This window comes from Salmo trutta, unplaced genomic scaffold (genome assembly GCF_901001165.1).
Source record: "Salmo trutta unplaced genomic scaffold, fSalTru1.1, whole genome shotgun sequence".
NCBI lineage: Eukaryota > Metazoa > Chordata > Actinopteri > Salmoniformes > Salmonidae > Salmo > Salmo trutta.
The window spans coordinates 259,757-323,805 of NW_021822673.1; the positions used below are offsets into that span (position 1 = coordinate 259,757).

Genomic DNA, 64,049 nt, shown 5'->3' on the forward strand with positions numbered 1-64,049 from the left:
CTCCATTATGGCTCTAATCTGATAGTGGTAGATGTCTAGTCTCCCTTATGGCTCTAATCTGATAGTGGTAGTGGGGTGGTAGATATCCAGTCTCTCTTATGGCTCTAATCTGATAGTGGTAGTGGGGTGGTAGATGTCTCCATTATGGCTCTAATCTGATAGTGGTAGTGGGGTGGTAGATATTCAGTCTCTCTTATGGCTCTAATCTGATAGTGGTAGTGGGGTGGTAGATGTCTCCCTTATGGCTCTAATCTGATAGTGGTAGTGGGGTGGTAGATATCCAGTCTCTCTTATGGCTCTAATCTGATAGTGGTAGTGGGGTGGTAGATGTCTAGTCTCCCTTATGGCTCTAATCTGATAGTGGTAGTGGGGTGGTAGATGTCTCCATTATGGCTCTAATCTGATAGTGGTAGTGGGGTGGTAGATGTCTCCATTATGGCTCTAATCTGATAGTGGTAGTGGGGTGGTAGATGTCTAGTCTCCATTATGGCTCTAATCTGATAGTGGTAGTGGGGTGGTAGATGTCTAGTCTCCATTATGGCTCTAATCTGATAGTGGTAGATGTCTAGTCTCCATTATGGCTCTAATCTGATAGTGGTAGTGGGGTGGTAGATGTCTAGTCTCCATTATGGCTCTAATCTGATAGTGGTAGTGGGGTGGTAGATGTCTAGTCTCCATTATGGCTCTAATCTGATAGTGGTAGATGTCTAGTCTCCATTATGGCTCTAATCTGATAGTGGTAGTGGGGTGGTAGATGTCTAGTCTCCATTATGGCTCTAATCTGATAGTGGTAGTGGGGTGGTAGATGTCTAGTCTCCATTATGGCTCTAATCTGATAGTGGTAGTGGGGTGGTAGATGTCTAGTCTCCATTATGGCTCTAATCTGATAGTGGTAGATGTCTAGTCTCCATTATGGCTCTAATCTGATAGTGGTAGTGGGGTGGTAGATGTCTCCATTATGGCTCTAATCTGATAGTGGTAGTGGGGTGGTAGATGTCTCCATTATGGCTCTAATCTGATAGTGGTAGTGGGGTGGTAGATGTCTAGTCTCCATTATGGCTCTAATCTGATAGTGGTAGATGTCTAGTCTCCATTATGGCTCTAATCTGATAGTGGTAGTGGGGTGGTAGATGTCTAGTCTCCATTATGGCTCTAATCTGATAGTGGTAGTGGGGGTGGTAGATGTCTAGTCTCCATTATGGCTCTAATCTGATAGTGGTAGTGGGGTGGTAGATGTCTAGTCTCCATTATGGCTCTAATCTGATAGTGGTAGATGTCTAGTCTCCATTATGGCTCTAATCTGATAGTGGTAGTGGGGTGGTAGATGTCTCCATTATGGCTCTAATCTGATAGTGGTAGTGGGGTGGTAGATGTCTCCATTATGGCTCTAATCTGATAGTGGTAGTGGGGTGGTAGATGTCTAGTCTCCATTATGGCTCTAATCTGATAGTGGTAGATGTCTAGTCTCCATTATGGCTCTAATCTGATAGTGGTAGTGGGGTGGTAGATGTCTCCATTATGGCTCTAATCTGATAGTGGTAGTGGGGTGGTAGATGTCTCCATTATGGCTCTAATCTGATAGTGGTAGTGGGGTGGTAGATGTCTAGTCTCCATTATGGCTCTAATCTGATAGTGGTAGATGTCTAGTCTCCATTATGGCTCTAATCTGATAGTGGTAGTGGGGTGGTAGATGTCTAGTCTCCATTATGGCTCTAATCTGATAGTGGTAGATGTCTAGTCTCCATTATGGCAACTAAACTCAGTAAAAAAATAAACGTCCTTTCACTGTCAACTGCGTTTATTTTCAGCAAACTTAACATGTGTAAATATTTGTATGAACATAAAAAGATTCAACAACTGAGACATAAACTGAACAAGTTCCAATCAAAAGTAACATTCAGTATCTGGTGTGACCACCAGCTGCATTAAGTACTGCAGTACATCTCCTCCTCATGGACTGCACTAGATTTGCCAGTTTTTGCTGTGAGAGGTTACCCCACTCTTCCACCAAGGCACCTGCAAGTTCCCGGACATTTCTGGAGGGAATGGCCTTTGCCCTCACCCTCCGATCCAACAGGTCCCAGACGTCCTCAATGGGATTGAGATCCGGGCTTTTCGCTGGCCATGGCAGAGCACTGACATTCCTGTCCTGCAGGAAATCACGTACAGAACGAGCAGTATTGCTGGTGGCATTGTCATGCTGGAGGGTCATGTCAGGATGAGCCTGCAGGAAGGGTACCACATGAGGGAGGAGGATGTCTTCCCTGTAACACACAGCGTTGAGATTGCCTGCAATGACAACAAGCTCAGTCTGATGATGCTGTGACACACCGCCCCAGACCATGACGGACCCTCCATCTCCAAATCGCTCCCGCTCCAGAGTACAGGTCTCGGTGTAACGCTCATTCCTTCGACGATAAACGCGAATCCGACCATCACCCCTGGTGAGACAAAACCGCGACTCGTCAGTGAAGAGCACTTTTTGCCAGTCCTGTCTGGTCCAGCGATGGTGGGTTTGTGCCCATAGGCGACATTGTTGCCGGTGATGTCAGGTGAGGACCTGCCTTACAACAGGCCTACAAGCCCTCAGTCCAGCCTCTCTCAGCCTATTGCGGACAGTCTGAGCACTGATGGAGGGATTGTGTGTTCCTGGTGTAACTCGGGTAGTTGTTGTTGCCATCCTGTACCTGTCCCGCAGGTGTGATGTTTGGATGTACCGATCCTGTTACACGTGGTCTGCCACTGTGAGGACGATCAGCCGTCTGTCCTGTCTCCCTGTAGCGCTGTTTTAGGCGTCTCACAGTACGGACATTGCAATTTATTGCCCTGGCCACATCTGCAGTCCTCATGCCTCCTTGCAGCATGCCTAAGGCACGTTCACACAGATCTTTCTTTTGGTGTTTTCAGAGTCAGTAGAAAGGCCTCTTTAGTATCCTAAGTTTTCATAACTGTGACCTTAATTGCCTACCGTCTGTAAGCTGTTAGTGTCTTAACGACCGTTCCACAGGTGCATGTTCATTAATTGTTTATGGTTCATTGAACAAGTATTGGAAACAGTGTTTAAACCCTTTAAAATGAAGATCTGTGAAGTAATTTGTATTTTTACGAATTATCTTTGAAAGACAGGATCCTGAAAAAGAGACGTTTCTTTTTTTGCTGAGTTTATAACCTAGCAAATGACACAGGTTGTCACTCAACTAGTAACGCCTCATTTCGTTCAAGTAATTTTAGCATTTTAACACTGAAGGTGCCGCTCAGATATGCAAGATCAGGAACAAGGCCGCCTACCTCTGTCACGGCTGTCGAAAGGAGTAACGGACCAAAGTGCAGCGTGGGAATAGTTCCACGTTTTATTTACTCTGTGAAACTCATGCAATACATCAAAATAAACTGAATAAACAAAAACAACAAACCGTGACGCAGAGGAGAACAAACACTACTCAAAACTAATCACCCACAAAACCCATGAAGAAAAAACCCCTACTTAAATATGATCTCCAATTAGAGACAACGAGGACCAGCTGCCTCCAATTGGAGATCATCCCAAACAAGCCAACATAGAAATACAAAAACTAGAACCTAAGAACATAGAAATAGAAAACATAGAAAAAACACAAAACACCCCCTGTCACGCCCTGACCTACTCTACTATAGAAAATAACATCTTACTATGGTCAGGACGTGACAACCTCTCATTGGTCAGCAAGCGAAGCTGTTGTTACGGATCCCTCCGGAACTTTCATCACGCACACCTGTTTCCAATTCCCACTGATTAGTATTTGTATTTATGTGCCCTTTGGTTTCCATGGTCTTGTCGATTATTGTTCCAATGTCCGTTGGTGTGTGTGAGTACCTGTGCTGTGTGTTTTGGGCTTTCGTGCCATTGTGGCGTGCTCAGATGATTGCGGGTCTCATCCTGTGTGTTTATCATCGTGTGCGTGTGTTATTTATTCGAGGTACTCCTCCCTCTTTTTTTGGGGTTTCTACCCTGTGTTTTTGTATAGTGTTTGTTTGGTCTTCGTCCCCGTGCCTTTACACAGCACACCGTAATCTGGGCTTAATAAAAAAAGAACTATTACGCATTCCTGCGCCTGTCTCCGGACTCCATTCATACCAACGTGCCAAGCTGGGCACAGTGCTCAGTTTGACTAGGCTACTGATATTCCCTACAGTTGTCTGGCATGCTAAATGACTTGTAGATCGATGACTGTCAACACAGTTACATGCTTAGTTTGTCACTGAAGGAGAGGACGAATCAGTTGTCACAGTAGATTAGGTATTTTCAGAAGGTAGAAAAAAAGTTATTTGAGCAACAACAACAAAAAAGTGAATTAGCGAATCGTAGCGTTATAATTGATTTTCTGGAGGGTGCATGCTACATTTGGCTCGGTTTGGGGTCCACAGACCAATGCAGTCTAATCTTAAACATTTGAATCGTTACATCCTTTCCCAAGACCAAAGCACAAAAAAACAACTGGACCAGACCCTTCGGACTAGTTAAAATTTCAGACCCAAACCTCTCTGTGGTCTCTCTGTGCTCTCTATGTGGTCTCCCTGTGCTCTCTCTATGGTCTCCCTGTGCTCTCTCTGTGGTCTCTCTGTGGTCTCCCTGTGGTCTCCCTGTGCTCTCCCTGTGGTCTCCCTGTGCTCTCTCTGTGCTCTCTCTGTGGTCTCCCTGTGGTCTCTCTGTGGTCTCCCTGTGGTCTCTCTGTGGTCTCTCTGTGGTCTCCCTGTGGTCTCCCTGTGCTCTCTCTGTGTTCTCTCTGTGGTCTCCCTGTGCTCTCTCTGTGTTCTCCCTGTGCTCTCCCTGTGTTCTCCCTGTGCTCTCTCTGTGGTCTCCCTGTGCTCTCTCTGTGGTCTCCCTGTGGTCTCCCTGTGGTCTCCCTGTGCTCTCTCTGTGGTCTCCCTGTGGTCTCCCTGTGCTCTCTCTGTGGTCTCCCTGTGGTCTCCCTGTGGTCTCCCTGTGGTCTCCCTGTGGTCTCTCTGTGCTCTCCCTGTGCTCTCTCTGTGGTCTCTCTGTGGTCTCTCTGTGGTCTCCCTGTGGTCTCCCTGTGCTCTCTCTGTGGTCTCTCTGTGGTCTCCCTGTGGTCTCTCTGTGGTCTCTCTGTGCTCTCCCTGTAGTCTCCCTGTGCTCTCTCTGTGGTCTCTCTGTGCTCTCTCTGTGGTCTCTCTGTGGTCTCCCTGTGGTCTCCCTGTGGTCTCTCTGTGGTCTCCCTGTGGTCTCCCTGTGCTCTCCCTGTGCTCTCTCTGTGGTCTCTCTGTGGTCTCCCTGTGGTCTCTCTGTGGTCTCTCTGTGCTCTCCCTGTGGTCTCCCTGTGCTCTCTCTGTGGTCTCTCTGTGCTCTCTCTGTGGTCTCCCTGTGCTCTCCCTGTGGTCTCTCTGTGGTCTCTCTGTGCTCTCCCTGTGGTCTCCCTGTGCTCTCTCTGTGGTCTCTCTGTGCTTTCCCTGTGGTCTCCCTGTGCTCTCTCTGTGGTCTCTCTCTGTGGTCTCTCTGTGGTCTCCCTGTGCTCTCTCTGTGGTCTCCCTGTGCTCTCTCTGTGGTCTCTCTGTGGTCTCTCTGTGTTCTCTCTGTGGTCTCCCTGTGCTCTCTCTGTGGTCTCTCTGTGGTCTCTCTGTGGTCTCTCTGTGGTCTCTCTGTGTTCTCTCTGTGGTCTCCCTGTGCTCTCTCTGTGGTCTCTCTGTGGTCTCTCTGTGTTCTCCCTGTGGTCTCCCTGTGCTCTCTCTGTGGTCTCCCTGTGCTCTCCCTGTGCTCTCTCTGTGGTCTCCCTGTGCTCTCTCTGTGGTCTCCCTGTGGTCTCCCTGTGGTCTCTCTGTGCTCTCTCTGTGGTCTCTCTGTGCTCTCTCTGTGGTCTCTCTGTGGTCTCTCTGTGCTCTCTCTGTGGTCTCTCTGTGCTCTCTCTGTGCTCTCTCTGTGGTCTCTCTGTGCTCTCTCTGTGGTCTCTCTGTGCTCTCTCTGTGGTCTCTCTGTGCTCTCTCTGTGGTCTCTCTGTGCTCTCTCTGTGGTCTCTGTGCTCTCTGTGCTCTCTGTGCTCTCTCTGTGGTCTCTCTGTGGTCTCTCTGTGCTCTCTATGTGGTCTCCCTGTGCTCTCTCTATGGTCTCCCTGTGCTCTCTCTGTGGTCTCTCTGTGGTCTCTCTGTGGTCTCTCTGTGCTCTCTCTGTGCTCTCTCTGTGCTCTCTCTGTGGTCTCTCTGTGGTCTCTCTGTGGTCTCTCTGTGCTCTCCCAGTGCTCTCTCTGTGCTCTCTCTGTGGTCTCTCTGTGGTCTCTCTGTGGTCTCTCTGTGGTCTCTGTGCGCTCTCTGTGCTCTCTCTGTGCTCTCTGTGCTCTCTCTGTGGTCTCCCTGTGGTCTCCCTGTGGTCTCCCTGTGGTCTCTCTGTGGTCTCTCTGTGGTCTCTCTGTGGTCTCTCTGTGCTCTCTCTGTGGTCTCTCTGTGCTCTCTCTGTGGTCTCTCTGTGCTCTCTCTGTGCTCTCTCTGTGCTCTCTCTGTGGTCTCTCTGTGTTCTCTCTGTGCTCTCTCTGTGGTCTCTCTGTGTTCTCTCTGTGCTCTCTCTGTGGTCTATCTGTGTTCTCTCTGTAGTCTCTGTGCTCTCTCTGTGGTCTCTCTCTGTGGTCTCCCTGTGCTCTCTCTGTGGTCTCTCTGTAGTCTCTGTGCTCTCTCTGTGGTCTCTCTGTGGTCTCTCTATGGTCTCTCTGTGGTCTCTCTGTGTTCTCTCTTTGGTCTCTCTGTGTTCTCTCTGTGCTCTCTCTGTAGTCTCTCTGTAGTCTCTGTGCTCTCACTGTGCTCTCTCTGTGTTCTCTCTGTGATCTCTCTGTGGTCTCTCTGTGTTCTCTCTGTGCTCTCTCTGTGGTCTCTCTGTGGTCTCTCTGTGATCTCTCTGTGGTCTCTGTGCGCTCTCTGTGCTCTCTGTGTTCTCTCTATGGTCTCTGTGATCTCTCTGTGTTCTCCCTGTGGTCTCTCTGTGCTCTCTCTGTGGTCTCTCTGTGTTCTCTCTGTGATCTCCCTGTGATCTCTCTGTGTTCTCTCTGTGCTCTCTCTGTGCTGTCTCTCTGTTGTCTTTCTGTGCTCTCTCTGTAGTCTCTCCTTGGGATCTCTCTATGGTCTCTCTGTGCTCGCTCTCTGTGGTCTCTCTCTGCTGTCTCTCTGTGGTCTCCGTGCTCTCTCTGTGGTCTCTCTGTGGTCTCTCCTTGTGGTCTCTCTGTGGTCTCTCTGTGGTCTCTCTCTGCTGTCTCTGTGGTATCTCCTTGTGGTCTCTCTGTGCTCTCTCTGTGGTCTCTCTGTGGTCTCTCTGTGGTCTCTCCTTGTGGTCTCTCTGTGGTCTCTCTGTGGTCTCTCCTTGTGGTCTCTCTGTGGTCTCTCTGTGGTCTCTCCTTGTGGTCTCTCTGTGGTCTCTCTCTGCTGTCTCTGTGGTCTCTCTGTGGACCCTCTGAGTGTGCATGTTCTACCTTCGTGCACTGCCCCATGTCTATGTGAGAACAAGAGAAAGTCTATCTGTGTGAGATGAGAGAGGGAGAGGGAGAGAGAGATAGTGAGAGGGAGAGAGAGATAGTGAGAGAGAGGGAGAGAAATAGTGAGAGAGAGGGAGAGAGAGATAGAGATAGTGAGAGGGAGATAGAGATAGTGAGAGGGTGAGAGAGATAGTGAGAGAGAGGGAGAGAGAGATAGAGATAGTGAGAGGGAGATAGAGATAGTGAGAGGGAGAGAGAGAGGGAGAGAGATAGTGAGAGGGAGAGAGAGATAGAGATAGTGAGAGAGGGAGAGAGAGATATAGATAGTGAGAGGGAGAGAGAGATAGTGAGAGGGAGAGAGAGATAGTGAGAGGGAGAGAGAGATAGTGAGAGAGAGGGAGAGAAATAGTGAGAGAGAGACAGTGAGAGAGAGTGAGAGAAAGCAGCATCTGTGTGACTATGACAGGAGAACGTCAGCAGCATGGAAATATTCCTGCTCTTGGAAAAACATTCAGACTTCGAGGAAAAACTCACAAACGTGCGGTTTATTGCACACAGACACTGTGGGCTCAGCCAAAACAGGGGCGCCCATTTTGTCCTACCTATAACTCAGTCTATTTATTCACTGTAGTTTATGTTTTGAGTGTTATAGGAAATATGTGGAATTTCTGCCTGCCATATGGCTGGGAAAATGGGATACGTCCCAAATGGCACCCTATTCCCTATATTGTGCACCACTTTTGACCAGGGCCCTAGCCTTTACAGGGAATAGGGTGCCATTTGGGACTCAGACATGGAGTTCCCCCTCACACACAACAACCTGGAAGGAAACCAACTGTTTTTTTACTCAACCTACCTAGCTACTGACTGACTGACTGTTTCTCTTCAACCTACCTAGCTACTGACTGTTTCCCTTCAACCTAGCTAGCGACTAACTGACTGTTTCCCTTCAACCTACCTAGCTACTGACTGACTGACTGTTTCTCTTCAACCTACCTAGCTACTGACTGACTGACTGTTTCTCTTCAACCTACCTAGCTACTGACTGTTTCCCTTCAACCTAGCTAGCAACTAACTGACTGTTTCCCTTCAACCTAGCTAGCGACTAACTGACTGACTGTTTCTCTTCAACCTACCTAGCTACTGACTGTTTTCCTTCAACCTAGCTAGCGACTAACTGACTGTTTCCCTTCAACCTAGCTAGCTACTGACTGACTGACTTTTTCTCTTCAACCTACCTAGCTACTGACTGACTGACTGTTTCTCTTCAACCTACCTAGCTACTGACTGTTTTCCTTCAACCTACCTAGCTACTGACTGTTTCCATTCAACCTAGCTAGCGACTAACTGACTGTTTCCCTTCAACCTACCTAGCTACTGACTGACTGACTGTTTCTCTTCAACCTACCTAGCTACTGACTGACTGACTGTTTCTCTTCAACCTACCTAGCTATTGACTGTTTTCCTTCAACCTACCTAGCTACTGACTGTTTTCCTTCAACCTACCTAGCTACTGACTGTTTCTCTTCAACCTACCTAGCTACTGACTGACTGACTGTTTTCCTTCAACCTACCTAGCTACTGACTGTTTTCCTTCAACCTACCTAGCTACTGACTGTTTTCCTTCAACCTACCTAGCTACTGACTGTTTTCCTTCAACCTACCTAGCTACTGACTTTTTTCCTTCAACCTAGCTAGCTAGCTACTGACTGACTGACTGTTTTCCTTCAACCTACCTAGCTACTGACTGACTGACTGTTTTCCTTCAACCTACCTAGCTACTGAATGACTGACTGTTTTCCTTCAACCTACCTAGCTACTGACTGTTTTCCTTCAACCTACCTAGCCACTGACTGTTTTCCTTCAAACTAGCTTCTGACTGACTGACTGATTGATTGACTGTTTTCTTTCAACCTAGCTAGCTAGCTACTGACTGATTGACTGACTGACTGTTTTCCTTCAACCTTGCAGCTGACTGACTGACTGTTTTCCTTCAACCTTGCTGCTGACTGACTGACTGTTTTCCTTCAACCTTGCTGCTGACTGACTGACTGTTTTCCTTCAACCTTGCTGCTGACTGACTGACTGTTTTCCTTCAACCTTGCAGCTGACTGACTGACTGTTTTCCTTCAACCTTGCCGCTGACTGACTGACTGTTTTCCTTCAACCTTGCTGCTGACTGACTGACTGTTTTCCTTCAACCTTGCCGCTGACTGACTGACTGACTGAGGAGTTTATTGACTGGTATGAACAGAAGATGGAAACGTTGTCCAGATTTCCAGAACGCCCAATGCCTGTGCTATGTCTGGGCAGGGTGTTACATTGAAAGTGACTGATTACCTTTTTACCCTCCCAAAATGGACGCTTTTTCTCTCCATGTGATCAGACGTTTTACATTTTAAGGCTAAAATTACATTTTTACATCCATTTAATATGATTATTTTGAAAAGTAAACATAACAATTTCTAAAACTTTATTAAAATGTATATTTTCTTTAGTTTATCATACAACTGTCATCTACATTCGAATGAATTTTAACCACTTTATAATGGACATATATTAATGATTACACACAATTTAAAAACCCATTTCATAGACTGTGTTACAAACTGGACTATATTTACTAACTTACTTGGAAGAGATTGTGACATGAGTTAAAATAGGCGGTTTGGCATTTGGTAGTCTAAATTCAGTGTACTTGACTTTTACTGCCATTTCCTGAAAGTCTTACACTTCCCACATTCTTCTGGTTTTCAGAAGCATCTGCATTCACCATGCTGTGTGGGACTCCTTGCAACCAACTCATTGGCCTTGTGGTCAGAGTGATCCTAACCAGCTCACACAAACCAAGGCCCCTTCCTTCTCCGTAGATATATTCCGCAGAGTTGCCCAGAGGGAATTGTTGATGCAGTATTTTGTGCGTTTCTTATTCCAGATAACATTTTCTTTGGATAAATGCATCAAAAAATGCATTTTACGTACATGTCATTAGTATGTTACAGATATGTGACTTTAGTATGTTACAGATACAGGTCTTTAGTATGTTACAGATACATGTATTTAGTATGTTACAGATACAGGTCTTTAGTATGTTACAGATACAGGCCTTTCGTATGTTACAGATACATGTATTTAGTATGTTACAGACACAGGTCTTTAGTATGTTACAGATACATGTATTTAGTATGTTACAGACACAGGTCTTTAGTATGTTACAGATACAGGTCTTTAGTATGTTACAGATACATGTATTTAGTATGTTACAGAAACAGGTCTTTAGTATGTTACTGATAGAAAGATGAAAGAAGTAGTCCAGTCATGGAGTGTCTTAACAAAATTCAACCAAAATATTTAGTCTGACTTCTATTTTCATTCTTTGTTGTATTTTTAAAAATTCTCCCCAATTTCGATCTTGTCTTATCGCTGCAACTCCCCAACCGGCTCGGGAGGCGAAGGTCGAGTCATAGATCCTCCGAAACATGACCCGCCAAACCGCACTTCTTAACACCCGCCCGCTTAACCCAAAAGCCAGCTGCACCAACGTGTAGGAGGAAACATGTTCAACTGACGACCGAGGTCAGCCTGCAAGGCGCCCGGCCCGCCACAAGGAGTCGCTAGAGCAAGATGAGCCAAGTAAAGCCCCCCCAGCCAAACCCTCCCCTAACCCGGACGACGCTGGGCCAAACCCTCCCCTAACCCGGACGACACTGGGCCAAACCCTCCCCTAACCCGGACGACAATGGGCCAAACCCTCCCCTAACCAGGACGACACTGGACCAAACCCTCCCCTAACCCGGACGACAATGGGCCAAACCCTCCCCTAACCCGGACGACACTGCGCCAATTGTGCGCCGCCCTGTGGGACTCCTGATCAACAACCAGTTGATCATTTTCACCAGTCCTAACACACAGCCCGGGAACGAACCCGGGTCTGTAGTGACGCCTCTAGCACTGCGATGCAGTGCCTTAGACTGCTATGCTACTCGGGAGGCCCTAGGCTGACTTCATCCAGTGTCCAGAAAAAATTTATTTGCCCGATATGCAAATATGTGCATATTTATTGAGATATCGCGATCATTTGCATATGTTATTACAATATTTCCGATTTTTTTTAAATAAAAATAGTGTCTATAATGAACTGGTAAAAAGTTCATGCATTGATAATGATATTTACATTTACATACCTTTTAGTCATTTAGCAGACGCTCTTATCCAGAGCGACTTACAGTAGTGAATGCATACATTTCATTTCATAATTTTTTTTTTCTGTGCTGGCCCCCCGTGGGAATCGAACCCACAACCCTGGCGTTGCACACACCATGCTCTACCAACTGAGCTACAGGGAAGGCCGATTAAAGGGGGGAAATGACACTATGAGGGAGTGGTGCCTGGCCTTAAGAAGGAACAACAAATTCACTGATTACGACAATAAATGCTGTTAGTGATTTCTCTGTAGGAGCATGGAACCACCCAGAGAACAGCTTACTATCACAGTGGCCAACATGGAAGCTTCCGGGTGAAGTATGCAGAAACCCTCTCCCACACACACACACACACACACACACACACACACACACTATCAGAGTGATACCAGTGACCCTGGCGTTTTTAATGCGGATTAGCTTTAAACATCCGCTGTAGAAAGGTCTCTGTGCCGAGAGAGAGAGAGAGAGAGAGAGAGAGAGAGAGAGAGAGAGAGAGAGAGAGAGAGAGAGAGAGAGAGAGAGAGAGAGAGAGAGAGAGAGAGAGAGAGAGAGAGAGAGAGAGAGAGAGAGAGAGAGAGAGAGAGAGAGAGAGAGAGACAGAGAGAGAGAGAGAGACAGAGAGAGAAGTGCATTCAACGAAAGCAGAGAGAAAACATTTTAATTAGCAGCTGTCCCTGATTTGCATGGTAGTAAATGTATGTTCCTGGAAAAGAAAAAAGGAGGGAGAGGGGAGGAGAAGTGGCTTCAACGAAAGCACCATGGCCGTATCACAGAACCAGAGAAGGAGACAATGCTTCCTCTAAACCGTACATTGTTGACTATTCCATTTCTACCCAATCACAGTGCAGACTTCCAACAACATTTTTTTTCTTCAGGGGAGCCCTCCTAACCTAGAGGCAACTTTTAGTTTTTAGTTTTTTTTGGGGGGGGGGCCTCCTAACCTAGATGCAGCTTTTAGTTTTTTTTGGGGGGGCCTCCTAACCTAGAGGCAGTTTTTAGTTTTTTGGGGGGGGTGGCAGCCACCATTGTTAACAGGGCCTTTTATTCAAAGTGTCTCAGAGTAGGAGTGCTGATCTTGGATGAGTTTAGACTTTTAGATCAGAATGCATACGAATACGAGGACAGGGGGGGGACCTGATCCTAGATCAGAATGAATCAGATAACATAGACGGGGGGGGACCTGATCCTAGATTATAATGAATCAGATTACATAGACGGGGGGTGGACCTGATCCTAGATTATAATGAATCAGATTACATAGACGGGGGGGGACCTGATCCTAGATCATAATGAATCAGATAACATAGATGGGGGGGACCTGATCCTTGATCAAAATGAATCAGATTACATAGATGGGGGGGGACCTGATCCTAGATTAGAATGAATCAGATAACATAGACGGGGGGGACCTGATCCTAGATTATAATGAATCAGATAACATAGACGGGGGGGGGGGGGGACCTGATCCTAGATTATAATGAATCAGATTACATAGACGGGGGGGACCTGATCCTAGATTATAATGAATCAGATAACATAGACGGGGGGGACCTGATCCTAGATCATAATAAATCAGATTACATAGACGGGTGGGGGGGCTGATCCTAGATTATAATGAATCAGATTACATAGACGGGAGGGGGACCTGATCCTAGATTAGAATGAATCAGATAACATAGACGGGGGGGGACCTGATCCTAGATTATAATGAAGCAGATTACATAGATGGGGGGGGGGGGGGCCTGATCCTAGATTATAATGAATCAGATTACATAGATGGGGGGACCTGATCCTAGATCAGAATGAATCAGATTACATAGACGGGGGGGACCTAATCCTAGATCATAATGAATCAGATTACATAGATGGGGGGACCTGATCCTAGATTATAATGAATCAGATAACATAGACGGGTGGGGGGGCTGATCCTAGATTATAATGAATCAGATTACATAGACGGGTGGGGGGGCTGATCCTAGATTATAATGAATCAGATAACATAGACGGGGGGGACCTGATCCTAGATCATAATAAATCAGATTACATAGACGGGGGGGGGCGACGGGGGACCTGATCCTAGATTATAATGAATCATATTACATAGATGAGTGGGGACCTGATCCTAGATTATAATGAATCAGATTACATAGACGGGGGGGGACCTGATCCTAGATCTGCACTCCTATCCTGAGATGCTTTATGATTCCAGGCCCAGAAGCTGGTGGTGTGACTGTACAGCTTTAGGCTTTTTTTGTGGGGGGGGGGGGGGGGTCCAGTCCAGTCTAGCCACCCCTCTATACCAGCGGATGGAGCAGTCTCCCTGCCTGCCCAACAGCAAGGCTGGATCAAACCAAATGGAGACTTTGCTTTAGACAGGGTGAGTGCTTCTACACCTGCATTGCTTGCTGTTTGGGGTTTTAGGCTGGGGGTTTCTGTACAGCACTTTGAGATATCGGCTGATGTGAGAAGGGCTATATAAATACATTTGATTTGATTTGATTTGAGTAGACAATGAACTACATTGTGAGTGTAAACTGAGCTGTTATAAGGCAACCTTATTTGGATATTATGGTAAAGCCATCTGAAATAAAAGTGTGGATGTTTTTCAAAAGCAGAGGGAGAGACCTCTGGGTAACAACGAAGTGAAATGTTTTGAGCGGAACCCAGTACAGAAATAAATAAATAAATCATTTAGTATAATTGCTATTCTAAATAGCAGCAGCACATCACAATGAAACAAGCTGAAATAATGTAAAAGTTGTTGGTAGACCTTGGCTCTGAAGGACAGTGTCAGGGTTACGGTGAGGAGAACGAGGACAGAGGGCCCCTTGTGGTGAGACTTCCTTGTTGTTATTTGACCCCTGCCGTCTCTCGCCGCACGGCCCCATTGGAACAGAGGTCATAGGTCAGGGTTTGTTCTGCCCGGGTGGTTTCCTAAATACCTCCGTCTGTAGGAAGTCTGTAGGAACATATCTGCTGAGCCAAATCAGCGTCCTCCCAAAGAGGATAGAGACCATGTTCCCTCTAAGTTACACATGACTCCAGCTCCTGGAGCACTTTGACACAGGAGGAGGGTCTAGGTATAGTGTAGCCAACAGGAGGAGGGTCTAGGTATAGTGTAGCCAATAGGAGGAGGGTCTAGGTATAGTGTAGCCAATAGGAGGAGGGTCTAGGTATAGTGTAGCCAATAGGAGGAGGGTCTAGGTATAGTGTAGCCAATAGGAGGAGGGTCTAGGTATAGTGTAGCCAACAGGAGGAGGGTCTAGGTATAGTGTAGCCAATAGGAGGAGGGTCTAGGTATAGTGTAGCCAACAGGAGGAGGGTCTAGGTATAGTGTAGCCAATAGGAGGAGGGTCTAGGTATAGTGTAGCCAATAGGAGGAGGGAACAATTGCCAGCCTGCGGGCAGGGAAGCATGAGATTCAACTTCACTTAAAATGTACACTATCTTTCCTGGTTTTAAAACAGATAAACATTTTCCCCTCTGTAATGTGGACAATTGGGGATTGAATCAACATAATAACAGGTGTCTTTCAAGACTGAAACAGCGGTGTGATTTGATGTGGAGGATTTGAAGTGATTAGGTCAGGAATGCCTGACCTGTAAAGCTCTGTTAAACAGCAAGGGTAGTCTTTAGAAACAGGCTGCTGTGTGGCTGCTCCCTGACCCCTCTGTGCACACACACACACACACACTAACTAACTAACTACACCCACCACAACTCTGTTAAGACAACACAGGCAAACGACACGGTGGGAGATTGATGGGTCTGTTGGTAGTGATAACGGTCCACCTTTACCTTACCTGACTGGTATGATCCTCTACCTGTTTATCTGACCAACATCCTGATACCAGGCCTCTTATCCCGTCTGGACCCCCCCCCCCCCCACACACACTGCATGTCTGTCTGCCCGGCAACCAGGTGCTTTGTGTCTCTGTGTTTGTGGACAAACAGACTAACAGAGACCCAGTGTAGCGGTAGGAGGGGTGGAGGAGTCAGACGGGCTCAGACCAGGTCACCAGGGTCCTGGGAATGGGAGGGAGGGAGAGACCATCACCTGGTCCCCTCCTGCATGGTCCTCTGACTGGGGGGCTGGGAGACTCACCCACAGACTTATAGCATGGAGACTGGTGTATTATCAGATAAAAAGAGGAGAGGCGAGGAGGGAGGGAGGGAAGGAGGAGGGGGGAGGGGGAGGAAGGGGGGGTGATTGAGTTATTCTGTGGCTTATCTTGTTCCGATGCTAACAGCTTTATAGCTATCAGATGCTGCTGGGTGGTGAATGTTGAAGGGTTTCAGATATCACAGCTCTCCCTCTCTCTCTCCCTCTCTCTCTCTCTCTCTCTCTGTCTCTCTCTCTCTCTCTCTCTCTCTCTCTCTCTCCTCTCTCCCTCTCTCTCTCCCTCTCTCCCTCTCTCCCTCTCTCAGAACTCTCCACTCAGCACCAGCCAGCTACCTCTTAAAGCTTTTTTGGACGAATTCACATAGAAATGTGAGTTATAGAGCTGTCATTCTCATTGAAAGCAAGTCTAAGAAGAGGTAGATCTGTTCTACGTGCACTATTTCTATGCTTTCCATTCTTAAGTTTAATTTTTTTGTGTCTTTTACTTTCGGTTTTCTATACCAGGTCCTAAAAGGCTGAAAATACAATATTTATATTTTTGGTTTTTGAAAATATATTTCAGATGGTACAATGATTCCCTACACTATAGATTGCTTGTTCAAATCAACATTTAAAAAAAAAAACTTTTTTCTTTAATCCTTATTTTACCAGGTAAATTGACTGAGAACACATTGTCATTTACAGCAACAACCTGGGGAATAGTTACAGGGGGAGAGGGGGGAGGGGGATGAAAGAGCCAATTGGAAGCTGGGGATGATTAGGTGGCCATGATGGTACAGTATGAAGGTCAGATTGGGAATTTAGCCAAGACACCAGGGTTAACACCCCTACTCTACAATAAGTACCATGGGATCTATAGTGACCACAGAGAGTCAGGACACCAGGGTTAACACCCCTACTCTTATGATAAGTACCATGGGATCTATAGAGACCACAGAGAGTCAGGACACCAGGGTTAACACCCCTACTCTACAATAAGTACCATGGGATCTATAGAGACCACAGAGAGTCAGGACACCAGGGTTAACACCCCTACTCTACAATAAGTACCATGGGATCTATAGAGACCACAGAGAGTCAGGACACCAGGGTTAACACCCCTACTCTTATGATAAGTACCATGGGATCTATAGAGACCACAGAGAGTCAGGACATTAGGGTTAACACCCCTACTCTTATGATAAGTACCATGGGATCTATAGAGACCACAGAGAGTCAGGACACCAGGGTTAACACCCCTACTCTACAATAAGTACCATGGGATCTATAGTGACCACAGAGAGTCAGGACACCAGGGTTAACACCCCTACTCTACAATAAGTACCATGGGATCTATAGTGACCACAGAGAGTCAGGACACCAGGGTTAACACCCCTACTCTACAATAAGTACCATGGGATCTATAGTGACCACAGAGAGTCAGGACACCAGGGTTAACACCCCTACTCTACAATAAGTACCATGGGATCTATAGAGACCACAGAGAGTCAGGACACCAGGGTTAACACCCCTACTCTACAATAAGTACCATGGGATCTATAGAGACCACAGAGAGTCAGGACACCAGGGTTAACACCCCTACTCTACAATAAGTACCATGGGATCTATAGAGACCACAGAGAGTCAGGACACCAGGGTTAACACCCCTACTCTACAATAAGTACCATGGGATCTATAGTGACCACAGAGAGTCAGGATCTATAGTGACCACAGAGAGTCAGGACACCAGGGTTAACACCCCTACTCTACAATAAGTACCATGGGATCTATAGAGACCACAGAGAGTCAGGACACCAGGGTTAACACCCCTACTCTTATGATAAGTACCATGGGATCTATAGTGACCACAGAGAGTCAGGACACCAGGGTTAACACCCCTACTCTACAATAAGTACCATGGGATCTATAGTGACCACAGAGAGTCAGGACACCAGGGTTAACACCCCTACTCTACAATAAGTACCATGGGATCTATAGTGACCACAGAGAGTCAGGACACCAGGGTTAACACCCCTACTCTTATGATAAGTACCATGGGATCTATAGAGACCACAGAGAGTCAGGACACCAGGGTTAATACCCCTACTCTACAATAAGTACCATGGGATCTATAGTGACCACAGAGAGTCAGGACACCCGTTTAACATCCCATCTGAAAGACAGCACCCTACACAGGGCAATGTCCCCAATCACTGCCCTGGGGCATTGGGATATTGTGTGTGTGTGTGTGTGTGTGTGTGTGTGTGTGTGTGTGTGTGTGAGACAGAGATGTTTTTTTTTTTTATACCTTTATAGGCACAATAGTTACATAATTAAAAGAACAAACTGTACTTCATTTTAAAGAACAAACTGTACCTCATTTTAAAGAACAAACTGTACTTCATTTTAAAGGACAAACTGTACTTCATTTTAAAGAACAAACTGTACTTAATTTTAAAAGACCTAGAAAGTTAGAACCAAGCCCCACTCCTCGTCTACTGTACATAGAAACCCGCCCTGACGACCCACACCCCTACAAAGTCCCATAGACGGTTCACCAGCCCCCATAGACATGTTCCAGACGGTTCACCAGCCCCCATAGACATGTTCCAGACGGTTCACCAGCCCCCATAGACATGTTCCAGACGGTTCACCAGCCCCCATAGACATGTTCCAGACGGTTCACCAGCCCCCATAGACATGTTCCAGACGGTTCACCAGCCCACATAGACATGTTCCAGATGGTTCACCAGCCCCCATAGACATGTTCCAGATGGTTCACCAGCCCCCATAGACATGTTCCAGACGGTTCACCAGCCCCCATAGACATGTTCCAGATGGTTCACCAGCCCCCATAGACATGTTCCAGACGGTTCACCAGCCCCCATAGACATGTTCCAGATGGTTCACCAGCCCCCATAGACATGTTCCAGATGGTTCACCAGCCCCCATAGACATGTTCCAGATGGTTCACCAGCCCCCATAGACATGTTCCAGATGGTTCACCAGCCCCCATAGACATGTTCCAGACGGTTCACCAGCCCCCATAGACATGTTCCAGATGGTTCACCAGCCCCCATAGACATGTTCCAGATGGTTCACCAGCCCCCATAGACATGTTCCAGATGGTTCACCAGCCCCCATAGACATGTTCCAGATGGTTCACCAGCCCCCATAGACATGTTCCAGATGGTTCACCAGCCCCCATAGACATGTTCCAGATGGTCCTCCAGATGGTTCACCAGCCCCCATAGACATGTTCCAGATGGTTCACCAGCCCCCATAGACATGTTCCAGTGTGAGCTGAGCCCACACCAGCAGCACAGCTCTGGGGTCAGTACACCCAGTACACAGCTCTGGGGTCAGTACACCCAGTACACAGCTCTGGGGTCAGTACACCCAGTACACAGCTCTGGGGTCAGTACACCCAGTACACAGCTCTGGGGTCAGTACACCCAGTACACAGCTCTGGGGTCAGTACACCCAGTACACAGCTCTGGGGTCAGTACACCCAGTACACAGCTCTGGGGTCAGTACACCCAGTACACAGCTCTGGGGTCAGTACACCCAGTACACAGCTCTGGGGTCAGTACACCCAGTACACAGCTCTGGGGTCAGTACACCCCGCCCCTTTCATCTCATGTTTCCTGGTCTTCCACATTGCCATTTCTGCCTGCCCCAAAAGGTATTATATAGGTAGTCCCTCCTCCTATTGGCTACACTATACCTAGACCCTCCTCCTATTGGCTACACTATACCTAGACCCTCCTCCTATTGGCTACACTATACCTAGACCCTCCTCCTATTGGCTACACTATACCTAGACCCTCCTCCTATTGGCTACACTATACCTAGACCCTCCTCCTATTGGCTACACTATACCTAGACCCTCCTCCTGTTGGCTACACTATACCTAGTCCCTCCTCCTATTGGCTACACTATACCTAGACCCTCCTCCTATTGGCTAGTCTATACCTAGACCCTCCTCCTATTGGCTACACTATACCTAGACCCCCCTCCTATTGGCTACACTATACCTAGACCCTCCTCCTATTGGCTACACTATACCTAGACCCTCCCCCTGGATACACTATACCTAGACCCCCCTCCTATTGGCTACACTATACCTAGACCCTCCTCCTATTGGCAACACTATACCTAGACCCTCCTCCTATTGGCTACACTATACCTAGACCCTCCTCCTATTGGCAACACTATCCTACCTCATCCTATTGGCTACACTATACCTAGACCCTCCTCCTATTGGCTACACTATACCTAGACCCTCCTCCTATTGGCTACACTATACCTAGACCCTCCTCCTATTGGCTACACTATACCTAGACCCTCCTCCTATTGGCTACACTATACCTAGACCCTCCTCCTATTGGCTACACTATACCTAGACCCTCCTCCTATTGGCTACACTATACCTAGACCCTCCTCCTATTGGCTACACTATACCTAGACCCTCCTCCTATTGGCTACACTATACCTAGACCCTCCTCCTATTGGCTACACTATACCTAGACCCTCCTCCTATTGGCTACACTATACCTAGACCCTCCTCCTATTGGCTACACTATACCTAGACCCTCCTCCTATGGATACACTATACCTAGACCCCCCTCCTATTGGCTACACTATACCTAGACCCTCCTCCTATTGGCAACACTATACCTAGACCCTCCTCCTATTGGCTACACTATACCTAGACCCTCCTCCTATTGGCTACACTATACCTAGACCCTCCTCCTATTGGCTACACTATACCTAGACCCTCCTCCTATTGGCTACACTATACCTAGACCCTCCTCCTATTGGCTACACTATACCTAGACCCTCCTCCTATTGGCTACACTATACCTAGACCCTCCTCCTATTGGCTACACTATACCTAGACCCTCCTCCTATTGGCTACACTATACCTAGACCCTCCTCCTATTGGCTACACTATACCTAGACCCTCCTCCTATTGGCTACACTATACCTAGACCCTCCTCCTATTGGCTACACTATACCTAGACCCTCCTCCTGGCTACACTATACCTAAACCCTCCTCCTATTGGCTACACTATACCTAGACCCTCCTCCTATTGGCTACACTATACCTAGACCCTCCTCCTGTTGGCTACACTATACCTAGACCCTCCTCCTATTGGCTACACTATACCTAGACCCTCCTCCTGTTGGCTACACTATACCTAGACCCTCCTCCTATTGGCTACACTATACCTAGACCCTCCTCCTATTGGCTACACTATACCTAGACCCTCTTCCTGTTGGCTACACTATACCTAGACCCTCCTCCTATTGGCTACACTATACCTAGACCCTCCTCCTATTGGCTACACTATACCTAGACCCTCCTCCTATTGGCTACACTATACCTAGACCCTCCTCCTATTGGCTACACTATACCTAGACCCTCCTCCTATTGGCTACACTATACCTAGACCCTCCTCCTGTTGGCTACACTATACCTAGACCCTCCTCCTATTGGCTACACTATACCTAGACCCTCCTCCTGTTGGCTACACTATACCTAGACCCTCCTCCTATTGGCTACACTATACCTAGACCCTCCTCCTATTGGCTACACTATACCTAGACCCTCCTCCTATTGGCTACACTATACCTAGACCCTCCTCCTATTGGCTACACTATAGCTAGACCCTCCTCCTATTGGCTAGTCTATACCTAGACCCTCCTCCTGTTGGCTACACTATACCTAGACCCTCCTCCTGTTGGCTACACTATACCTAGACCCTCCTCCTATTGGCTACACTATACCTAGACCATCCTCCTATTGGCTAGTCTATACCTAGACCCTGCTCCTATTGGCTACACTATACCTAGACCCTCCTCCTATTGGCTAGTCTATACCTAGACCCTCCTCCTGTTGGCTACACTATACCTAGACCCTCCTCCTATTGGCTACACTATACCTAGACCCTCCTCCTATTGGCTACACTATAGCTAGACCCTCCTCCTATTGGCTAGTCTATACCTAGACCCTCTTCCTGTTGGCTACACTATACCTAGACCCTCCTCCTATTGGCTACACTATACCTAGACCCTCCTCCTATTGGCTACACTATACCTAGACCCTCCTCCTATTGGCTACACTATACCTAGACCCTCCTCCTATTGGCTAGTCTATACTTTGGATCAAGGTGAGACTGTCTCCTCCTCCCGTTCTCCCTCAGACTACAGTCGTGGCCAAAAGTTTTGAGAATGACACAAATATTAATTTCCACAAAGTCTGCTGCTTCAGTGTCTTTAGATATTTTTGTCAGATGTTACTATGGAATACTGAAGTATAATTACAAGCATTTCATAAGTGTCAAAGGCTTTTATTGACAATTACATAAAGTTGATGCAAAGAGTCAATATTTGCAGTGTTGACCCTTCTTTTTCAAGACCTCTGCAATCCGCCCTGGCATGCTGTCAATTAACTTCTGGGCCACATCCTGACTGATGGCTGCCCATTCTTGCATAATCAATGCTTGGAGTTTGTCAGAATTTGTGGGGTTTTGTTTGTCCACCCGCACCTTGAGGATTGACCACAAATTCTCAATGTGATTATGGTCTGGGGAGTTTCCGGGCCATGGACCCAAAATATCAATGTTTTGTTCCCCGAGCCACTTAGTTATCACTTTTGCCTTATGGCAAGGTGCTCCATCATGCAGGAAAAGGCATTGTTCATCACCAAACTGTTCCTGGATGGTTGGGAGAAGTTGCTCTCGGAGGATATGTTGGTACCATTCTTTATTCATGGCTGTGTTCTTAGGCAAATTGTGAGTGAGCCCACTCCCTTGGCTGAGAAGCAACCACACACATGAATGGTCTCAGGATGCTTTACTGTTGGCATGACACAGGACTGATGGTAGTGCTCACCTTGTCTTCTCCGGACAATCTTTTTTCCGAATGCCCCAAACAATCAGAAAGGGGATTCATTAGATGAAATGACTTTACCCCAGTCCTCAGCAGTCCAATCCCTGTACCTTTTGCAGAATATCAGTCTGTCCCTGATGTTTTTCCTGGAGAGAAGTGGCTTCTTTGCTGCCCTTCTTGACACCAGGCCATCCTCCAAAAGTCTTCACCTCACTGTGCGTGCAGATGCACTCACACCTGCCAGCTGCCATTCCTGAGCAAGCTCTGTACTGGTGGTGCCCCAATCCCGCAACTGAATCAACTTTAGGAGACGGTCCTGACGCTTGCTGGACTTTCTTGGGCGCCCTGAAGCCTTCTTCACAACAATTGTACCGCTCTCCTTGAAGTTCTTGATGATCCGATAAATGGTTGATTTAGGTGCACACTTACTGGCAGCAATATCCTTGCCTGTGAAGCCCTTTTTGTGCAAAGCAATGATGACGTCACGTGTTTCCTTGCAAGTAACCATGGTTGACAGAGGAAGAACAATGATTCCAAGCACCACCCTACTTTTGAAGCTTCCAGTCTGTTATTCGAACTCAATCGGCATGACAGAGTGATCTCCAGCCTTGTCCTCGTCAACCCTCACACCTGTGTTAACGAGAGAATCACTGAAATGATGTCAGCTGGTCCTTTTGTGGCAGGGCTGAAATGCAGTGGAAATGTTTTTTGGGGATTCAGTTCATTTGCATGGCAAAGAGGGACTTTGCAATTAATTGCAATTCATCTGATCACTCTTCATAACATTCTGGAGTATATGCAAATTGCCATCATACAAACTGAGGCAGCAGACTTTGTGTTAATATTTGTGTCATTCTCAAAACTTTTGGTCACGACTGTACACAGCAGTGGTTCTATTGTTATCGCTCTCCTTCTCAAAACATACATTTCAAAAGACATTACTGAGTTAAAAGCAGATTTATTTTTCTGTATTGGGAGAAAGAGAGAGAATGAGAGGGAGAGAGAGAGAGAGAGAGCGAGAGAGAGAGAGAGAGAGAGAGAGAGAGAGAGAGAGAGAGAAAAAGGGAAAGAGAGAGAGAGAGAGACAGAGAGAGAGAGAGAGAGAGAGAGAGAGAGAGAGAGAGAGAGAGAGAGACAGAGAGAGACAGAGAGAGAGAGAGAGAGAGAGAGAGAGAGAGAGAGAGAGAGAGAGAGACAGAGAGAGACAGAGAGAGAGATAGAGAGAGAGGACCTTAGAAAATAATGTGCTGTTTAATAACCAGTCAGAGGGAAGTGTGGCAGTAGAGTTACGGTACTGGTCAAAAGTAAAGTAGTGCACTATTTATGGAATATGTTTCCATTTGGGACGCCTCCTCGTAGTAAGACCCCTCACGGCAGATAGCTCACAGCTCTACTCCATAAATGTAGTAAGACCCCTTAACGGCAGCTAGCTCACAGCTCTACTCCATAAATGTAGTAAGACCCCTTAACGGCAGCTAGCTCACAGCTCTACTCCATAAATGTAGTAAGACCCCTTAACGGCAGCTAGCTCACAGCTCTACTCCATAAATGTAGTAAGACCCCTTAACGGCAGCTAGCTCACAGCTCAAATCAAATCTAATCAAATTTTATTGGTCACATACACATGGTTAGCAGATGTTAACGCGAGTGTAGAGAAATGCTTGTGGTTCTAGTTCCGACTATGCAGTAAAATCTAACAAGTAATCTAACCTAACAATTCCACAACAACTACCTTATACACACAAGTGTAAAGGAATGAATGAGAATATGTACATATAAATATATGAATGAGTGATGGACGAACGGCATAGGCAAGATGCAGTAGATGGTATAGAGTACAGTAAATACATATGTGATGACCATGCGGCATAGAGTACAGTATGAGATGAGATGAGTAATGTAGGGTATGTAAACATTATATAAAGTGGCATTGTTTAAAGTGACTAGTGATACATTTATTACATCAATTTTTCCATTATTAAAGTGGCTTGAGTTGAGTCAGTATGTTGGCAGCAGCCACTCAATGTTAGTGATGGCTGTTTAACAGTCTGATGGCCTTGAGATAGAAGCTGTTTTTCAGTCTCTCGGTCCCAGCTTTGATGCACCTGTACTGACCTCGCCTTCTGGATGATAACGGGGTGAACAGGCAGTGGCTCGGGTGGATGTTGTCTTTGATGATCTTTTTGGCCTTCCTGTGACATCGGGTGGTGTAGGTGTCCTGGAGGGCAGGTAGTTTGCCCCCGGTGATGCGTTATGCAGACCTCACTACCCTCTGGAGAGCCTTATGGATGTGGGCGGAGCAGTTGACGTACCAGGCGGTGATACAGCCCAACAGGATGCTCTCGATTGTGCATCTGTTAAAGTTTGTGAGTGTTTTTGTTGACAAGCCGAATTTCTTCAGCCTCCTGAGTTTGAAGAGGCGCTGTTGCGCCTTCTTCACCACGCTGTCTGTGTGGGTGGACCATTTCAGTTTGTCATTGATGTGTACGCCGAGGAACTTAAAACTCCCTCTGCTGTTTCCTGAAGTCCACGATCATCTCCTTTGTTTTGTTGACATTGAGTGTCACCACACCACACTCCGAGGGCCCTCACCTCCTCCCTGTAGGCCGTCTCGTCGTTGTTGGTAATCAAGTCTACCACTGTAGTGTCGTCTGCAAACTTGATGATTGAATTGGAGGCGTGCATGGCCACGCAGTCATGGGTAAACAGGGAGTACAGGAGAGGGCTGAGAACGCACCCTTGTGGGGCCCCAGTGTTGAGGATCAGCGGGGTGGAGATGTTGTTACCTACCCTCACCACCTGGGGGCGGCCCGTCACGAAGTCCAGGACCCAGTTGCACAGGGCGGGGTCGAGACCCAGGGTCTCGAGCTTAATGACGAGTTTGGAGGGTGCTATGGTGTTAAATGCTGAGCTGTAGTCAATGAACAGCATTCTTACATAGGTATTCCTCTTGTCCAGATGGATAAGGGCAGTGTGCAGTGTGATTGCGATTGCGTCGTCTGTGGACCTATTGGGGCGGTAAGCAAATTGGAGTGGGTCTAGGGTGTCCGGTAAGGTGGAGGTGATATGGTCCTTGACTAGTCTCTCAAAGCACTTCATGATGACAGAAGTGAGTGCTACAGGGCGATAGTCATTTAGCTCAGTTACCTTCGCTTTCTTGGGAACAGGAACAATGGTGGCCCTCTTGAAGCATGTGGGGACAGCAGACTGGGATCAGGATTGATTGAATATGTCCGTAAACACACCAGCCAGCTGGTCTGCGCATGCTCTGAGGACACGGCTGGGGATGCCGTCTGGGCCGGCAGCCTTGCGAGGGTTAACACGTTTAAATGTTTTACTCACGTCGGCTGTAGTGAAGGAGAGCCCGCAGGTTTTGATAGCGGGCCGTGTCAGTGGCACTGTATTGTCCTCAAAGCGAACAAAGAAGTTGTTTAGTTTGTCTGGGAGCAAGACATCGTGGTCTGCGACGGGGCTGGTTTTCCTTTTGTAGTCCGTGATTGACTGTAGACCCTGCCACATACCTCTCGTGTCTGAGCGGCTGAATTGCGACTCTACTTTGTCTCTATACTGTTGCTTAGCTTGTTTGATTGCCTTGCGGAGGGAATAGCTACACTGTTTGTATTCGGTCATGTTTCCGGTCACCTTGCCCTGATTAAAAGCAGGTGTTCTCGCTTTCAGTTTTGCGCGAATGCTGCCATCAATCAACGGTTTCTGGTTGGGGAATGTTTTATTAGACGCTGTGGGTACAACATCCCCGATGCACTTGCTAATAAACTCGCTCACCGAATCAGCGTATTCATCAATGTTATTGTCCGACGCTATGCGGAACACATCCCAGTCCACGTGATCGAAGCAATCTTGAAGCGTAAAATCCGATTGGTCGGACCAGCGTTGAACAGACCTGAGCACGGGCGCTTCCTGTTTTAGTTTCTGTCTATAGGCTGGGAGCTCTACTCCATAAATGTTGTAAGACCCCCTCACGGCAGCTAGCTCACAGCTCTACTCCATAAATGTAGTAAGACCCCCTCACGGCAGCTAGCTCACAGCTCTACTCCATAAATGTAGTAAGACCCCTCACAGCAGCTAGCTCACAGCTCTACTCCATAAATGTAGTAAGACCGCTTAACGGCAGCTAGCTCACAGCTCTACTCCATAAATGTAGTAAGACCCCTTAACGGCAGCTAGCTCACAGCTCTACTCCATAAATGTAGTAAGACCCCCTCACAGCAGCTAGCTCACAGCTCTACTCCATAAATGTAGTAAGACCCCTCACAGCAGCTAGCTCACAGCTCTACTCCATAAATGTAGTAAGACCCCCTCACGGCAGCTAGCTCACAGCTCTACTCCATAAATGCATCACATATGTGGTGGTGCTGCATGGACACACACACACACACACACACACACACACACACACACACACACACACACACACACACACACACACACACACACACACACACACACACACACACACACACACACACACACACACACACTGGGGGTGAAACGGTTAACTTTGACATGGGTTGGCAGGGGGTTGCGGTGCGGTTGGCTTCAAATCCTTTAGTGTACGTCCGCAGTCGAACTAGAGAGGAGTTTTCCCTTCCCTGTCTCCTCTCCCACTGTATAGCCCAGAATAATCTCTGTTTCCCTGTCTCCTCTCCCACTGTATAGCCCAGAATAATCTCTCTTTCCCTGTCTCCTCTCCCACTGTATAGCCCAGAATAATCTCTGTTTCCCTGTCTCCTCTCCCACTGTATAGTCCAGAATAATCTCTGTTTCCTGTCTCCTCTCCCACTGTATAGCCCAGAATAATCTCTGTTTCCCTGTCTCCTCCCCCTCCTTCCCTCTCTTTCCCTGTCTCCTCTATCTCCTTCTCTCTCTCTCTCTCTGTCTCCCTCTATGCCTCTGTCTCCCCCGTCTCTCAGTACAGAAAAGGGAATCTGCTTTCAACCCCAGAATGTCATTTGAAAAGCCTGTACTCCCCTAGTCCCTGTATTGACACCACTCTTTATATCTCAGGGGATTTAGATGGAATGACTGCACTAGTACTGTACTACCATGACTATTCCACCTCAACATTACAACTAGACCTACTGCAAGAATAACTATTTTACAAACAGATCTATTCCACGTCAACATCACAACTAGTCCTACTGTAAAAAAAAACAAAAAAACACACACAATTAAAACCACTACAAATAATGCTGCTTTCCCTAAAGGCAAGAGCTACCAAATTCCCTCCTCCCACAATGCAATGCTCTCTAGGAATTCCAAAAAAATAAAACTTTTATTTTATAGTTTTATTGTTGTACCCCATGAAGTTAAATCCTAAATCTAGAATAGCCTGTGTGTGTGTGCAGTTAAAACTTAAATCCCAATGCCTGAGATATTTGAACATCAGAAGTTGTACAGAAGTAATCGATCTTTCGGTTTTAATAGTTTTTTTTTCTCTGCAGTGGCTATTGATTGTATTCCTTTCATGTGCTTGTTCTCCTGACGCCGCTCTGTCTGGGGGAGGAGGGGGTCTGGGGGAGGAGGAGGGGTCTGGGGGAGGGGGGCGTCTGGGGGAGGAGGGGTCTGGGGGAGGAGGGGTCTGGGGAAGGCAGGGGCGGGGTCTGGGGGAGGCAGGGGAGAGAACTGGGGGGGGAGAAAAAAACAGCCAAATTCCTTTCTGCTGCCTCCACCTTCTTTGGGGGTCTGAGGGCTGTTTTTTCTGAATGAAGCGAATACCAATGACAAATGAATCACTCTCTTTCACAGAACAAACCCGCGGATCACCCCCTAACGAAGTCACAGAGGCAGCCCATCATAAAGACTTCTGTTACGACAATCATTAATGGAAAATAGCGGATGTTATTTCTCTTTTAGAATGACATTGTTTTACAACTTTTACACATAGGGATTACAAATAGATAAGAATACATGTATGTATAAAATAAAAATTATAACACTGAAGCTCATTAAAATAATTAGCTCCACTTTGGTGTTTGGTTCTGTGGCCTTTTGAGTTCAAGATGCCCAATCTACCGTTCCACTCGGCTTTTTAGAACCCACGTCCAACACAATAGTATTCAGAGGAGAGGAGCGGAGAGGGGAGGACTCGCCATTGGCTGTGTCTCCATCCCAAATGGCCCCCCCTATGCCCTCCATAGTGCGCCCATGAGCCCATTTGGAATGGAAGTTGCCTAGTGCACTAAATAGGGAATAGGGTGTTAATTGGGAGGTGGGCTGTGTGTGTGTGTGTGTGTGTGTGTGTGTGTGTGTGTGTGTGTGTGTGTGTGTGTGTCTGTGTCTGTGTCTGTGTGTGTGTGTGTGTGTGTCTGTGTCTGTGTCTGTGTCTGTGTCTGTGTGTGTGTGTGTGTGTGTGTGTCTGTGTCTGTGTCTGTGTCTGTGTGTGTCTGTGTCTGTGTCTGTGTCTGTGTCTGTGTGTGTGTGTGTGTGTGTGTGTGTGTGTGTGTGTGTGTGTGTGTGTGTGTGTGTGTGTGGAGCAGGGCAGCTGAGGCTGGTCAGATCGTGGGAAAGGGGCCTCCACGTAAAGCAGTCGGATTCTTCCTCGCTGTTGTTCTTGTGTAATTGATCTTTACTCCAGTCGATGTGCGGGAGACTTCAAAGACGAGGCGGCTGTTGGAGGTCCCTCTCTCTGAGACCGAGCACATACAGTACCAGTCAAACGTTTGGGACACACCTACTCATTCCAGGGTTTTTCTTTATTTTTACTATTTTCTACATTGTAGAATAATAGTGAAGACGTCAAAACTATGAAATAACACATATGGTTATACATGATTCCATATGTGTTATATAATAGGTTTTGATGTCTTCACTATTATTCTACAATGTAGAAAATAGTAAAGATAAAGAAAAACCCTTGAATGAGTAGCTGTGTCCAAACTTTTGACTGGTAATGTACATAGGCTATGGGTTAATATCATTCATATCAAGAAAAATAAGAACAAAATTCTTATTATTGCAAACAAAAATAATGATATTGAAAGCAAAACATGAACCGAAAAGTATTGAAAGCAAAACAACTATTACAGGGAAATAATTTAGAAATGTGAGAACCAATTAGTTGTACATAAATGCAACAAAAAATTCAGTGAAACATTTTCAATGATAACACAATTGTGATCGAAGACATCCGTCTTTGCCTGCAATTTGTCCCTATCTTTGATTAAGTTCCCTGGCCTTTAGTTATGTTCCCTGGTCTTTAGTTATGTTCCCTGGTCTTTAGTTATGTTCCCTGGCCTTTAGTTATGTTCCCTGGCCTTTAGTTATGTTCCCTGATCTTTAGTTATGTTCCCTGGCCTTTAGTTATGTTCCCTGGACTTTAGTTATGTTCCCTGGCCTTTAGTTATGTTCCCTGATCTTTAGTTATGTTCCCTGGCCTTTAGTTATGTTCCCTGGCCTTTAGTTATGTTCCCTGGACTTTAGTTATGTTCCCTGGCCTTTAGTTACGTTCCCTGGCCTTTAGTTACGTTCCCTGGTCTTATGTTCCCTGGCCTTTAGTTATGTTCCCTGGCCTTTAGTTATGTTCCCTGGTCTTTAGTTATGTTCCCTGGCCTTAAGTTACGGTCCCTGGCCTTATGTTCCCTGGCCTTTAGTTACGTTCCCTGGCCTTAAGATACGTTCCCTGGGCTTTAGTTATGTTCCCTGGTCTTTAGTTATGTTCCCTGGCCTTTAGTTATGTTCCCTGGCCTTTAGTTACGTTCCCTGGCCTTTAGTTATGTTCCCTGGCCTTTAGTTATGTTCCCTGGCCTTTAGTTACGTTCACTGGCCTTTAGTTATGTTCCCTGGCCTTTAGTTACGTTCCCTGGCCTTTAGTTATGTTCCCTGGCCTTTAGTTATGTTCCCTGGCCTTTAGTTATGTTCCCTGGCCTTTAGTTACGTTCCCTGGCCTTAAGATACGTTCCCTGGGCTTTAGTTATGTTCCCTGGTCTTTAGTTATGTTCCCTGGCCTTTAGTTATGTTCCCTGGCCTTTAGTTATGTTCCCTGGCCTTTAGTTATGTTCCCTGGCCTTTAGTTATGTTCCCTGGCCTTTAGTTACGTTCACTGGCCTTTAGTTATGTTCCCTGGCCTTTAGTTACGTTCCCTGGCCTTTAGTTATGTTCCCTGGCCTTTAGTTATGTTCCCTGGCCTTTAGTTATGTTCCCTGGCCTTTAGTTATGTTCCCTGGCCTTTAGTTATGTTCCCTGGACTTTAGTTATGTTCCCTGGCCTTTAGTTATGTTCCCTGGCCTTTAGTTATGTTCCCTGGCCTTTAGTTACGTTCACTGGCCTTTAGTTATGTTCCCTGGCCTTTAGTTATGTTCCCTGGCCTTTAGTTATGTTCCCTGGTCTTTAGTTACGTTCCCTGGCCTTTAGTTATGTTCCCTGGCCTTTAGTTATGTTCCCTGGCCTTTAGTTATGTTCCCTGGCCTTTAGTTATGTTCCCTGATCTTTAGTTACGTTCCCTGGCCTTTAGTTATGTTCCCTGTACTTTAGTTATGTTCCCTGGCCTTTAGTTATGTTCCCTGGCCTTTAGTTACGTTCCCTGGCCTTTAGTTATGTTCCCTGGTCTTATGTTCCCTGGCCTTTAGTTATGTTCCCTGGCCTTTAGTTACGTTCCCTGGCCTTTAGTTATGTTCCCTGGCCTTTAGTTATGTTCCCTGGCCTTTAGTTATGTTCCCTGGCTTTTAGTTATGTTCCCATGCCTTTAGTTATGTTCCCTGGCCTTTAGTTATGTTCCCTGGCCTTTAGTTATGTTCCCTGGCCTTTAGTTATGTTCCCTGGCCTTTAGTTATGTTCCCTGGCCTTATGTTCCCTGGCTTTCGCTGCCATTTTCTGTAGGTTTTGGCACATTCATTCCAGCAGCATAGCAGCATGCATCCCACTGCTGGTTAGCACCCTGCATCCCACTGCTGGTTAGCACCCTGCATCCCACTGCTGGTTAGCACCCTGCATCCATCCCACTGCTGGTTAGCACCCTGCATCCATCCCACTGCTGGTTAGCAGTCTGCATCCATCCCACTGCTGGTTAGCAGTCTGCATCCATCCCACTGCTGGTTAGCACCCTGCATCCATCTCACTGCTGGTTAGCACCCTGCATCCCACTGCTGGTTAGCACCCTGCATCCATCTCACTGCTGGTTAGCACCCTGCATCCATCCCACTGCTGGTTAGCAACCTGCATCTCACTGCTGGTTAGCACCCTGCATCCCACTGCTGGTTAGCACCCTACATCTCACTGCTGGTTAGCACCCTGCATCCATCTCACTGCTGGTTAGCACCCTGCATCCCACTGCTGGTTAGCACCCTGCATCCATCTCACTGCTGGTTAGCACCCTGCATCTCACTGCTGGTTAGCACCCTGCATCCATCTCACTGCTGGTTAGCACCCTCCATCCCACTGCTGGTTAGCACCCTGCATCCATCTCACTGCTGGTTAGCACCCTGCATCTCACTGCTGGTTAGCACCCTGCATCTCACTGCTGGTTAGCACCCTGCATCTCACTGCTGGTTAGCACCCTGTATCCCACTGCTGGTTAGCACCCTGCATCCATCTCACTGCTGGTTAGCACCCTGCATCTCACTGCTGGTTATCAACCTGCATCCATCCCACTGCTGGTTAGCACCCTCCATCCCACTGCTGGTTAGCACCCTGCATCTCACTGCTGGTTAGCACCCTGCATCCATCCCACTGCTGGTTAGCACCCTGCATCCCACTGCTGGTTAGCACTCTGCATCCAACTCACTGCTGGTTAGCACCCTTCATCCCACTGCTGGTTAGCACCCTGCATCTCACTGCTGGTTAGCACCCTGCATCTCACTGCTGGTTAGCACCCTGCATCTCACTGCTGGTTAGCACCCTGTATCCCACTGCTGGTTAGCACCCTGCATCCATCTCACTGCTGGTTAGCACCCTGCATCTCACTGCTGGTTATCAACCTGCATCCATCCCACTGCTGGTTAGCACCCTCCATCCCACTGCTGGTTAGCACCCTGCATCTCACTGCTGGTTAGCACCCTGCATCCATCCCACTGCTGGTTAGCACCCTGCATCCCACTGCTGGTTAGCACTCTGCATCCAACTCACTGCTGGTTAGCACCCTTCATCCCACTGCTGGTTAGCACCCTGCATCTCACTGCTGGTTAGCACCCTGCATCTCACTGCTGGTTAGCACCCTGCATCCCACTGCTGGTTAGCACTCTGCATCCATCCCACTGCTGGTTTGCACCCTGCATCCCACTGCTGGTTAGCACCCTGCATCTCACTGCTGGTTAGCACCCTGCATCTCACTGCTGGTTAGCACCCTGCATCCCACTGCTGGTTAGCACCCTGCATCCATCCCACTGCTGGTTAGCACCCTGCATCCCACTGCTGGTTAGCACCCTGCATCCCACTGCTGGTTAGCAACCTGCATCCCACTGCTGGTTAGCAGCCTGCATCCCACTGCTGGTTAGCACCCTGCATCTCACTGCTGGTTAGCACCCTGCATCCCACTGCTGGTTAGCACCCTGCATCTCACTGCTGGTTAGCACCCTGCATCCATCCCACTGCTGGTTAGCACCCTGCATCTCACTGCTGGTTAGCACCCTGCATCCGTCCCACTGCTGGTTAGCACCCTGCATCCCACTGCTGGTTAGCACCCTGCATCCCACTGCTGGTTAGCACCCTGCATCCCACTGCTGGTTAGCACCCTGCATCCATCTCACTGCTGGTTAGCACCCTGCATCCCACTGCTGGTTAGCACCCTGCATCCCACTGCTGGTTAGCACCATCCATCCCACTGCTGGTTAGCACCCTGCATCCCACTGCTGGTTAGCAACCTGCATACATCCCACTGCTGGTTAGCACCCTACATCCCACTGCTGGTTAGCACCCTACATCCCACTGCTGGTTAGCACCCTACATCCATCCCACTGCTGGTTAGCACCATCCATCCCACTGCTGGTTAGCACCCTACATCCATCCCACTGCTGGTTAGCACCCTGCATCCCACTGCTGGTTAGCACCCTGCATCCCACTGCTGGTTAGCACCCTGCATCCCACTGCTGGTTAGCACCATCCATCCCACTGCTGGTTAGCACCATCCATCCCACTGCTGGTTAGCACCATCCATCCCACTGCTGGTTAGCACCATCCATCCCACTGCTGGTTAGCAGCCTAGATAAATCTCTAATGGATAAATCAGATGCCTGACCACAGATAGCCTGGCCACAGATAGCCTGGCCACAGACAGCCTGACCACAGACAGCCTGGCCACAGATAGCTGATAGGATTCCGATCTCCAATAGTGGGTGGGGTTAGAGTTCATAATAGGAATACATACTCTCATTCTGTCTATTATGAAATGAGCTGCTCTCCCCTCTCTGCCTGGAGCTGCACTGCTCTCCCCTTTCTGCCTGGAGCTGCACTGCTCTCCCCTATCTCCCTGGAGCAGCACTGCTCTCCCCTCTCTGCCTGGAGCTGCACTGCTCTCCCCTCTCTGCCTGGAGCTGCACTGCTCTCCCCTCTCTGCCTGGAGCAGCACTGCTCTCCCCTGTCTGCCTGGAGCTGCACTGCTCTCCCCTCTCTGCCTGGAGCTGCACTGCTCTCCCCTCTCTGCCTGGAGCAGCACTGCTCTCCCCTGTCTGCCTGGAGCTGCACTGCTCTCCCCTCTCTGCCTGGAGCTGCACTGCTCTCCCCTCTCTGCCTGGAGCTGCACTGCTCTCCCCTCTCTGCCTGGAGCAGCACTGCTCTCCCCTGTCTGCCTGGAGCTGCACTGCTCTCCCCTCTCTGCCTGGAGCTGCACTGCTCTCCCCTCTCTGCCTGGAGCTGCACTGCTCTCCCCTCTCTGCCTGGAGCTCCACTGCTCTCCCCTCTCTGATTGGACCTATGCCAGTTACATGAATGGTGCTGCTGGACACGTGACTTTGTCTCACTGTGGTCTCCCTCTTAGCATTGCAGAATTACTCATGTTTTCTCTGGCATAGGGCCAGTTTTTTTTCTGTTTTGTGGTGCCTCCCTCCTCCCCTCCTCCCCTCCTCCTCTCCTCCATTATCCCCCCACAGGAAAGGTGCTTTCTTCCCATCTTTCTCTTAGTTTTTTTTTTATATTTTTTTTTTTACCTCATTCTCATTCAGTGAGTAGGCTGGTTTCGTGTGGGCTGTGGAGATGCATTTATAATGCCCTCTGTTTTTTGTAGTCTTGCCAATCCATGTAAAAAAACAAAAAAAAACTCTTGCCCCGGCCATATAGCCTAGGGTATAAAAGTCTAATTATTGTTATTTGTCAGTCAAATCGTGACACGTGGATTTGACAGTGCGGCAGCTGTCACCATTTCAATTCAATAGTTCTCCCGCTCATTTGTAACGACAGGAGCTGAAATTCCAATCGATCACGGGCTTATTTTATCACCAAAGCCACCCCCCACCCACTTCCACAGAAAGGGGAGACGGGGAGTTTTTTTTAAACTGAGCCAAATACCGAAGTGGGCAGCACGTGCTGTTCATAATACACTCAAGCAACATCTCCCTCGGGCGTTTTTTATTTATTTTGTTTTTTCTTTTCAGTAGCACCAACTTATTCCGATTCATTTTGATAGCCTACACACCGGTTGATTCGTGCATTAGTTTACAACAAGAGGATTCCCCCTCTGAAACTCGTGCACCAGGACGTCCGGTGGCTGGCGGTGTGGTCGGTTGGTGTGCAGGCAGGCAGGCAGGCAGGGCAGGATAGGCTCCAGGCTGACCGTGTGTAGTAGTACAGTAGACTAGAAACTGCTGCAGGAGAGATTACTATTTTGGTACAAAGTCACAATGAGTGCACGCGGTGAAGAAGCCGGGGAGAGTTCAGGGACCGGGACCCAGGAGCAGGAGCCAGCGGCGGCTGCAGAGGCTCCGGCCAAGCGCAGACCGGGAAGACCGAGGAAGCCTGTTAAGGTCGGTCTTAATGTATTTACTTATCCGATGTAGTTTAACATACATGTCAGACATATATGCAGTTGCTACTATGCTAGTGTGTGTGTGTTCCCATTGCGCTTTGGGGATAGGCAACTCTGTCCGGATGCAGCTTGCAGCGCTGTACCGATGTTGTTAACGCAAAACTTGGAACAATCAAACCGATGTGCAGAGACAGTAAAACATGGCATGTTGTTGTTACTGTTTTACAAAACGGTTTCGGTTTGTTTTGAAATGCGGTTCTTAGGAGGTTAAGGTTGGTAATGATTGTAAGTAGAGAGGACTCAGTCGTTGTAGATAAGCCCATCGAACCGTCGGCGTTTACCTTCACGATTCAACAACATATAGGATCGCAGAACTATACAATTCCATGTATTTTAAATATACAGGGAATAATATAATTGTGTGAAATTGTAACGGCTGTTTCTATTTTAGAAATGATTTAGACCGTAAGGATGTTTTATCCCCTTCGCTTCGCCAGTAAATCTCGGCTATAGGTTGAGCCTATGCATAGCTGCTCCACAGTCATTTACTTTGTAACACATTTCCTTCAATATAACTTTGCCGTGAACGACTCAACAGTTTGGTTTGTATTTGATATGACTTGTTGTTGTTTATTTGTGAAGCATTGATTGGAGACAGACAGGCTATACACACGCTGTCCCTGTGTAGGGACCTATTCAGGCTATACACACGCTGTCCCTGTGTAGGGACCTATTCAGGCTATACACACGCTGTCCCTGTGTAGGGACCTATTCAGGTTATACACACGCTGTCCCTGTGTAGGGACCTATTCAGGTTATACACACGCTGTCCCTGTGTAGGGACCTATTCAGGCTATACACACGCTGTCCCTGTGTAGGGACCTATTCAGGCTATACACACGCTGTCCCTGTGTAGGGACCTATTCAGGCTATACACACCCTGTCCCTGTGTAGGGACCTATTCAGGTTATACACACGCTGTCCCTGTGTAGGGACCTATTCAGGCTATACATACCCTGTCCCTGTGTAGGGACCTATTCAGGCTATGTTTTGATTGACCATGCCTAGTGATCTTATAGCTAGGTGATGTTCATTAGAAGATATTCCATCAAGTTGACTCACACATCCTCTAACACCAGATATGTATTTAAAGTCTTCATGTAGATGTGTTTACTGTTAATAAAGGATATGATTCAGTGCCTAAAGGAAGTCGTAATGTGACTCACATCAACATTCATAAAACACATGACGTTTTTTTTTTTTTAAATGCAAAAACAGCAACTGGTGACCAAAGCATAACAGTTTGGCGTTACATACCCCTTTCATACCCAGACAAATATCCCAGTAATTTACCATGTCAGCTTCTGTACAGCAGCTGTTATCTGAAAGGGGTATGGGGGTTAAAAAAACCAGTCAATTAATAACCACTAAAATACCTAGTCATGATTCCTGCATTTTCACAGAACCTATAACCAGAAAACAGGTATCAGGTCAGTGTGAATGGTTCTCTACAGGTATCAGGTCAGTGTGAATGGTTCTCTACAGGTATCAGGTCAGTGTGAATGGTTCGCTACAGGTATCAGGTCAGTGTGAATGGTTCGCTACAGGTATCAGGTGGTTCTCTACAGGTATCAGGTCAGTGTGAATGGTTCTCTACAGGTATCAGGACAGTGTGAATGGTTCTCTACAGGTATCAGGTCTGTGTGAATGGTTCTCTACAGGTATCAGGTCTGTGTGAATGGTTCTCTACAGGTATCAGGTCTGTGTGAATGGTTCTCTACAGGTATCAGGTCTGTGTGAATGGTTCTCTACAGGTATCAGGTCAGTGTGAATGGTTCTCTGAAGGTATCAGGTCAGTGTGAATGGTTCTCTACAGGTATCAGGTCAGTGTGAATGGTTCTCTACAGGTATCAGGTCAGTGTGAATGGTTCTCTACAGGTATCAGGTCTGTGTGAATGGTTCTCTACAGGTATCAGGTCAGTGTGAATGGTTCTCTGAAGGTATCAGGTCAGTGTGAATGGTTCTCTGAAGGTATCAGGTCAGTGTGAATGGTTCTCTACAGGTATCAGGTCAGTGTGAATGGTTCTCTACAGGTATCAGGTCTGTGTGAATGGCTCTCTACAGGTATCAGGTGGTTCTCTACAGGTATCAGGTCAGTGTGAATGGTTCTCTACAGGTATCAGGTCAGTGTGAATGGTTCTCTACAGGTATCAGGTCAGTGTGAATGGTTCTCTACAGGTATCAGGTCAGTGTGAATGGTTCTCTACAGGTATCAGGTCAGTGTGAATGGTTCTCTACAGGTATCAGGTCAGTGTGAATGGTTCTCTACAGGTATCAGGTGTGTGTGAATGGTTCTCTACAGGTATCAGGTGGTTCTCTACAGGTATCAGGTCTGTGTGAATGGTTCTCTACAGGTATCAGGTCTGTGTGAATGGTTCTCTACAGGTATCAGGTCAGTGTGAATGGTTCTCTACAGGTATCAGGTCAGGTAGTCAGGTGAATTGTTCTCTACAGGTATCAGGGTCTAGGTGTGAATGGTTCTCTACAGGTATCAGGTCAGTGTGAATGGTTCTCTACAGGTATCAGGTCTGTGTGAATGGTTCTCTACAGGTATCAGGTCAGTGTGAATGGTTCTCTACAGGTATCAGGTCAGTGTGAATGGTTCTCTACAGGTATCAGGTCTGTGTGAATGGTTCTCTACAGGTATCAGGTCTGTGTGAATGGTTCTCTACAGGTATCAGGTCTGTGTGAATGGTTCTCTACAGGTATCAGGTCAGTGTGAATGGTTCTCTACAGGTATCAGGACAGTGTGAATGGTTCTCTACAGGTATCAGGTCAGTGTGAATGGTTCTCTACAGGTATCAGGTCTGTGTGAATGGTTTTCTACAGGTATCAGGTGGTTCTCTACAGGTATCAGGTCAGTGTGAATGGTTCTCTACAGGTATCAGGTCAGTGTGAATTGTTCTCTACAGGTATCAGGTCTGTGTGAATGGTTCTCTACAGGTATCAGGTCAGTGTGAATGGTTCTCTACAGGTATCAGGTCTGTGTGAATGGTTCTCTACAGGTATCAGGTCAGTGTGAATGGTTCTCTACAGGTATCAGGTCAGTGTGAATGGTTCTCTACAGGTATCAGGTCTGTGTGAATGGTTCTCTACAGGTATCAGGTCTGTGGAATGGTTCTCTACAGGTATCAGGTCTGTGTGAATGGTTCTCTACAGGTATCAGGTCAGTGTGAATGGTTCTCTACAGGTATCAGGTCGTGTGAATGGTTCTCTACAGGTATCAGGTCGTGTGAATGGCTCTACAGGTATCAGGTCTGTGTGAATGGTTTCTACAGGTATCAGTGTGGTTCTCTACAGGTATCAGGACAGTGTGAATGGTTCTCTACAGGTCAGGTCAGTGTGAATGGTTCTCTACAGGTATCAGGTCTGTGTGAATGGTTTTCTACAGGTATCAGGTGGTTCTCTACAGGTATCAGGTCAGTGTGAATGGTTCTCTACAGGTATCAGGTCAGTGTGAATGGTTCTCTACAGGTATCAGGTCTGTGTGAATAGTTTTCTACAGGTATCAGGTGGTTCTCTACAGGTATCAGGTCAGTGTGAATGGTTCTCTACAGGTATCAGGTCAGTGTGAATGGTTCTCTACAGGTATCAGGTCTGTGTGAATGGTTCTCTACAGGTATCAGGTCGGTGTGAATGGTTCTCTAAGGTATCAGGTCAGTGTGAATGGTTCTCTACAGGTATCAGGTCAGTGTGAATGGTTCTCTACAGGTATCAGGTCTGTGTGAATGGTTCTCTACAGGTATCAGGTCTGTGTGAATGGTTCTCTACAGGTATCAGGTCAGTGTGAATGGTTCTCTGCAGGTATCAGGTCTGTGTGAATGGTTCTCTACAGGTATCAGGTCTGTGTGAATGGTTCTCTACAGGTATCAGGTCAGTGTGAATGGTTCTCTGCAGGTATCAGGTCTGTGTGAATGGTTCTCTACAGGTATCAGGTCCTGTGTGAATGGTTCTCTACAGGTATCAGGTCTGTGTGAATGGTTTCTATACAGGTATCAGGTCTGTGTGAATGGTTCTCTACAGGTCAGTGTGAATGGTTCTCTACAGGTATCAGGTCAGTGTGAATGGTTCTCTACAGGTATCAGGTCTGTGTGAATGGTTCTCTACAGGTATCAGGACAGTGTGAATGGTTCTCTACAGGTATCAGGTCTGTGTGAATGGTTCTCTACAGGTATCAGGTCAGTGTGAATGGTTCTCTACAGGTATCAGGTCAGTGTGAATGGTTCTCTACAGGTATCAGGTGGTTCTCTACAGGTATCAGGTCTGTGTGAATGGTTCTCTACAGGTATCAGGTGGTTCTCTACAGGTATCAGGTCTGTGTGAATGGTTCTCTACAGGTATCAGGTGGTTCTCTACAGGTATCAGGTCTGTGTGAATGGTTCTCTACAGGTATCAGGTGGTTCTCTACAGGTATCAGGTCTGTGTGAATGGTTCTCTACAGGTATCAGGTGGTTCTCTACAGGTATCAGGTCAGTGTGAATGGTTCTCTACAGGTATCAGTGCGTTTCTAAGGTAGGTCAGGAATGGTTCTCTCAGGTATCAGGTCTGTGTGAATGGTTTCTCTACAGGTATCAGTTCAGGTGTGATGGTTCTCTACAGGTATCAGGTCAGTGTGAATGGTTCTCTACAGGTATCAGGTCAGTGTGAATGGTTCTTACAGGTATCAGGTCAGTGTGTAATGGTTCTCTACAGGTATCAGGTCAGTGTGAATGGTTCTCTACAGGTATCAGGTCAGTGTGAATGGTTCTCTACAGGTATCAGGTCAGTGTGAATGGTTCTCTGAAGGTATCAGGTCAGTGTGAATGGTTCTCTACAGGTATCAGGTCAGTGTGAATGGTTCTCTACAGGTATCAGGTCAGTGTGAATGGTTCTCTACAGGTATCAGGTCAGTGTGAATGGTTCTCTACAGGTATCAGGTCTGTGTGAATGGTTCTTTACAGGTATCAGGTGGTTCTCTACAGGTATCAGGTCTGTGTGAATGGTTCTCTACAGGTATCAGGTCAGTGTGAATGGTTCTCTACAGGTATCAGGTCTGTGTGAATGGTTCTCTACAGGTATCAGGTCTGTGTGAATGGTTCTCTACAGGTATCAGGTCAGTGTGAATGGTTCTCTACAGGTATCAGGTCAGTGTGAATGGTTCTCTACAGGTATCAGGACAGATTCAGATTTCGTTTTTTTAATGCAGAAACAACTCTCTGTCTCGCTCTCACACACATGGTAGACAGAGAGACCACCAGTAGACAGTCTAGAGACCACCAGTAAATGGTAGACAGACTTAGAGACCACCAGTAAATGGTAGACAGACTTAGAGACCACCAGTAAATGGTAGACAGACCAAGAGACCACCAGTAGACAGACTAAGAGACCACCAGTAAATGGTAGACAGACTAGAGACCACCAGTAAATGGTAGACAGACTAAGAGACCACCAGTAAACAGACTAAGAGACCACCAGTAAATGGTAGACAGACCAAGAGACCACCAGTAGACAGACTAAGAGACCACCAGTAGACAGACTAAGAGACCACCAGTAAATGGTAGACAGACTTAGAGACCACCAGTAAATGGTAGACAGACTTAGAGACCACCAGTAAATGGTAGACAGACTAAGAGACCACCAGTGGACAGACTAAGAGACCACCAGTAGACAGACTAAGAGACCACCAGTAAATGGTAGACAGACTAGAGACCACCAGTAAATGGTAGACAGACTAAGAGACCACCAGTAAACAGACTTAGAGACCACCAGTAGACAGACTTAGAGACCACCAGTAGACAGACCAGTAAATGGTAGACAGACTTAGAGACCACCAGTAAATCGTAGACAGACTAGAGACCACCAGTAAATGGTAGACAGACTAAGAGACCACCAGTAGACAGACTAAGAGACCACCAGTAGACAGACCAAGAGACCACCAGTAGACAGACTTAGAGACCACCAGTAAATGGTAGACAGACTAAGAGACCACCAGTAAATGGTAGACAGACTAGAGACCACCAGTAAATGGTAGACAGACTAAGAGACCACCAGTAGACAGACTAAGAGACCACCAGTAGACAGACTAAGAGACCACCAGTAGACAGACCAAGAGACCACCAGTAGACAGACTAAGAGACCACCAGTAAATGGTAGACAGACTAAGAGACCACCAGTAAATGGTAGACAGACTAAGAGACCACCAGTAAATGGTAGACAGACTAAGAGACCACCAGTAGACAGACTAAGAGACCACCAGTTAATGGTAGACAGACTAAGAGACCACCAGTAGACAGACTAAGAGACCACCAGTAAATGGTAGACAGACTAAGAGACCACCAGTAGACAGACCAAGAGACCACCAGTTAATGGTAGACAGACTAAGAGACCACCAGTAGACAGACTAAGAGACCACCAGTAGACAGACCAAGAGACCACCAGTAAATGGTAGACAGACTAGAGACCACCAGTAGACAGACTAAGAGACCACCAGTTAATGGTAGACAGACTAAGAGACCACCAGTAGACAGACCAAGAGACCACCAGTAGACAGACCAAGAGACCACCAGTAGACAGACTTAGAGACCACCAGTAAATGGTCACATTGTTGGAAGGGACATTTTCCTTTAGGAGAGAGAGAGTGGGGAAGGGAGGGGGGAGGAGAGGTGGTTATTGGGCCATAGCTTTGTGTAATAAATGGAATAGGATGCAATTTGGGACACAGCCTATGTTTCCTGTCCTCAGTTCTCTAATCTACGCTCAGCCCCATGTTCATGTTCACCTTGTTTCTCCCCCTGTCTGTCTCACTGACTGTCTGACTCTCTGACTGTCTCATTTTCTGTCTGACTGTCTTGCTGTCTGTCTGACTGTCTCTATGTCTGACTGTCTCTATGTCTGTCTAACTGTCTCACTGTCTCTATGTCTGTCTTTCTGTCTAACTGTCTCTATGTCTGTTTGACTGTCTATCTCTCTGCCTGTCTGACTGTCTCTATGTCTGTCTGACTGTTTCTATGTCTGTCTGACTGTCTGTCTGACTGTCTCTATGTCTCTCTGACTGTCCCTATGTCTGTCTGACTGTCTCTCTGACGGTCTGACTGTCTGACTGACTGTCTCTATGTCTGTCTGACTGTCTGTCTGTCTGTCTGACAGTCTCTATGTCAGTCTGACTGTCTCCATGTCTGTCTGTCTGACTTTCTGTCTAACTGTCTCTATGTCTGTCTGACTGTCTCTCTGTCTGTTTGTCTGTCTGACTGTCTGTCTGACTGTCTCCATGTCTGTCTGTCGGACTGTCTCTCTGTCTGACTGTCTCTCTGTCTGACGGTCTCTCTGTCTGTCTGACTGTTTCTATGTCTGTCTGACTGTCTGTCTGACGGTCTCTCTGTCTGTCTGACTGTTTCTATGTCTGTCTGACTGACTGTCTGTCTGCCCGTAGGAACCTACTGGAGAGCCCGTCCCTAAACGACCAAGGGGTCGTCCCAGAGGCAGCAAGAACAAATGCCCCTCCAAGGCAGCCGCCAGGGTGAGAACCATGCTACTGAACTTTAATTAACACACACACACGCACGCACGCACGCACGCACACACACACACACACACACACACACACACACACACACACCTCAACACCTAACCCTGACACACATGCAGGGACACAGTGCTATTGTATATAGGAATTAAACCATTGTCCTATGGGTGGCCCCAGCAGGAATTAAACCGTTGTCCTATGGGTGGCCCCAGCAGGAATTAAACCGTTGTCCTATGGGTGGCCCCAGCAGGAATTAAACTGTTGTCCTATGGGTGGCCCCAGCAGGAATTAAACTGTTGTCCTATGGGTGGCCCCAGCAGGAATTAAACCGTTGTCCTATGGGTGGCCCCAGCAGGAATTAAACTGTTGTCCTATGGGTGGCCCCAGCAGGAATTAAACCGTTGTCCTATGGGTGGCCCCAGCAGGAATTCAACCCTTTTCCTATGGGTGGCCCCAGCAGGAATTAAACCGTTGTCCTATGGGTGGCCCCAGCAGGAATTAAACCCACGTTCCTGGCATTGTAAACGTTGTTTTGTAAAACAACAATAGGATGACTCATGTATTTGGCAGATTATTGTCAATGCAATGACAACACGTCCAAATCTAGACTCCCATTTCAGCAGCTTCCTTCTATGAGCCAACAGGCAGCAGTGGTCACCAACATTTTTCTGAGCCCAGATCACTTTGAGTCAAAACGCAAGCCGATGATCTACCGCTGAGATTTTTTTATGAACATGACTTAAAAAAACATAATTTTATTTATTTATTTTATTTCACCTTTCTTTAACCAGGTAGGCTAGTTGAGAACAAGTTCTCATTTACAACTGCTGTAATGAGGTCTGTGTGTAGCTTGTGTAGAGGAGTCAGGCGCAGGACAGCAGATATGAGTAAATAAACGTCATTTACTCAAAATAGACAAATATAATACAATAAACTAGCCCACATAACGGACCGTCTTACATACAAACAATCACTCACAAACAAACATGGGGGAACAGAGGGTTAAATAATGAACAAGTAATTGGGGGATTGAAACCGGGTGTGTAAGACAAAGACAAAACAAATGGAAAATGAAAAGTTGATCGGCGATGGCTAGAAGGCCGGTGACGTCGACCGCCGAACGCAAAAAAAGTCTATATACAGTGTGTGCTAATGAGGTAGGATAAGGGAGGTAAGGCAATAAATAGGCTATAGTGGCGAAATAATTACAATATAGCAATTAAACACTGGAGTGATAGATGTGCAGTAGATGAGTGTGCGAGTAGAGCAACTGGGGTGTAAAGGAGCAAGATAAATAAAATAAATAACAGTATGGGGATGAGGTAGTTGGATGGGCTATTTACAGATGGGCTATGTACAGGTGCAGTGATCTATGAGCTGCTCTGACAGCAGGTGCTTAAAGCTAGTGAGGGAGATATGAGTCTCCAGCTTCAGTGATTTTTGCAGTTTGTTCCAGTCATTGGCAGCAGAGAACTGGAAGGAAAGGCAGCCAAAGGAGGAATTGGCTTTGGGGGTGACCAGTGAAATATACCTGCCGGAGCGCGTGCTATGGGTGGGTGCTGCTATGGTGACCAGTGAACTGAGATAAGGCGGGGCTTTACCTAGCAGAACTTATAGATGACCTGGAGCCAGTGGGTTTGGTGACGAATATGAAGCGAGGGTCAGCCAACGAGAGCATACAGGTCGCAGTGGTGGGTAGTATATGGGGCTTTGGTGACAAAACGGATGGCACTGTGATAGACTGCATCCAATTTGCTGAGTAGAGTGTTGGAGGCTATTTTGTAAATGACATCACCAAAGTCAAGGATCGGTAGGATGGTCAGTTTTACGAGGGTATGTTTGGCAGCATGAGTGAAGGATGCTTTGTTGTGAAATAGGAAGCCGATTCTAGATTTAACTTTGGATTGGCGATGCTTAATATGAGTCTGGAAGGAGAGTTTACAGTCTAACCAGACACCTAGGTATTTGTAGTTGTCCACATATTCTAAGTCAGAACCGTCCAGAGTAGTGATGCTGGACGGGCGGGCAGGTGTGGGCAGTGATCGGTTGAAGAGCATGCATTTAGTTTTACTAGCATTTAAGAGCAGTTGGAGGCCACGGAAGGAGAGTTGTATGGCATTGAAGCTCGTCTGGAGGGTTGTTAACACAGTGTCCAAAGAGGGGCCAGAAGTATACAGAATAGTATCGTCTGCATAGAGGTGGATCAGAGAATCACCAGCAGCAAGAACGACATCATTGATGTTTACAGAGAAAAGACTCGGCCCGAGAATTGAACCCTGTGGCACCCCCATAGAGACTGCCAGAGGCCCGGACAACAGGCCCTCCGATAAGTCTATGCAACATTAACCAATTAAAAACAGTTCTGTAGCAATGCGGTTTGTGCAGTAGGCTGTAGGCCCAATAAATTGCATATTGACTATTCTTAAATTGCCATGTCAATGTTGTTCTTCTCAGACCATTTTAAATGTATATTTCAAAACGTGAGGCATATGATCACACTGGTAATTGTTCATTTGTTGTATTAATTGTGAGGCATAAATTGAATTAGCTTTAATTTTTACTGGACTGATGGTGCTTGCATCTGATGGTCAGTCTCAGCAATGGAGGGAGAGAGGGAAGGAGAGGGGAAGGAGAGAGAGAGAGAGAGAGAGAGAGAGAGAGCAGCAGAGAGGCTGCATCTGATGGTCAGTCTCAGCAGCGGAGGGAGAGAGGGAAGGGAGAGAGGGAGAAAGAGAGAGAGAGAGGGAAGGAGAGAGGGAAGGAGAGAGAGAGAGAGAGAGAGAGAGCAGTAGAGAGGCTGCATCTGATGGTCAGTCTCAGCAGCGGAGGTAGAGAGAGAGAGAGAGAGAGAGAGAGGGAAGGATGAGATGGAGAGAGGGAAGGATTGAAGAGGGGAGGAGGAGAGAGGAGGAGAGAGGGGAAGAAGGAGAGAGAGAGAGAGAGGAAAGGAGGAGGGAGAAAGAAGGAGAGAGCGAGAGGGGAGGGAGAGAGAGACAGAGAGAGAGAGAGAGAGCAGCAGCAGCAGAGAGGCTGCATCTGATGGTCAGTCTCAGCAGCGGAGGGAGAGAGGGAAGGAGAGAGAGAGAGAGGGAAGGAGAGAGGGAGAGAGGGAAGGAGAGAGGGAGAAAGAGAGAGAGAGAGGGAAGGAGAGAGGGAGAAAGAGAGAGAGAGAGGGAAGGAGAGAGGGAGAAAGAGAGAGAGAGGGAAGGAGAGAGAGGGAAGGAGAGAGGGAGAAAGAGAGAGAGAGAGAGAGAGGGAAGGAGAGAGGGAGAAAGAGAGAGAGAGAGGGAAGGAGGGAAGAGAGGGAGAAAGAGAGGAGAGAGGGAAGGAGAGAGGGAAGGAGAGAGGGGAAAGAGAGAGAGAGAGAGAGGGAAGGAGGAGAGAGGGAGAAAGAGAGAGAGGGAAGGAGAGAGGGAGAGAGAGAGGGAAGGGAAGAGAGGGGAGAAAGAGAGAGAGAGAGGGAAGGAGAGAGGGAGAAAGAGAGAGAGAGAGGGAAGGAGAGAGGGAGAGAAGAGAGAGAGAGAGGGAAAGGAGAGAGGGAGAAAGAGAGAGAGAGAGGAAGGAGAGAGGGAGAGAGAGGGAAGGAGAGAGGGAGAAAGAGAGAGAGAGAGGGAAGGAGAGAGGGAGAAAGAGAGAGAGAGGGAAGGAGAGAGGGAAGGAGAGAGGGAAGGAGAGAGGGAGAAAGAGAGAGAGAGAGAGAGGGAAGGAGAGAGGGAGAAAGAGAGAGAGAAAGGGAGAGAGAGACAGAGAGAGAGTGAGAGAGCAGCAGCAGCAGAGAGGCTGCATCTGATGGTCAGTCTCAGCAGCGGAGGGAGAGAGGGAAGGAGAGAGAGAGAGAGGGAAGGAGAGAGGGAGAAAGAGAGAGAGAGAGGGAAGGAGAGAGGGAGAAAGAGAGAGAGAGGGAAGGAGAGAGAGGGAAGGAGAGAGGGAAGGAGAGAGGGAAGGAGAGAGGGAGAAAGAGAGAGCACCGTCTCCCTGTTCTTCCTCCCTCCACTGACTGACCATCCGTCTTCCAGCTGATGGAGAAACTCCAGTCATACTTCATTGTTTTCTGGCCTCGTGCACCAGTTCATGTTGTTACTCGTATGACCAGAGAACGTGAAATATTCCTCCATATTAAAAAATGGACAACGCACGTCTATCGATACACTTTGTAATGTGAGTGGATAAGGGAGCGGCCATTTTATGGCTTTATGAAAGTGTTGAATAAAGTGTTGACAGTGCTGAATAACTTTAAACATGAACTTACTCATATAAACAGCAGCTATTTGCTGTATTCGTTGACAGTCTCTCTCTAGTCATGGTTTTAAAAGTTTTGAAGTCTCACACTGTGGTCGACTATCAGCTTAGCTGTTGGCTGGTAGAGGCTGCAGGTCATCTGAGCTATCTGATTGGCCAGGGGTAGGCCTATAGGTGTACTTGATTTGCTCTCCGGGCCCGCCCGCCGGGTAGGCAGAGTTTGTACCTTCAGACACATGAATTGGTTCAGAATGGGATCAGATCGACTACCCGGCACGCAGGGCAGCTGAATCAAACTCCCCTAGTGCAAACAGAGAGAAACAAATGAAAACAATAGGAACGCAAGGCTTTATCATCGGCCTTTTTACTGAACTGTTTGGCGATCGACTAGGAAAGCCTGGAAATGGCATTGTTCTGATAAACGTAAAGGAGATACACCTACTAAAAGATGAAAGGAGTCAGAGCTGAGCAGGCACCTTCAACGTTCACTTTCTGTTCCTCAAATCAATCACACCGACTACCATCCTGAGAGATGAGGTGATGTGTATGATATGAGGATGTGTACGGTCGGCAGGGATTGATATGCAGGGATTGATATACAGGGCTTGATAGACAGGGCTTGATATACAGGGCTGGATATACAGGGCTGGATATACAGAGCTGGATATATAGAGCTTGATATATAGAGCTTGATATACAGGGCTTGATATGCAGAGCTGGATAGACAGGGCTTGATATACAGGGCTGGATATACAGGGCTGGATATACAGGGTTGGAGATACAGGGCTGGATATGCAGGGATTGATATGCAGGGATTGATATGCAGGGCTTGATATACAGGGCTGGATATACAGGGCTGGATATACAGGGCTTGACATGCAGGGCTGGATATGCTGGGCTGGATATGCAGGGATTGATGTACAGGGCTTGATGTGCAGGGCTTGCTATGCAGGGCTTGCAATGCAGGGCTTGGTGTACAGGGCTTGATATACAGGGCTTGATGCACAGGGCTTGATATACAGGGCTTGATATGCAGGGATTGAAATACAGGGCTTGTTATACAGGGCTTGATGTACAGGGCTTGATATGCAGGGCTTGATATACAGGCCTTGATATTAGAGGTCGACCGATTAATCGGAAAGGCCGATTAATTAGGGCCGATTTCAAGTTTTCATAACAATTGGTGCTTGATGTACAGGGCTTGATATACAGGGCTTGATATACAGGGCTTGATGTACAGGGCTTGATGTACAGGGCTTTGACACACCTCTGCGTCCCAAATGGCACCTTATTGTTAGTATGCCCCTCTTTCCAGACCTGATTGTGTGCCACAGATGTGCTTTCTGGGAAAGAAGCGTCAAGTCATTCATTGTTTATAAACCAAAACAGATATAAATTAAGACTGAATTCCAAATTGCACCCTCTTCCCATAGGGCTCTGGTCAAAAGGAGTGCACTATATAGGGAATAGGGTGCCTTTTTAGGAAGCACCCTGAGTTATGGACAATCGTAACAATTATGGTGAGTGATGTTTTCATTTGAACTAAGAGTTAGGATTGGCTAAGATTCTAGCCTATCCAAAGCATTGTGCCGTGTTAATTATGGCCTTAGGATTGGTTAAGATTCTGGCCTATCCAAAGCATTGTGCCATGTTAATTATGGCCTTAGGATTGGTTAAGATTCTGGCCTATCCAAAGCATTGTGCCATGTTAATTATGGCCTTAGGATTGGTTAAGATTCTGGCCTATCCAAAGCATTGTGCCATGTTAATTATGGCCTTAGGATTGGTTAAGATTCTGGCCTATCCAAAGCATTGTGCCATGTTAATTATGGCCTTAGGATTGGCTAAGATTCTGGCCTATCCAAAGCATTGTGCTGTGTTAATTATGGCCTTAGCATTGGCTAAGATTCTGGCCTATCCAAAGCATTGTGCCGTGTTAATTATGGCCTTAGTGGTTTAAACGTGTTGTAACATGGTCCTATCAGATCCCCACACATTATGTATTTAGGTACTAGTTGGCTGGCACAGCACTGAATATGTGGAAACGTGTCTTGTATCCCCAAGTTATTCATTCAATCATTCCAGTCATTAACATGTCAGGGTGTTGTGTTACAGACCATTAAATTAAAACACTGTGATGGTGTTGTGTTACAGACCATTAAATGAAAACACTGTGAGGGTGTTGTGTTGCAGACCATTAAATTAAAACACTGTGAGGGTTTTGAGTTACAGACCATTAAATGAAAACACTGTGAGGGTGTTGTGTTACAGACCATTAAATGAAAACACTGTGAGGGTGTTGTGTTACAGACCATTAAATGAAAACACTGTGAGGGTGTTGTGTTACAGACCATTAAATGAAAACACTGTGAGGGTGTTGTGTTACAGACCATTAAATGAAAACACTGTGAGGGTGTTGTGTTACAGACCATTAAATGAAAACACTGTGAGGGTGTTGTGTTACAGACCATTAAATGAAAACACTGTGAGGGTGTTGTGTTGCAGACCATTAAATTAAAACACTGTGAGGGTGTTGTGTTGCAGACCATTAAATTAAAACACTGTGAGGGTGTTGTGTTACAGACCATTAAATTAAAACACTTTGAGGTGTTGTGTTACAGACCATTAAATTAAAACACTGTGAGGGTGTTGTGTTACAGACCATTAAATTAAAACACTGTGAGGGTGTTGTGTTACAGACCATTAAATTAAAACACTGTGAGGGTGTTGTGTTACAGACCATTAAATTAAAACACTGTGAGGGTGTTGTGTTGCAGACCATTAAATTAAAACACTGTGAGGGTGTTGTGTTGCAGACCATTAAATTAAAACACTGTGAGGGTGTTGTGTTACAGACCATTAAATTAAAACACTTTGAGGTGTTGTGTTACAGACCATTAAATTAAAACACTGTGAGGGTGTTGTGTTACAGACCATTAAATTAAAACACTGTGAGGGTGTTGTGTTGCAGACCATTAAATGAAAACACTGTGAGGGTGTTGTGTTACAGACCATTAAATGAAAACACTGTGAGGGTGTTGTGTTACAGACCATTAAATGAAAACACTGTGAGGGTGTTGTGTTACAGACCATTAAATGAAAACACTGTGAGGGTGTTGTGTTGCAGACCATTAAATTAAAACACTGTGAGGGTGTTGTGTTGCAGACCATTAAATTAAAACACTGTGAGGGTGTTGTGTTACAGACCATTAAATTAAAACACTTTGAGGTGTTGTGTTACAGACCATTAAATTAAAACACTGTGAGGGTGTTGTGTTACAGACCATTAAATTAAAACACTGTGAGGGTGTTGTGTTACAGACCATTAAATTAAAACACTGTGAGGGTGTTGTGTTACAGACCATTAAATTAAAACACTGTGAGGGTGTTGTGTTGCAGACCATTAAATTAAAACACTGTGAGGGTGTTGTGTTGCAGACCATTAAATTAAAACACTGTGAGGGTGTTGTGTTACAGACCATTAAATTAAAACACTGTGAGGGTGTTGTGTTACAGACCATTAAATTAAAACACTGTGAGGGTGTTGTGTTACAGACCATTAAATTAAAACACTGTGAGGGTGTTGTGTTGCAGACCATTAAATTAAAACACTGTGAGGGTGTTGTGTTGCAGACCATTAAATTAAAACACTGTGAGGGTGTTGTGTTACAGACCATTAAATTAAAACACTGTGAGGGTGTTGTGTTACAGACCATTAAATTAAAACACTGTGAGGGTGTTGTGTTGCAGACCATTAAATTAAAACACTGTGAGGGTGTTGTGTTGCAGACCATTAAATTAAAACACTGTGAGGGTGTTGTGTTACAGACCATTAAATTAAAACACTGTGAGGGTGTTGTGTTGCAGACCATTAAATTAAAACACTGTGAGGGTGTTGTGTTGCAGACCATTAAATTAAAACACTGTGAGGGTGTTGTGTTACAGACCATTAAATTAAAACACTGTGAGGGTGTTGTGTTGCAGACCATTAAATCCCCTCATCAAAATGCAATCATACAACTGGGTTAAAGAACACTGATTGGCTGTAGTGGTGGTGAGCAGCAATGCTTGAAGTGGACTGAAATAAGTGCTGGTACTCAACTTGGGGTGCTGGTAATGTTTATATTTAGGTGCTGGTAATGTTTATATTTAGGTGCTGGTAATGTTTATATTTAGGTGCTGGTAATGTTTATATTTAGGTGCTGGTACTGGTTATATTTAGGTGCTGGTAATGTTTATATTTAGGTGCTGGTAATGTTTATATTTAGGTGATGGTAATGTTTATATTTAGGGGTTGGTAATGTTTATATTTAGGGGTTGGTAATGTTTATATTTAGGTGCTGGTAATGTTTATATTTAGGTGCTGGTAATGTTTATATTTAGTTGCTGGTAATGTTTATATTTAGGTGCTGGTAATGTTTATATTTAGGGGTTGGTAATGTTTATATTTAGGGGTTGGTAATGTTTATATTTAGGTGCTGGTAATGTTTATATTTAGGTGCTGGTAATGTTTATATTTAGTTGCTGGTAATGTTTATATTTAGGTGCTGGTAATGTTTATATTTAGTTGCTGGTAATGTTTATATTTAGTTGCTGGTAATGTTTATATTTAGGTGCTGGTAATGTTTATATTTAGGTGCTGGTAATGTTTATATTTAGTTGCTGGTAATGTTTATATTTAGGTGCTGGTAATGTTTATATTTAGGTGCTGGTAATGTTTATATTTAGTTGCTGGTAATGATTACAATACCAAGTTGTCTCACAATACGACAGACTGTTAACCAGTCAAGTTGTCTCACAATACGACAGAATGCTGTTAACCAGTCAAGTTGTCTAACAATACGACAGAAGACTGTTAACCAGTCAAGTTATCTAACAATACGACAGAAGACTGTTAACCAGTCAAGTTGTCTCACAATACGACAGACTGTTAACCAGTCAAGTTGTCTAACAATACGACAGAAGGCTGTTAACCAGTCAAGTTGTCTAACAATACGACAGGTTGTTAACCAGTCAAGTTGTCTCACAATACGACAGAAGGCTGTTAACCAGTCAAGTTGTCTAACAATACGACAGAAGGTTGTTAACCAGTCAAGTTATCTAACAATACGACAGAAGACTGTTAACCAGTCAAGTTGTCTAACAATACGACAGAAGGCTGTTAACCAGTCAAGTTATCTAACAATACGACAGAAGGCTGTTAACCAGTCAAGTTGTCTAACAATACGACAGAAGGTTGTTAACCAGTCAAGTTGTCTAACAATACGACAGAAGACTGTTAACCAGTCAAGTTATCTAACAATACGACAGAAGACTGTTAACCAGTCAAGTTGTCTCACAATACGACAGAAGACTGTTAACCAGTCAAGTTGTCTCACAATACGACAGAAGACTGTTAACCAGTCAAGTTGTCTCACAATACGACAGAAGACTGTTAACCAGTCAAGTTGTCTCACAATACGACAGAAGACTGTTAACCAGTCAAGTTGTCTAACAATACGACAGACTGTTAACCAGTCAAGTTATCTAACAATACGACAGAAGACTGTTAACCAGTCAAGTTGTCTAACAATACGACAGAAGACTGTTAACCAGTCAAGTTATCTAACAATACGACAGAAGACTGTTAACCAGTCAAGTTGTCTCACAATACGACAGAAGACTGTTAACCAGTCAAGTTGTCTAACAATACGACAGACTGTTAACCAGTCAAGTTATCTAACAATACGACAGAAGACTGTTAACCAGTCAAGTTGTCTAACAATACGACAGAAGACTGTTAACCAGTCAAGTTGTCTAACAATACGACAGAAGGCTGTTAACCAGTCAAGTTGTCTCACAATACGACAGAAGACTGTTAACCAGTCAAGTTATCTAACAATACGACAGAAGGCTGTTAACCAGTCAAGTTGTCTCACAATACGACAGAAGACTGTTAACCAGTCAAGTTGTCTAACAATACGACAGACTGTTAACCAGTCAAGTTGTCTAACAATACGACAGACTGTTAACCAGTCAAGTTATCTAACAATACGACAGAAGACTGTTAACCAGTCAAGTTGTCTCACAATACGACAGAAGACTGTTAACCAGTCAAGTTATCTAACAATACGACAGACTGTTAACCAGTCAAGTTGTCTAACAATACGACAGAAGACTGTTAACCAGTCAAGTTGTCTAACAATACGACAGACTGTTAACCAGTCAAGTTGTCTAACAATACGACAGAAGACTGTTAACCAGTCAAGTTGTCTAACAATACGACAGACTGTTAACCAGTCAAGTTGTCTAACAATACGACAGAAGACTGTTAACCAGTCAAGTTGTCTAACAATACGACAGAAGACTGTTAACCAGTCAAGTTGTCTCACAATACGACAGAAGGCTGTTAACCAGTCAAGTTATCTAACAATACGACAGGTTGTTAACCAGTCAAGTTATCTAACAATACGACAGGTTGTTAACCAGTCAAGTTGTCTAACAATACGACAGACTGTTAACCAGTCAAGTTGTCTAACAATACGACAGAAGACTGTTAACCAGTCAAGTTGTCTAACAATACGACAGAAGGCTGTTAACCAGTCAAGTTATCTAACAATACGACAGGTTGTTAACCAGTCAAGTTATCTAACAATACGACAGAAGACTGTTAACCAGTCAAGTTGTCTAACAATACGACAGAAGACTGTTAACCAGTCAAGTTGTCTAACAATACGACAGACTGTTAACCAGTCAAGTTGTCTCACAATACGACAGAAGACTGTTAACCAGTCAAGTTGTCTAACAATACGACAGACTGTTAACCAGTCAAGTTGTCTAACAATACGACAGAAGACTGTTAACCAGTCAAGTTGTCTAACAATACGACAGAAGACTGTTAACCAGTCAAGTTGTCTAACAATACGACAGACTGTTAACCAGTCAAGTTGTCTAACAATACGACAGAAGACTGTTAACCAGTCAAGTTGTCTAACAATACGACAGAAGACTGTTAACCAGTCAAGTTGTCTCACAATACGACAGAAGACTGTTAACCAGTCAAGTTGTCTAACAATACGACAGACTGTTAACCAGTCAAGTTGTCTAACAATACGACAGAAGACTGTTAACCAGTCAAGTTGTCTAACAATACGACAGACTGTTAACCAGTCAAGTTATCTAACAATACGACAGAAGACTGTTAACCAGCCAAGTTGTCTAACAATACGACAGAAGGCTGTACGTTTACCAGCCAAGTTCCAGTCTGACTTAATCCCTGCTGTAAACATGGTTTGTGTCCAAATGCCTCTGGTCAAAAGTAGTGCACTAATTAGGGAGTAGGGTGTAATTTGAGACACGGACCCTGTCTGGGGGCATCTCGTCTGTGTGTCTGTCTGGGGGCATCTCGTCTGTGTGTCTGTCTGGGGGCATCTCGTCTGTGTGTCTGTCTGGGGGCATCTCGTCTGTGTGTCTGTCTGGGGGCATCTCGTCTGTGTGTCTGTCTGGGGGCATCTCGTCTGTCTGTCTGTCTGGGGGCATCTCGTCTGTGTGTCTGTCTGGGGGCATCTCGTCTGTGTGTCTGTTTGGGGGCATCTCGTCTGTGTGTCTGTCTGGGGGCATCTCGTCTGTGTGTCTGTCTGGGGCATCTCGTCTGTGTGTCTGTCTGTCTGGGGGCATCTCGTCTGTGTGTCTGTCTGGGGCATCTCGTCTGTGTGTCTGTCTGGGGGCATCTCGTCTGTGTGTCTGTCTGGGGGCATCTCGTCTGTCTGTCTGTCTGGGGCATCTCGTCTGTGTGTCTGTCTGGGGGCATCTCGTCTGTGTGTCTGTCTGCAGCACACCATGGGAATAAGGGTGGAATGTAGAAAATTCGAGCTCGTCTACAGACACAGGTTGAAAACGTCCCTGAGGAGAAAATGTCAACATAAATGTGTTATTGTGCGAATCATCATCTCACTAGCTTTTAGTCCTTTAGGCTTGTTGGTTTGTTGAGATGTAGTCGGCTCTAGTCTGTGCTTTGACGTTTGGTGACTGATAGGCTAGTAACCTCCAGAGCAGTAGGGGTAGTAGAGGGGATGTTTGGCAGATAAGGGTGTGTGTGTGTTTGGCAGATAAGAGATAATCTCAGCAGAGAGATGAGGCTGGGAGACGAGCCACCTGCAGAGGGGATCTCTCTGAGACAGGGGAGGACTGGTCATAGGGCAGTAAGAGTTGATGGCCCATCTTTAGCCCGGTGGGCCTGTCTGAATTGGAGTTTTTTCACAAAATGATCATTATTTGGCTGATAATGGAGGCCTTCAAGGGAAATTGCGTTGGCCATTCATCAATGCCTTTCCTGATAAGTACAACATAGCATAGTTTTCCACCCAGTCATCACTACACTCAGGTTGACTCAGTTAACATCACAAAGCCACACTATATTTACCGTGCATTCCTGTTTGGTTGGGTAAGGGATACCTAGGCTAGAATTCCCCTGGAACCTGGGACAGGGCTCTTGGCTCTCTGGTGGAGGTGGAGGAGGAGGAGGGAGGAGGAGGAGGGGGAGGTAGAGGTGGAGGAGGAGGAGGAGGAGGAGGAGGAAGAGGAGGATGTAGAGGAGGAGGAGGGGAGGTGGAAGAGAAGGAGGGGGAGGTGGAGGAGGGGGAGGAGGTGGAAGAGGAGGAGGGGGAGGAGGAGGAGGTGGAGGGGGAGGTGGAGGAGGGGGAGGTAGAGGACGTGGAAGAGGAGGAGGAGGTGGAAGAGGAGGAGGAGGAGGAGGAGGTAGAAAAGGAGGAGGTAGAGGAGGAGGTGGAGGAGGGGGGGTAGAGGAGGTGGAGGGGGAGGTGGATGACGAGGAGGAGGTGGGGGAGGAGGAGGTGGAGGTGGTAGAGGAGGAGGTGGAGGAGGAGGAGGAGTTAGTAGAGGAGGAGGAGGGGGAGGAGGAGGAGGTGGACGAGGCAGTCACAGAGGCATGAGAAGAAGAAGCCGTATAGCTCTACCGTCTGAGACAATTATCAAATAAAATGTTATTGGTCGCGTACACATATTTGCCAGATGTTATCGAAGGTGCAGCGGTAACCCAACTACATGGAACCCAAAAGAGTTCTACTTGGAACCAAAAAGGGTTCTACCAGAAACCAAAAAGGGTTCTCATGTGGGGGACAGTGGAAGAACCATTTTTTTCTAAGAGTGTACTTTTGACCAGGGCCCATAGTGGACTGATTACAGTGAAGCTGTTAGTGTTAGGATGAGCTCAAAGACTGGAACAAGATGTAACTTCCTGTCTGACATACCTGCTTATCTTGCTGCTACTCCTCTGATATAGAGCATGGTAGGAGGGAGGGAGGGAGGGCTGGGAGGGAGGGAGGGAGGGAGGGAGGAGAGGAAAGGGTTCTACATAGAACCCAAAAGGGTTCTTCAAAGGGTTCTCCTATGGGGAGAGCCAAAGAACCGTTCTGGAAGCCTTTTTTCTAACAGTGTATAACTGATTGTAAGTAGCTCTGGATAAAAGTATCTGCTACATTTCAAAGATGTCAAATGTCATGGTAATGTATTTGTTTTATCTGTTATCCCCGCAGGGGGATAAATAAATAACAACTATCATATATGAGATATATTTCTAGATTTATTTCTTGATGTATTTCTAGATTTATTTCTTGATATGTTTCTATATATATTTCTAGATTTATTTCTTGATATATTTCTATATATATTTCTAGATTTATTTCTTGATATATTTCTATGTATATTTCTAGATATTTTTCTATATATATATATATATATATATATATATATATATATATATATTTCTACATATATTTCTAGATATTTTTCTAGATTTATTTCTGATATGTTTCTAGATGTATTTTCTATATGTTGTGTCTAATGACCAGTCTTGTGTTTGCTTTGCAGAAAGCACTGGCCTCTGGAGAGAAGAGACCTAGAGGCAGACCCAGGAAATGGGTGAGTCACCTTTGACCCCATTCCACCAAACACTGAATGTTTGTGTGTGTGTGTGTGTGTGTGCGCGTGCGTGTGTGCGTGCGTGCGTGTATGCACATGCATGCTCGTATATGGAAATCTCAACACGACACAAACAAACTCCCCCACAAGGCGTTTTAAATTATTTAGATTAAAGGGTATGTTAGAGGTATCAGGGTGGATATATTTAGATTAAAGGGTATGTTAGAGGTATCAGTGTGGATATATTTAGATTAAAGGGTATGTTAGAGGTATCAGGGTGGATATATTTAGATTAAAGGGTATGTTAGAGGTATCAGGGTGGATATATTTAGATTAAAGGGTATGATAGAGGTATCAGTGTGGATATATTTAGATTAAAGGATATGATTGAGGTATCAGGGTGGATATATTTAGATTAAAGGGTATGATAGAGGTATCAGTGGATATATTTGGATATATTTAGATTAAAGGGTATGTTAGAGGTATCAGGGTGGATATATTTAGGTTAAAGGGTATGTTAGAGGTATCAGGGTGGATATATTTAGATTAAAGGGTATGTTAGAGGTATCAGGGTGGATATATTTGGATATATTTAGGTTGAAGGGTATGTTAGAGGTATCAGGGTGGATATATTTAGATTAAAGGGTATGATAGAGGTATCAGGGTGGATATATTTAGATTGAAGGGTATGTTAGAGGTATCAGGGTGGATATATTTAGGTTAAAGGATATGATATAGGTATCAGGGTGGATATATTTAGATTAAAGGGTATGATAGAGGTATCAGGGTGGATATATTTAGGTTAAAGGGTATGATAGAGGTATCAGGGTGGATATATTTAGATATATTTAGGGTAAAGGATATGATAGAGGTATCAGGGTGGATATATTTAGATATATTTAGGTTAAAGGATATGATAGAGGTATCAGGGTGGATATATTTAGGTTAAAGGGTATGTTAGAGGTATCAGGGTGGATATATTTAGATTAAAGGATATGATAGAGGTATCAGGGTGGATATATTTAGGTTAAAGGATATGATAGAGGTATCAGGTTGGATATATTTAGATTAAAGGATATGATAGAGGTATCAGGGTGGATATATTTAGATTAAAGGGTATGATAGAGGTATCAGGGTGGATATATTTAGATTAAAGGGTATGATAGAGGTATCAGGGTGGATATATTTAGGTTAAAGGGTATGTTAGAGGTATCAGGGTGGATATATTTAGGTTAAAGGGTATGATAGAGGTATCAGGGTGGATATATTTAGATTAAAGGGTATGATAGAGGTATCAGGGTGGATATATTTAGATTAAAGGGTATGATAGAGGTATCAGGGTGGATATATTTAGATTAAGCGTATGTTAGAGGTATCAGGGTGGATATATTTAGGTTAAAGGGTATGTTAGAGGTATCAGGGTGGATATATTTAGGTTAAAGGGTATGATAGAGGTATCAGGGTGGATATATTTAGATTAAAGGGTATGTTAGAGGTATCAGGGTGGATATATTTAGGTTAAAGGGTATGTTAGAGGTATCAGGGTGGATATATTTAGGTTAAAGGATATGATAGAGGTATCAGGGTGGATATATTTAGGTTAAAGGATATGATAGAGGTATCAGGGTGGATATATTTAGGTTAAAGGATATGTTAGAGGTATCAGGGTGGATATATTTAGGTTAAAGGGTATGTTAGAGGTATCAGGGTGGATATATTTAGGTTAAAGGGTATGATTGAGGTATCATGGTGGATATATTTAGATTAAAGGGTATGTTAGAGGTATCAGTGTGGATATATTTAGGTTAAAGGGTATGATAGAGGTATCAGGGTGGATATATTTAGGTTAAATGGTATGATAGAGGTATCAGGGTGGATATATTTAGATTAAAGGGTATGATAGAGGTATCAGGGTGGATATATTTAGATTAAAGGGTATGTTAGAGGTATCAGGGTGGATATATTTAGATTAAAGGGTATGTTAGAGGTATCAGGGTGGATATATTTAGGTTAAAGGGTATGATAGAGGTATCAGGGTGGATATATTTAGGTTAAAGGGTATGTTAGAGGTATCAGGGTGGATATATTTAGATTAAAGGGTATGTTAGAGGTATCAGGGTGGATATATTTAGGTTAAAGGGTATGATAGAGGTATCAGGGTGGATATATTTAGATTAAAGGGTATGTTAGAGGTATCAGGGTGGATATATTTAGATTAAAGGGTATGTTAGAGGTATCAGGGTGGATATATTTAGGTTAAAGGGTATGTTAGAGGTATCAGGGTGGATATATTTAGATTAAAGGGTATGATAGAGGTATCAGGGTGGATATATTTAGGTTAAAGGGTATGTTAGAGGTATCAGGGTGGATAGAGATGTCAGGCTGTAGAGAGAGGGCCTGAGTGAAGGAGAGCGATGGAAGCTTTCTGAACACTCGGCGCTGCGTCCCAAATGTTACCCTGTTACCTTCATAGTGCGCAACTCTTGACCAGAGCCCTGTGTGGAATAGGGTGTCATTTGGGATACATCCCTTCTATCAGCGGCTGTGGTCAGGCTGGATACCTGCCTGCCCTCCTGCCTGTAGTCCCCGTCAGAGCAGCTAGCCACTAAATCAGTTGGTCAACTCCCCGCTCCAGGCTGTCACTGAACCCTTGGACTGAACTGATAAAGCAGATAGAGGTATTGCTAGATTTCCTTTGTACTGGGGCCTGCAAGGGCCAGGTACACACACACCTACGCACTTACGCACCTACAGTACGCACACACACACACACACACCTACGCACTTACATACCTACAGTACGCACAAACACAGACACACACACACAGACACACACACACACACACACAGACACACACACACACACACACACACACACACACACACACACCACACACACACACATGCACACACACACACACACACACACACACACACACACACACACACACACACACACACACACACACACACACACCTACGCACTTACGCACCTACAGTACGCACAAACAGACACACACACACACAGACAGACACACACCACACACACACACACACACACCCACATGCACACACACACACCCACACACACACACACCCACACACACACACACACACACACAGACACACACACACACACACACCACACCCACCCACCCCAGTGAGGTCCAGGTACACCTACCTACCTCATCCACCCACACGTTGGCCGCGATGGCCCCCGAAACAACGTCAGTCAGGATCTCTGGCACAACTACAGTCAGAAGCACATTATCCCGGCTGTGGCTCAAATGGCACCCTATTCCCTATATGACCATAGGGCCCTGGTCAACAGTAGGGCCCTATTCCCTATATGACCATAGGGCCCTGGTCAACATTAGGGCCCTATTCCCTATATGACCATAGGGCCCTGGTCAACAGTAGGGCCCTACATAGGAATTAGCATGCCATTGGGGAAGCGCTTGTGTTTTTCAGAGCAGATTGTGTACTCTGGTTGGTTATGTCATGGTTTGACATGGACTTGACTTAGAAACACACAGCAGAAGTTAAAGGGGTGACTTGGGTTCAGGGAGAGGAGAGGAGAAGAGAGGAGAGGAGAGGAGAGGAGAGGAGAGGAGAGGAGAAGAGAGGAGAGGAGAGGATAGGAGAGGAGAGGAGAGGAGAGGAGAGGGAGAGGGGAGGAGAGGAGAGGAGAGGAAAATGAGAGGAGAGGAGAGGAGAGGAGAGGAGAGGAGAGGAGAAGAGAGGAGAGGAGAGGAGAGGAGAGGAGAGGAGAGGAGAGGAGAGGAGAGGAGAGGAGGAGGAGAAATGAGAGGAGAGGAGAGGAGATGAGAGGAGAGGAGATAAGAGATGAGGAGAGGAGAGGAGAGCCAGAGAATAATGTACTAAACTGACTTAGTGAATGAACCAGAGAATAATGTATTAAACTGACTTAGTGAATGAACCAGAGAATAATGCACTAAATAAACTGACTTAGTGAATGAACCAGAGAAAAATGTATTAAACTGACTTAGTGAATGAACCAGAGAATAATGCACTAAACTGACTTAGTGAATGAAGCAGAGAATAATGTACTAAACTGACTTAGTGAATGAACCAGAGAATAATGCACTAAACTGACTTAGTGAATGAACCAGAGAATAATGCACTAAACTGACTTAGTGAATGAACCAGAGAATAATGCACTAAACTGACTTAGTGAATGAACCAGAGAATAATGTACTAAACTGACTTAGTGAATGAACCAGAGAATAATGTACTAAACTGACTTAGTGAATGAACCAGAGAATAATGTACTAAACTGACTTAGTGAATGAACCAGGGAAGGGAGAGAGGTGGAATGGAGAGAGAGAGCGATATAGAGAGGAGGTGGGATGTGGAGAGAAAGAGGGAGGGAGAGAGAGAGGGGGGGGTGAGGTGTGGAGAGAGAGAGAGAAAGAAATATGGAAGGGAGAGAGAGAGGAGGTGGGATGTGGAGAGAGAGAGAGGTGGGAGGTGTGGAGAGAGAGACTGCTTGGGAAGCCATCTCTAAAAGACCTGCCTGTGCTCTGAGTAGCCCTGTGTAGCTCTATGTAGCTCTGTGTAGCTCTGTGTAGCTCTGGGTAGCTCTATGTAGCCCTGTGTAGCTTAATTTAGCTCTGTGTAGCCCTATGTAGCTCTGTGTAGCTCTGTGTAGTAGAGAACGACCGATAATCCCCCAAGCCGATATATCGGGCCAGTATTGACCTTTTCTAGTCTGTCGGCTGTCGGCCCTTCTCTGTTTATGTCCCTCTACATAGCAAAGCTGCTGCTATGCCAGCCACCACTCACCGCCTGAGCCACGAGCACTGCACTGCCCAGGAATGTCCAGCTGGGAAAATCAGCAGCAGCAAGCTAGCTAATTCTCCAACAGAAGATGAAGTATTGAGAAATGGATGAATTGACGCAGTGACCAAAATCGAACTACTTTTGCAAATAATAGTTTAATTAATTCACTAAAAATAAGGCTTGTGACGATGTGCCCGGAGATGCATGGAATAAGCAAGCTAGCTAAGCAGATAGCTATGTGACCTGTTAGCAAAGATTACGATAACTTACCCTTTCATCTGTGGTGTTAGCTAGCTAGCTATATTAGCTACTATGCTAGCTAGCTGGCTAGATAAACATGGTGTTAAGATATCAGATAGGAGCTAATAGCCAACGTAGTTAGCTAACGTTACCTGGTTATCATTTTGAACATGCACCATGTTCAGCAATACTCATAGTAGCATAGTAGCAGTAAACAGCAGCAAGTGATATGAGCGATGGAGACAGATGTGAGGAGATGTGAAAGGGAGCGTAGTTAAAGCCTTGCTCTATCCAATCGTAGCAGTAGGATCAAGTTAGTTATTAGTTATTAGGCTATTATTAGTTATTAGGCTATTATTAGTTGTCAGTTATTAGTTATTAGACTATTATTAGTTATTAGACTATTATTAGTTATTAGGCTATTATTAGTTATTATGCTATTATTAGTTATTAGGCTATTAGAGTTATTAGGCTATTATTAGTTATTAGGCTATTATCAGTTATTAGGCTATTATTAGTTATTAGGCTATTAGAGTTATTAGGCTATTATTAGTTATTAGGCTATTATTAGTTATTAGGCTATTATTAGTTATTAGACTATTATTAGTTATTAGGCTATTATTAGTTATTAGGCTATTATTAGTTATTAGGCTATTATTAGTTATTAGGCTATTATTAGTTATTAGGCTATTATTAGTTATTAGGCTATTATTAGTTATTAGGCTATTATTAGTTATTAGGCTATTATTAGTTATTAGGCTATTATTAGTTATTAGGCTATTATTAGTTATTAGACTATTATTAGTTATTAGACTATTATTAGTTATTAGACTAGTATTAGTTATTAGGCTATTATTAGTTATTAGGCTATTATTAGTTATTAGTTATTAGGCTATTATTAGTTATTAGACTATTATTAGTTATTAGGCTATTATTAGTTATTAGTTATTAGGCTATTATTAGTTATTAGACTTATTAGTTATTAGGCTATTATTAGTTATTAGGCTATTATTAGTTATTAGGCTATTATTAGTTATTAGACTATTATTAGTTATTAGGCTATTATTAGTTATTAGGCTATTATTAGCTATTAGACTATTAGAGTTATTAGGCTATTATTGGTTATTAGACTATTATTAGTTATTAGACTATTATTAGTTATTAGGCTATTATTAGTTATTAGTTATTAGGCTATTATTAGTTATTAGGCTATTATTAGTTATTAGGCTATTATTAGTTATTAGGCTATTATTAGTTATCAGTTATTAGGCTGTTATCAGTTATTAGTTATTAGGCTATTATTAGTTATTAGGCTATTATTAGTTATTAGATATTATTCGTTATTAGGCTATTATCAGTTATTATGCTATTATTAGTTATTTGTTATTATCAGTTATTTGTTATTATCAGTTATTAGTTATTAGACTATTATTAGTTATTAGGCTATTATTAGTTATTAGACTATTATTAGTTATTAGGCTATTATTAGCTATTAGGCTATTATTAGTTATTAGGCTATTATCAGTTATTAGTTATTAGGCTATTATTAGTTATTATGCTATTATTAGTTATTATGCTATTATTAGTTATTAGGCTATTATTAGTTATTAGGCTATTATTAGTTATTAGGCTATTATTGGATATTAGGTTATTAGAGTTATTGGTTATTAGGCTATTATTAGTTATTAGGCTACTATTAGTTATTTGGCTATTAGTTGGACTGGGCGAT

At 45.5% G+C, this 64,049-nt stretch overlaps 1 protein-coding gene across 1 annotated transcript; it reads left to right on the forward strand.

Annotated features, from left to right (window-relative positions):
* Positions 1-34,986: 34,986 nt before the first annotated feature.
* Positions 34,987-57,298, forward strand: LOC115183159 (high mobility group protein HMGI-C-like). The gene is made up of 3 exons (XM_029744489.1): positions 34,987-35,557; positions 43,028-43,114; positions 57,227-57,298. The coding sequence occupies exons 1-3, from the start codon at positions 35,435-35,437 to the stop codon at positions 57,290-57,292; spliced, it is 276 nt and encodes a 91-aa protein (XP_029600349.1). The 5' UTR covers positions 34,987-35,434; the 3' UTR covers positions 57,293-57,298.
* Positions 57,299-64,049: the final 6,751 nt, after the last annotated feature.

What these genes read in the sequence shown, in the direction of transcription:
- LOC115183159 (XM_029744489.1), top strand. Translation starts at nt 35,435, where the DNA reads ATGAGTGCACGCGGTGAAGAAGCCGGGGAGAGTTCAGGGACCGGGACC. An exon ending in GACCGAGGAAGCCTGTTAAG is followed by an intron (nt 35,558 to 43,027) that starts GTCGGTCTTAAT and finishes GTCTGCCCGTAG; the next exon opens with GAACCTACTGGAGAGCCCGT. An exon ending in CCTCCAAGGCAGCCGCCAGG is followed by an intron (nt 43,115 to 57,226) that starts GTGAGAACCATG and finishes TTTGCTTTGCAG; the next exon opens with AAAGCACTGGCCTCTGGAGA.